Source organism: Saccostrea cucullata, unplaced genomic scaffold (genome assembly GCF_032062105.1).
Source record: "Saccostrea cucullata isolate Sc308-1 unplaced genomic scaffold, CSIRO_AGI_Scuc_v1 ctg46, whole genome shotgun sequence".
In the NCBI taxonomy this organism is placed as follows: Eukaryota; Metazoa; Mollusca; class Bivalvia; order Ostreida; family Ostreidae; genus Saccostrea; species Saccostrea cuccullata.
The window spans coordinates 217,480-289,276 of NW_026935190.1; the positions used below are offsets into that span (position 1 = coordinate 217,480).

At 34.0% G+C, this 71,797-nt stretch overlaps 7 protein-coding genes across 9 annotated transcripts in view; 2 read left to right on the forward strand and 5 right to left on the reverse strand.

Annotated features, from left to right (window-relative positions):
* LOC134242189 (angiotensin-converting enzyme-like) overlaps positions 1–16 on the reverse strand; it is an 11,238-nt gene extending 11,222 nt beyond the window's left edge. Inside the window, exon 1 of the mRNA XM_062724258.1 lies at positions 1–16. This exon is cut by the window's left edge and continues 280 nt beyond it. The gene's annotated coding sequence lies outside the window, so the exon portion shown is untranslated.
* A 15,137-nt stretch (positions 17–15,153) lies between these two features.
* Positions 15,154–24,774, reverse strand: LOC134242157 (YTH domain-containing family protein 1-like). Its single transcript, XM_062724208.1, has 5 exons — positions 24,566–24,774; positions 24,409–24,433; positions 24,019–24,092; positions 21,466–22,925; positions 15,154–16,025 (listed from the first exon to the last, which is right to left on the reverse strand). Exons 1-4 carry the CDS (start codon positions 24,584–24,586, stop codon positions 21,483–21,485), a joined length of 1,563 nt encoding a protein of 520 aa, XP_062580192.1. The 5' UTR covers positions 24,587–24,774; the 3' UTR covers positions 15,154–16,025; positions 21,466–21,482.
* A 5,147-nt stretch (positions 24,775–29,921) lies between these two features.
* LOC134242158 (palmitoyltransferase ZDHHC22-like) lies at positions 29,922–32,539 on the reverse strand. Its single transcript, XM_062724209.1, has 2 exons — positions 32,419–32,539; positions 29,922–32,001 (listed from the first exon to the last, which is right to left on the reverse strand). The coding sequence occupies exon 2, from the start codon at positions 31,967–31,969 to the stop codon at positions 31,019–31,021; it is 951 nt and encodes a 316-aa protein (XP_062580193.1). The 5' UTR covers positions 31,970–32,001; positions 32,419–32,539; the 3' UTR covers positions 29,922–31,018.
* A 3,530-nt stretch (positions 32,540–36,069) lies between these two features.
* LOC134242159 (PR domain zinc finger protein 15-like) lies at positions 36,070–47,007 on the forward strand. Its single transcript, XM_062724210.1, has 9 exons — positions 36,070–36,142; positions 36,837–36,883; positions 37,392–37,482; positions 37,893–38,055; positions 38,426–38,516; positions 38,740–38,892; positions 39,181–39,410; positions 40,163–40,326; positions 42,073–47,007. Exons 2-9 carry the CDS (start codon positions 36,865–36,867, stop codon positions 45,476–45,478), a joined length of 4,317 nt encoding a protein of 1,438 aa, XP_062580194.1. The 5' UTR covers positions 36,070–36,142; positions 36,837–36,864; the 3' UTR covers positions 45,479–47,007.
* A 460-nt stretch (positions 47,008–47,467) lies between these two features.
* On the reverse strand, positions 47,468–52,262 carry LOC134242178 (protein LKAAEAR1-like). Its single transcript, XM_062724249.1, has 7 exons — positions 52,140–52,262; positions 50,654–50,773; positions 50,408–50,490; positions 49,837–49,908; positions 49,458–49,515; positions 48,936–49,058; positions 47,468–48,706 (listed from the first exon to the last, which is right to left on the reverse strand). Exons 1-7 carry the CDS (start codon positions 52,143–52,145, stop codon positions 48,644–48,646), a joined length of 525 nt encoding a protein of 174 aa, XP_062580233.1. The 5' UTR covers positions 52,146–52,262; the 3' UTR covers positions 47,468–48,643.
* Positions 52,263–52,339: 77 nt separating this feature from the next.
* LOC134242160 (receptor-binding cancer antigen expressed on SiSo cells-like) lies at positions 52,340–58,767 on the forward strand. 3 transcript variants are annotated; one of them, XM_062724212.1, is made up of 5 exons: positions 52,340–52,431; positions 55,636–55,813; positions 56,054–56,221; positions 56,349–56,429; positions 56,586–58,767. In XM_062724212.1, exons 2-5 carry the CDS (start codon positions 55,637–55,639, stop codon positions 56,796–56,798), a joined length of 639 nt encoding a protein of 212 aa, XP_062580196.1. In that variant the 5' UTR covers positions 52,340–52,431; position 55,636; the 3' UTR covers positions 56,799–58,767. The 3 variants fall into 3 exon arrangements, with proteins under 3 accessions (XP_062580196.1, XP_062580197.1, XP_062580195.1); XM_062724213.1 differs by lacking the exon at positions 52,340–52,431 and having other exon boundaries at positions 55,606–55,813; positions 56,054–56,227; positions 56,355–56,429; XM_062724211.1 differs by lacking the exon at positions 52,340–52,431 and having other exon boundaries at positions 55,606–55,813.
* Positions 58,768–61,479: 2,712 nt separating this feature from the next.
* Positions 61,480–71,797, reverse strand: part of LOC134242190 (exosome complex component MTR3-like) — a 15,041-nt gene continuing 4,723 nt past the window's right edge. Inside the window, exons 3-12 of the mRNA XM_062724259.1 lie at positions 71,413–71,745; positions 66,724–66,812; positions 66,401–66,462; positions 65,335–65,427; positions 63,600–63,774; positions 63,279–63,339; positions 62,955–63,040; positions 62,666–62,725; positions 62,444–62,554; positions 61,480–61,679 (exon numbers count right to left, since the gene is read on the reverse strand). Of these exons, the coding sequence (XP_062580243.1) occupies positions 61,575–61,679; positions 62,444–62,554; positions 62,666–62,725; positions 62,955–63,040; positions 63,279–63,339; positions 63,600–63,774; positions 65,335–65,427; positions 66,401–66,462; positions 66,724–66,812; positions 71,413–71,745 (1,175 nt within the window). The 3' untranslated portion in view covers positions 61,480–61,574. The remainder of the gene's footprint in view (positions 61,680–62,443; positions 62,555–62,665; positions 62,726–62,954; positions 63,041–63,278; positions 63,340–63,599; positions 63,775–65,334; positions 65,428–66,400; positions 66,463–66,723; positions 66,813–71,412; positions 71,746–71,797) is intronic.

Consider the following 71,797-nt stretch of genomic DNA (forward strand, 5'->3'; position numbering starts at 1 on the left):
CATGCGTCGTAATTATTTATGGTTATTTTGTGGTAGTGCTATAATTCATTGGTAGTTAAATAGTCCTTAAAGTGTCCTAAACTGACTATCAATATGATCGTGTTTATATTGTTAATACTAGCTTACAAATTACCATTTTGTGAAAGCTCTTGCATAAATTTTGTTCGTATATATGTTAAAATGTTCATATTTGCTATGCAGACAAGAAATGAAAACAAAAAGAACAGTGTGACAAAATGAATGCATTTTTTATTTATGATATATGATGATGATTAGTGTACTTAAGCCTTTTATTAATTTTTTGGTGGACACTGCAATGGCAGATGCATCTTTGGCCTAGAGCAGAGTCAAGGATTTGGTATTAATCCCAGATCTGTTTTGTCCTCATATCAAAATCTTACGTTTTAATGCAATTTCTGTGAATGTTTTCGCTTAAATTATGTAACCTATTAAATGGTATCAATTTCTTTCTTTTGATATACAGATGAGGAAAATAGAATATAGAAAAATGACGGTAATGTACAATGATATACACGTGCATTTATAAATAATGATTGTACAAAAATTGGTCCATATTATCTTTAAGCTCGTATACTTTGCCATTAAAATTTTATGGATATTTATGAGAACATAATTATGACTTTATGGTAGGCCGAAATAAACAGTACTTCAGATTGATAGTATGTGTGGTAAATAAATCCAGACTATTGACAAGGTGAAGTATTGTATTCTTTGATATTAATCTTCAGTTTAGCAGAATACATATAAAATATTATTTTATAAAAGGTTTAACTTACTCTTATTTACTTGCATGCATGTACAGCGTGATAGGAAGATGTATATTCTGTTTCGAAATTTCTTTTCTTTCCAAAAATAAATTGATATTAAAATACAGTACATAAGAAAAAAAAGAAAAGAAAGAAAAGAGAAAAATATCTCAGACACCTGTTTTGTTTACTTGTTAAACTGTCCTTCTTAATTTAAGGCTACGATTGAAAAATCATCTTATCGTCCCAGGTCAGAGTTATGTTACCTATTCCACGATAGATTCTGCTGCTGTTATTATTGTCAAATTAAATGGAGAGCCAGTCTTGCCAAGGATGATGCCTGAGAACCTTTTTATTCCTACCAGGGAAAATAGCATTTAATTTATCGAGATTTTCACTGCAATGATGTGTTTTATTGTGACAAGATTCTCCCGTTCACTTGTAAGATAAGTTTAGTGCATTCGGGGACAGATTTGCTTTTTTTTTGCATTGGTTGATATATGATCGTTCTCAAAATCCCTCTTTTTGGGCATGTATGTATAACTCTTTTCTATGACTCTTGAGAATGATTTTGCATATCAACTGGGAGACGTAAACTGCATATATATGCAGGTGATGGATATACTGCTGCATAAGTATGGGTCCAGCCTTACTGTTAAAAGTAATACCATGTATTTAAATTCATTTTAAGAATAAAATGGAAAAGTTTCCCCACTAAGTATCTTGGATGATCTTGTCATTTCTGTTTAGGTCGAACTTACTTATTAGTTTTTACCTTGTAAAAGATGATATTTATTTTAACACTTCTCTTGAAAAAATGCTTTGGTGGGAGCATCTAAGCTTAATCAACAACTTTGGCGGGGTTAAGGAAGACATTTTTCTTGCACAAAGCTTAACCTATTGTCTCTGATCATTTGCATCAAAGCAGTGTCGTATGGCAGTTGAATGCAGTGAAATAACATTTAACTGTTTGTGGTCTTGAACCAGGTAGGAAGTGAAGGCAAAGAGGATGAATATACCGAACAGTGATCTCAAAAACCTGCAAAGAATACGAAACTGTGAAGCCATAAACACGGATTCATGGAAATTCCAGAGGTGGTCACATATGCCGTGAGCTTTGTGTGTTGATCAGATTGACGAAACATTTCATTGTCAGTATGAAAAACACAGGCTTAAGAATTGGTATGAAACAAGTCAGCCGAAATATGACTCTATGTTAAGTTATCTTTGCTAACAAGGCAATAATAACAACCAACGAATTAACGGAAATTGACTTTAAATGAGTTTGTTGAGATTCCTGTAATATCAACTTATCTGACAGTAGTCTGCAAGTTAAAAGACTGATCGTGATCGGAGTGTGCTCTTTACTCTTAAGTATTAAATAAGCTGGGAGATGTAAACACTTTTATGTAGATGCTAGCGGGATATTACTCTATAAATCAGAAAACTTACCGATGAAAAGTTGAAATTATCTCGTTTGTTGTACAGTTTAGTTGTTAGATGACCCGTATCTTCCGTGTTACAACAGATAAGCCTAGTTTGGCATTGCATGCATGGTGAATGTTGCAAAAATTGTAGGAAATTTTCCTTCTTTAAGTAAATTAATTCATTGTTAACTTTTTAATTATCATACTATAATTTAACAAAACTTCTTGCTCTTGAAAAAAGACTTATTACTCAATATTACTTTTTAAAAGATGTCATCAAGGAATCATATGAATTAGAGTTACCTCTCTTGGTCCACAAAAATTGTCAAGAATATCATTCTTGTCCCTCCAGTCTAGATGATAGTCTTCCGGAGAAGGAATATATTTAGAATTTTTTTAGAAAGTGTTTTGCTATCTGCAGATCTGTAGCGTTATGGTTTTGTATATTTGTCTTTGACCATAACGCTACAGATCCCCTAATGCAAAAAAGGTGCAAGTTACGGCGCAACATTTTTTGCGCACTTTTGGGGAGAATTTCTCCTCTTTCCAGCGTCGTTCAATTAACTACCTTTCACTCCCTAATTCTAGGCACATTATTTAACTAATCTGTATATTTTATCCATCTACCTACCCTTTATAGACGTCTCTACAAGTGATAAACTCGCTTGATTAAAATCATATGTTAGATTGCTGAAAATTGACGTCAAGCGAGTTTATTGCCTGTAGAGACTTCTATAAATGGTTGGAAGGTGGATAAAATATACATATTGGCTACAGAATGTGTTTAGAATTAGGGAGTGAAAGGTAGTTGATTGACCAATGCTATAAAGTGGAGAAATTCTCCCCAAAAGAGCGCAAAAATATAAAGTGCATCTTTTTGCATTACGGCATCTGTACCGTTATGGTCAAAGACAAATAATATAAAAAGATAACGCTACAGATCTGCGGCTAGAATTTTTTCAAACTTTAGAAAATTTCAAATTCATAATTTTTTTTTTTTTTTTTTTTTTTGCTTTTCTTAATCTTGTATTGGAATTATTTTTAACTTTGGTATGAGATATGTCATAGTGAAAAGTAAATAATTGATATCAAGGAGGAAATTAGAAGTAGAATTTATGCTCATGATTAAAGGACGTGCCGCTATATTCCAGCACAAGCAAATATTAATCTAGCTTCCTTTACTCCATGTTATATACAGCTAAGCACGACTCGTAAATACGCATACGCCATATTCCATTAGATTATCTACGATATCAGCAACAGGGTATACCCTTCACATTCGTCTGGCTGCTTTATTGTCGCAGGTATTGAATGGCGGTGTAACGTTGAATATTGACCCCAGTTGAAAATTGACCCGGGGGTCATTTTTCAACGTTGAATATTGAACCAGGGGTGTTTTTTCTCCGTTGAAAATTGGTACCAAAAGTCGTTGAATTTATACCCGGGGTCATTTTTCAACAGCTTGATATTTTGTTTTCTTATCCTCGATGACCTCAACAAGTTGAAAATAGACCCTGTTGAATATTGACCCCTCATCAGAGTTTGAACATTCTTTGAACTTGGAAGCTGTTTTACGGGATTTATCAGTATCTCTATATTTATATTTCGGTTTCAATTTTTTTCCCTTTTCAAGAATAATATTAATAAACCTATCATCCCGTGTATATATATGTACATTTTGATCAGTACACGATTTCAGTTATCTTCAAGCATGACAACTTTATTTTTTGACAATGCTTTCTAAAATCCACATCCATAAATAACTACAAAACTATGGATAGGGCATAAAACAACAATCCTGGAAATCTGGTGTCTAGAAAGTGAGCCCTATATAATATTATATTGATCAGGTGGGAAGAACATCCAATCTAGTCAAAATCAGTATAAAAATTAACAAATTTAAAAGCCTAAAAATTAGAGACACATCGGTTAAAATGAATCCAATGATAGGTTATATTTTTGAAAAGAACAATATAGCGATCATAACATGTAAGTAATGCTGACTTTAAACAAGGTTGGTGAAATTCCTGTAACAAACTTATCTGTCAATAGCCTGCCTCGGCCTAAAAATCGATCGTTTTCGGAGCATAACCTTGAGAATGAGAACTAGAGTTAGAGTCTGGGATGGACTAGAAGCTGCACTTCCCGCCATTTTTTATATCAACAATTAAAAAAACGTCGTCCCTGCAACTTCTTCTGATCTAAACAACTAAAAAGCGCTTTCCTCTTCAAAGAGAGAGAGAGAGAGAATCCTAAAGTTTTTCTCGGAGGCGGGGGTATCGTGTCAAAACCCATTGAAATATTGTGACAAAATTCATAAACAAAAAAAAATAAATGAAACAAACAAACAAGCAATTGAAACGTGGAAAGGGAAACTAGCCAATGTTGAAAACCAAACCATGTTTCAATAATTGGATGGAAGGGCCGCTTCAATGTTATATTTTGGCTACTTTATTACAAAAAAATTAAATAACGCTGAAAGTCGTGGTTGTGTATTTAAGGCAAACCTTTTTTTGATTAAAAACAAACTACAAAAATAAAGAAAACAGCCCTGTCACAAATACATAAAAAAACAAAAAAATAACAACAACAACAAAAAAAACATTCTTCAAATATATATGGTACCCCCCCCCTTTATATCCTCTAACTAAAAAAAATATATTTATTAATTGTGAGGTTCGTTCTTGAACTGAGTTACTAAACCTTTTATTTTGAAAAAATCCGGTTTTCAAGTTGGACATTTAAGTTATTTATGTTGTGCATAACTAAATAAGCATTAAAACGAACGTGCATCATGCGTTTACATGTATAACTCTCACCATTTTCCAAATACATGTACTAATATTACGAATTTTAAAATAAAAGTAAATGAAGTGTTGTTAGCACAAAAAAATATAAATAAACAAATTTCTGAACTAAATTGTATATTGTTTAACTGTATACAAATGTACTTCTTTTTAAATGAATATTACACGAAATATTGCGATTTAAGCTAAACTTAAGCTAAAGCATGTAACTTTGAAATATAGGATTTTTTTTTTTATTTTAAGAATATGACTGAATTACTGAATGAAGTTTGCATTAATTACATTGGTGTTGGAAGCAAATTGAAAGTGCGGGGGTGGGGGGCTTATTGAAAAAGAAAAAAATTCAAATCTGAAAAAAAATTGACAAGAAAAATAAAAATTGGCCATTGTCCAAACCCAAAAATCCTATTGGGTGGGGAGGGAGGGGGTAGGATCCAATTTCTATTTTTTAAAGCACTACCAGTTACTTTTCTTCAATTGACTACACTGTAACGTGCCTGTTGAAAGCGGGAGGGGGGGGGGGGGGGTAAACCAATTTCACATTTTTAAATACCTATATTATGTCTATCTCTGCAAAAAGGGGGTGTTAGCATCCCTAACACCCTCCTTCCCCGTTCCCGACGCCTATGGATTAAATCACAGTTGAGAAAACCAAGTCATAAATGTGTTTTTATGCTGTTGAATTTTGAACCGGTTTCGTGATCAAAATTCCACGATCCGGTTCAGTTTTCAACGGACTAGGGTCTAAATTCAACACCTTTGGTCTCACTATTCAACGTTGAAAAATGACCCCCGGGTAATTTTCAACCCGGGTCAAAATTCAACGTTACAGCGGCACGCGTTTATGCTATGTGGCAACGCACTTTGAAACAAGAGGCCCATGGGCCACATCGCTCACCTGAGCACTAAGGGTAGGAAAAAGTAGAAAATGTTTTTTTATTGTAAAGTTTAAATCCAAAAGTAGTCCCATGACCAATCATGGATTTGCTATTTTTTAGAAAATGATTTTTAAAGAATTTTCCTATATATATCTTTGAAAACTTTGGTCGGCCATTTTGGCCCCGCCTTACCCCCGGGGGTCATGATTTGAACAAAGTTGAATCCACACTACCTGAGCATGCTTCCATATATATATGATGAATTATGGCTTTGTCATTCTTGAGAAGAAGATTTTTTAAAGAATTTTCCTATATATTTCTATGTAAAACTTTGGTCGGCCATTTTGGCCCCGCCCTACCCCCGGGGGTCATGATTTGAACAAACTTGAATCTACACTACCTGAGCATGCTTCCATATAAATATGATGAATTATGGATTTGTCATTCTTGAGAAGAAGATTTTTAAAGAATTTTCCTATATTTCTATGTAAAACTTTGGTCGGCCATTGTGACCCCGCCCTACCCTCAAGGGGTCATGATTTGAACAAACTTGAATCTACACTACCTGAGCATGTTTCCATATAAATATGATGAATTATGGCTTTGTCATTCTTGAGAAGAAGATTTTTAAAGAATTTTCCTATATATTTCTATGTAAAACTTTGGTCGGCCATTTTGGTCCCGCCCTTCCCTCGGGGGTCATGATTTGAACAAACTTGAATCTACACTACCTGAGGATGTTTCTTTTTGAGTTTCATCTTTCCCGGCACAGTGGTTCTTGAGAAGAAGATTTTTAAAATATGCCACCAAATTTTCATTTATTCCCAATTATCTCCCCTTGAATGAGGGCGTGGCCCTTCATTTGAACAAACTTGAATCCCCTTTACCCAAGGATACCTTGTGGCAAGTTTGGTTGAAATTGGCCCAGCGGTTCTTGAGAAGAAGTCGAAAATGTGAAAAGTTTACAGACAGACGGACAGACAGACGGACGCCGGACAAATTGTGATCAGAAAAGCTCACTTGAGCTTTCAGCTCAGGTGAGCTAAAAATTACGCACTTTGAAAAAACTTTTCAAAGTGCGTTAAAATTGGGACAAATTCAACGCACTTTGAAAAATATTTTCAAAGTGCATTAAATTTTGGACACACTCAACGCACTTTGAAAAAATATTTCAAAGTGCGTTAAGAATGTACATAAATATTTTTGCAATGGGGACTTTTAAGGCACTTTGAAAAAAAATTGTATAAAACAAAAACTTCATACTTAGATTTTACCATCTTCCCAAGTCAAGGGTTTCTGATCCGCTCCGCTCCACATATGAGATCTTAGTAATTGAGAGAAACAATTTGTATTAATTTTTTCTTTCGAAAAACGTTTTAATTTACATGTACTCATTTAACCTCATTTGGAACAAGGAGAAGACGAGTATAGACGGTCTCTCAGCCCAACTTTTTTTTTCTTATACATTGTACATAGCCGTCGGTAGAAAATTGAAAGTGGAAACACCCCCCCCCCTCCTCCCCATCAAAGGAAAGCCCCAATGTCCAATGCATATATATCTATGCAAAACATTTGTGTTGCTAAGACCCCGTTCCCGGTACCGATACCTATGCTACACCCAAATATTATAATGTATTTGCATAACTGGTAAGACGTTGAAAACTTTCAATAAATTTTTAGTTTGCATATAAAATGCATGCATACTGGAAAAATTAAGTACAGTAAAACATTTAAGAGAAAACGAATTTTCAAAGTATGAAAGAATCGAAATCGCTCACTTTCACATAGTGACCTCATCACCAAAGAGTTATCAAAGAGGTACAATTATTCATCAAAAGATTTGCAAGAATATTGACCAAGCCATACACATTTTTTCAAAGTGCGTTAATATGGTCGATATTAACGCACTTTGAAAAGAAATTTTATTTTTTCAAAGTGCGTTGATGTCGTCCCAAATTTAACACACTTTGAGATTTTCTATAGCCCACTGGTTCTTGAGAAGAAGATTTTTAAGGATTTTTCCTCAGATATTTCAATTTAAAACTTGGATCCCCCCAAGTTGTGGTCCAGCCCTATACACAGGTGTCATGAATGAAAAAAATATCAATCTACAATACATAATACCATCTCTGCTGGTCAAGATGCCAAAGAAATTTTATATGCCCTACCAAGAGAGTGTGACCCTTCCAATTCTCCACAACAGAGGATGCTTTATGGTAAGTTTGCATGGTTAAAATCAACGTAGTGGTTCTTGAGAAGAAGTAAAACAAGAGGCCCATGGACCACATCGCTCACCTGAGCATTGTGGATAGGAAAAAGTAGAATTGATTTATTATTGAAAAGTTTAAATCCAAAAGTAGTCCCATGACCAATCATAGCTTTGCTATTCTTGAGAAGATGATTTTTAAAGAATTTTCCTATATACGTCTACGTTAAACTTTGATCGGCAAAGAATTTTCCTATATATGTCTATGTAAAACTTTGATCAGCCATAGTGGCCCCGCCCTACCCCCGGGGGTCATGATTTGAACAAACTTGAATCTACACTACCTGAGGATGCTTCCATTTAAATGTGATCAATTATGGCTTTGCCATTCTTGAGAAGAAGATTTTTAAAGAATTGTCCTATATATTTCTATGTAAAACTTTGATCCGCCATTGTGGCCCCACCCTACCCCCGGGGGTCATGATTTGAACAAACTTGAATCTACACTACCTGAGGATGCTTCCATATAAATATGATCAATTATGGCTTTGCTATTCTAGAGAAGAACATATCTAAAGAATTTTCCTAAATATTTCTATGTAAAACTTTGGTCGGCCATTGTGGCCCCACCCTACCCCCGGGGGTCATGATTTGCACAAACTTGAATCTACACTACCTGAGGATGCTTCCATTTAAATATGATCAATTATGGCTTTGCTATTCTTGAGAAGAAGATTTATGAAGAATTGTCCTATATATTTCTATGTAAAACTTTGATCCGCCATTGTGGCCCCACCCTACCCCCGGGGGTCATGATTTGAACAAACTTGAATCTACACTACCTGAGGATACTTCCAATTAAATATGATCAATTATGACTTTGCTATTCTTGAGAAGAAGATTTTAAAAGAATGTTCCTATATATTTCTATATAAAACTTTGATCCGCCATTGTGGCCCCATCCTACCCTCGGGGGTCATCATTTGAACAAACTTGAATCTACACTACCTGAGGATGCTTCCATATAAATATGATCAATTATGGCTTTGCTATTCTTGAGAAGAAGATTTTAAAAGAACTTTTGTGTATAATTTCTATGTAAAACTTTGATCGGCCATTGTGGCCCCACCCTACCCTCAAGGGGTCATGATTTTAACAAACTTTAATTTACACTACCTGCGGATGTTTCCCCATAAGTTTCATCTTTCCTGGCACAGTGGTTCTTGAGAAGAAGATTTTTAAAACAAGTCACTAAATTTTCACTAATTCCCAATTATCTCCACTTGAATGAGGGCGTGGCCCTTCATTTGAACAAACTTGAAAGCCCTTCACCCAAGGATGCTTTGTGGCAAGTTTATTTGAAATTAAAGATATCACAGATATCAAGAGTCCCAGGGGCCACATCACTCACCTGAGTAACTTAAGCCAAACTGTTCTTATCTAGATTCCCATCCCCTTGTCATTATGTAATACCTATTGTGACCCCACCCTACCCCCAGGGTCATGATTTGGACAATTTAGAATCTTATAAACAACTCCAGGATGCTTTCATATAAGTTTCAGCTTTTCAGACCCAGAGGTCCTTGAGAAGATTTTTCAATATATTTTAATGTAAAACTTGGATTTTATTTTGTGAATCCACCATACTCCTGGGGTCATGATCTGAACAATTGCCACTAAGAATCTACACTATCCCAGGATAGCTCCACATAAGTTTAAGATTTTTAGGCCCAATGCTTCTTCAGAAGAATTTAAGATTTTTCATATATATTTCAATGTATAACTTGGATTCCCTATTGTGGCCCCACCCTATCTCCGGGGGGTCATGATTTGAGCAATTTAGAATCTACACTACCATAGGATGCTTCCACATAAGTTTCAGCTTTTCTGGCCGAGTGGTTCTTGAGAAGTTTTTTGCAGATATATATGGAACGCCATAGCTGCCTTATGTGGCTATTTTATATTATGCTGTGGTTATTTTATATTATGCTGTGGTTATTTTATATGAAGATGGTGCTCTTTTATATTATGCTGTGCTTATTTTATATGAAGATGGTGCTCTTTTATATTATGCTGTGGTTATTTTATATGAAGGTGGTGGTCTATTATATTATGCTGTGCTTATTTTATATGAAGATGGTGCTCTTTTATATTATGCTGTGGTTTTTTTATATTATGCTGTGGTTATTTTATATGAAGATGGTGCTCTTTTATATTATGCTGTGCTTATTTTATATGAAGATGGTGCTCTATTATGCTGTGGTTATTTTATATGAAGATGGTGCTCTTTTATATTATGCTGTGCTTATTTTATATTATGCTGTGGTTATTTTATATGAAGATGGTGCTCTTTTATATTATGCTGTGGTTTTTTAATATGGAGGTGGTGCTCTATTATATTATGCTGTGCTTATTTTATATGAAGATGGTGCTCTATTATGCTGTGGTTATTTTATATTATGCTGTGGTTATTTTATATGAAGATGGTGCTCTTTTATATTATGCTATGCTTATTTTATATGAAGATGGTGCTCTATTATGCTGTGGTTTTTTAATATGGAGGTGGTGCTTTATTATATTGTGCTGTGGTTATTTCATGTAATGGTGTTTTTTTTCAAATACATAGGATTTTTTAAGGATTTTTAAATGTAGAGTTTGCCCTTACTAGGTGCTGGGCTCGGTTCACTCTTGATTTTAATCAATATCTACACTTTTCCTACCAGTTTCGGACATAATTTCGGGTGAAATCTACATTTAATAATCCTTAAATAACGCTCTTCAATCGTCTACCAAATTGAACTTGTCATATAAAATATGCAGTAAACAAAAAATTCTTGACATTTAGCACTGCAAGTGATAGCAATGGAAGTGACGATTTTAAATATGTAGAATGTTGAGGCGTCCCGGAATGAGAGAGACAACAAATCTCTCTAGATTTCCCGAAAATGGTAAATGTCGTACCTATAAACAGTAAAACGACATTTTTGAAACGTGCTAATCTTAGACACATGCACCTACGAAAACATTAATACACAAAATACACCAACCTGAAAACAAGTGCATAACTGATGGAAAAAAGAGGAATTAGCGATAGTCATAGTGTATTTGAATGATTTTAATTACATCAATTACTAGTACATGTACTAGTATTTGTTTTACTTTCAACATTTCGAGATAATAGCTGATAAACTCAGTATTGAATTTAATCTTCAAAAATATGAGGAATATCTTGACATGATATATGTATTTGAAAAAAACCCACCATCACATGAAATGACCACAGCACAATATAATAAAGCACCACCTCCATATTAAAAAAACACAGCACAACATAATAGAGCACCATCTTCGTATAAAATAAGCACAGCATAAAAGAGCACCATCTTCATATAAAATAACCACAGCATAATATAATAGACCACCACCTTCATATAAAATAACCACAGCATAATATAAAAGAGCACCATCTTCATATAAAATAACCACAGCATAATATAAAAGAGCACCATCTTCATATAAAATAACCACAGCATAATATAAAAGAGCACCATCTTCATAAAAATAACCACAGCATAATATAAAATAACCACAGCATAATATAAAAGAGCACCATCTTCATATAAAATAACCAAAACATAATATAAAATAACCACAGCATAATATAAAATAGCCACATAAGGCAGCTATGGCGTTCCATAGATATACCGTACTTCCATATAGAACTTGGATTCCCTATTGTGGTCCCACCCTACCCAGGGGATTATGATTTTTTAAATCTACACTGCCCCAGGATGCTTCCAAACAAGTTTCATCTTTTCTGTACCAGTGGTTCTTGGGGAGATTTTATAATGACCCCAACCTATTTTTGTCTTTTCTTGATTATCTCCCCTTGAAAAGGGTCTTGGCCCTTCATTTTCGCAATTTAAATTCCCCTTTACCCAAGGATGGTTTGTACCATGTTTGATTAAAACTAGTCCAGTAGTTCTTGAGAAGAAGTTGAAAATGTGAAAAGTTGACAGTCGGATGGACTGACAGATGGACAACAGTTGATCAGAAAAGCTCACTTGAATTTTCAGCTCATGCAAGCTAAAAACATAAAAATTTATACATATTTTCTACAACCAAACATTTGAAACAAACTTATGACAAGAGGCCCATGGGCCACATCGCTCACCTGAGCACCAAGGGTAGGACTAGTATAAAATGGCTTTTTATTGTAAAGTTTAAATCCATAAGTAGTCCCATCACCAATCATGGATTTGCTATTTTTTAGAAAATGATTGAGAAGAAGATTTTTAGGCCATAATAAAAATATTCCTAGATTCTCATCCCCGCCCGCCCCGATTTTATACTCCCGCCTCGTTTTTTTTTATTTCTGTTTTTCTTCGTCTTAATTCTGATCGGGATCGGTATTCATCTACCATTCTACTTTCGTTTTAAATCCCGCGAAAGTCGACATGATTTTGACAGCTGAAAAGATGGTAATTGCTGTAATACATGCGTATAAATTTGAAACAAGAGTCATTGGTTGAAAAAGATTGGTGATGATGTGAAGTGAGAGATAATTGAACCTTTACTATGACCTTTATTTGGGTATTGTAGATAAAATTACACCGATTGTCCAGGTCAATAAAATCTGCAAAATTGAAAAAATAAAAAATATAAAATAAAAGCCGCCCGCCCGCCTCGAATTTAAAAAAAATTCGGATGAGAATCTAGCAATTTATTTATTATGGCCTTAAAGAATTTTCCTATATATTTCTATGTAAAACTTTGGTCGGCCATTTTTGCCCCGCCCTACCCCCGGGGGTCATGATTTGAACAAACTTGAATCTACACTACCTGAACATGCTTCCATATAAATATGATGAATTATGGCTTTGTCATTCTTGAGAAGAAGATTTTTAAAGAATTTTCCTATATACCTCTATGTAAAACCTTGGTCGGCCATTTTGGCCCCGCCCTACCCCCGGGGGTCATGATTTGAACAAACTTGAATCTACACTACCTGAGCATGCTTCCATATAAATATGGCTTTGTCATTCTTGAGAAGAAGATTTTTAAAGAATTTTCCTATATATTTCTATGTAAAACATTGGTCGGCCATTTTGGCCCCACCCTACCCCCGGGGGTCATCATTTGAACAAATTTGAATCTACACTACCTGAGCATGCTTCCATATAAATATGATGAATTATGGCTTTGTCATTCTTGAGAAGATTTTTATAAAATTTTCCTATATATTTCTATGTAAAACTTTGGTCGGCCATTTTGGCCCCGCCCTACCCCCAGGGGTCATGATTTGAACAAACTTGAATCTACACTACCTGAGCATGTTTCCATATAAATATGATGAATTATGGCTTCGTCATTCTTGAGAAGAAGATTTTTAAAGAATTTTCCTATATATTTCTATGTAAAACTTTGTGGTCGGCCATTTTGGCCCCGCCCTTACCCAGGGGGTCATGATTTGAACAAACTTGAATCTACACTACCTGAGCATGCTTCCATATAAATATGATCAATTATGGCTTTGTCATTCTTGAGAAGAAGATTTTTAAAGAAATTTCCTATATATTTCTATGTAAAAATTTGGACGGCCATTTTGGCCACGCCCTACCCCCGGGGGTCATGATTTGAACAAACTTGAATCTACACTACCTGAGGATGTTTCCCCATAAATTTCATCTTTCCTGGCACAGTGGTTCTTGAGAAGATTTTTAAAATATACCACTAAATTTTCATTAATTCCCAATTATCTCCCCTTGAATAAGGGCGTGGCCCTTCATTTGAACAAACTTGAATCCCCTTCACCCAAGGATACTTTGTGGCAAGTTTGGATACTTTGTGGCAAGTTTGGTTGAAATTGGCCAAGCGGTTCTTGAGAAGAAGTCGAAAATGTGAAAAGTTTACAGACAGACAGACGGACAGACGGACGACGGACAAATTGTGATCAGAAAAGCTCACTTGAGCCTTCGGCTCAGGTGAGCTAAAAAGCATATTACTACAAGCTTCATTTAACTTATGCTGCACATGCAACACATTAGGACAATTCTCAGGTAAGCATGGACTTTCAGTAAAGCGTGGCATTCTCGACGTTACATATTTATCTGAAATTTACACAGCTTTCATTCACTGTTGAAAGCCAATGAAAGGTACATGGGATAGAAATTTGGGCAAATGTCAGCAAGTGTACTAAATAACCATTCACATTGTCTCAGCCGCAAAGAGGTGGAGCTTAAGTCGTTTCATCGTTGTCGACAACCATTTAAAGTTCCTGATGTTATAAATTTCTTAACAATGAGAATCTACATGTATTTCACAATTTGACAGACGCTAATTACATAGCACCGAGAAATCAGAATGCCATGCCTTACTGATAGTCCAAGCTTAACTGAGAATCATCCTATTAAAGTGTTGTTGGCATCATCAAATTCATCATAAATAAGCCAACTGCAAACTAGTGAAATGGTTGCACTATACAAATGGTTACTTTGTGCATACAAGTATATGATTGTAAAACATGCAAATTATCAATTTCTTAATCTTTACTCAAGTACTAAGTGTTAAAATCCAATCTAGAACTGTGCAGCAATAATCTATCTATATAGTGTTAAAATTCAATCTAGAACTGTGCAGCAATAATCTATCTATATTTTACTTTAAGCCATTCCAAATTAATTTCTTTCTTTAGCGACCACCCCTAATTCAATGACTTGGCTTTCTACTTGGAAACACACAAATCAAAATGGGTAAAACACATTTTAATAACTTTTCTAATTTTTCATCATCATTTGAGACTACATCATTGTAACCAAGTCAAGGCACTGCTATTTATTGAAATTAAAAAAAATTCTTTGTACAGTGTACCCCACTTAAAAAATAAGAGATATGGAAAACCTAAAAGTGAAATGCATTTCAAACTAATTCAAAGATTTGTTAAATTGGTTTTACTTTGATTTTTTTTTTTTAATTTCATACATTCAAAACCAATCCATACACAAATGCTCAACAAAGAAAATACTTGGAATGGCCTTAGCAAGTTTGAATATTTAAAAACAACACAAAGACAGATATATCTTTTATTCTTTGAGATTAACTGGACTTTTCAAACAGTCTGTTGACATGAAAAGCAACAAAAGAACACATAATGCTAACAGCATCCATTTCCCCCTTACTGCATCACATCCATGGGAATGCCAGCGGTCATAAAACACAAAATTTATGTCATAGGGGTCTTTGATTTTCATAATTAAGAATCACTATTTCACTCTCCAACTTTGGTCTTTTTTCCTTGGTAATTTAAAAATGGAAGTCTAAATCATTTTAGGTGTCTATTTTGAGTCTGCACCACAAAAGGGTTTAAAATAATGCATCTTGGAATTCGTCCTATAAAATGTCCATTTTTCGTTAAAATCCAGTGGCCATAAATCCCTGAGCATTTGCATCACTGAACCAGAAAAATTTTGTTTTGCAAACACATACCACAACTTGTTCCACCATGCTGCAGCATGAACCTCATGTAACACATGAAATAAGTTGAGCACCATACTTAAGGAGTCACAAGTAACACAAGTTTAAGTGGTTATCACCATGCGTGTTCCTTTCTTTTTAAGAATAAAAAGCTTTTGTTTGAATTTTCAGTAAATGCTCTCAAAACATCCTGATTCCTAAACAGTACACAACTCGTCTCCCAGAGAAAAGGATACTGTGCCTCAAGTTCCCACCTGATGCTGCTCAACACAAAATCCAGAAAATCTCAAATCCGAATTCCCAGAATCGAAAAAAAAAAAATTCATTCAAAGTGAAAGTGAAATCATCAGAAGAGAATACATCTGTGAATGATTACTATTGGCATGATTAATCAATAAGAACTTTTTTCAGCTAATCTAATTAAATCCAAGAATCTTTGCACTTTTCCTGTTTGGAACAGCAATCATCTGAAAAAAAAAGTGAAAGAAAGAGTTATTAAAAATTTTGATTTAAACAAGAGCCCCACGGGCCTTATAGGTCACCTGAGTATCGTGCAACAACTAATTTGGTTCATGTTTTAAACCAGAGGCCATGAAATTCACAATTCACAATTTTGAAAGAGGCACCATTGCTTATCATAGTTATTAACTTAGCATGCTTACTCTATTTACTTAATACCCAGAGGTAGATCAGAGCAACAAAGAGAAAATGCACTTCCGCTTGCACCCAGTTGTGCACCTCACCCCAAAGAAACCACAAACCCAGGGGCCACATATTTCAGAATTTTGCAAATTTTATCATAAAATGGTTGATTAATATCAAAGAGCTGATTTAAAAGCATTAATTTATTTTCAGACTATGTAACCCTCCCCCCCTCTGACCCAGGGGGGCATAAAAAACCACTTTGCTAGATGCACCTTTCTTCATCATAAATATGTATACTTGGATCATTGGCATAAAACCCAGAAGCAAAGGAAAATATTTCAAAGAATTAATGTATCTTTTACTCTATAATCAATAGAGCCCCGCCTTAACACCAGAACCCCTGACCCTGGGGCCATAAAATTCATAATTTTAGAAGAAGCACTCTTGCTCATCATAATGATGTGCTTAGTTAGTTTATTTAATACCCAGAAGCAGAGAAGAAGATTTTCAAAGAATTAATGCATTTCACTATATGATCAATATAGCCCCGCCCTAACACCAGAACCCCTGACCCTGGGGCCATAAAATTCACAATTTTAGAGGAGGCACTCTTGCTCATCATAACTATGCATTTAGTTAGTTTATTTAATACCCAGAAGCAGAGAAGATTTTCAAAGAATAAGTGCATTTTCACTATATAATCAATATAGCCCCGCCCTAACACCAGAACCCCTGACCCTGGGGCCATAAAATTCACAATTTTAGAAGAAGCACTCTTGCTCATCATAATGATGTGCTTAGTTAGTTTATTTAATACCCAGAAGCAGAGAAGAAGATTTTCAAAGAATTAATGCATTTCACTATATGATCAATATAGCCCCGCCCTAACACCAGAAGGGCCATGAATTTCACAATTTTGGTAGAGGACTCAATGCTCATTACATTCATGCCAACAGTTTGCCTGCTTGATGTCCATAAGTAAAGAAGATTTTTAAAGATGGCATTAATTTTAGTGGTTCTGGCCCAACCCCTCAGGCCCCTCGGGGGGATCATGTATTTCACAATTGTTGTTCCACTTTCCCTGTAGATAATTTTTTCAAGAATTGGTTGAAATTGGTTCAGTGGTTTTAGAGAAGAAGCTGAAAATGTTCAAATGTTAACACACGACACACGACGCACGACGATGGATAGCAATAGGTCACCTGAGTTACTCAGGTGACCTAAAAAAAAAAATCTTGAATCAGATGATCTTTCCTCTTTATGGTAAAATTGCAATTTGATTGATTCATATTATACAGACAGAAACTGTTGGGTCATTCAGAAGTCTGTGTACAAGAGGTAAATGGGCCACAATGCTGTTTGACCTAAGTCAATGACCAACTATTCTTCAGCAGAAATGAATTCCTAAGAAACTCTCCATATATTCCACCCCCATCCAACCCCTCAAGCCCCGGTCAGTGTTTGAACAATTTTGAATCTACAAATAATAGAGTGTCTGATTTAACTTTCTGTGCCTTTGCTGTTCTTGGGAAGATATTTCAAGATTTATTTTTTTATATTATATTCTTCAGTAAAGTTGCCAGCATGGCGCATTGGTTAGAGCCTCTGCTCTAGAGTCACGAAGTAAGGAGTCAATCCTTACAACGTGGGTTTGAATCTCACTGTGGGACATGAATACCGGCCCTTTGGATGAGACCATATAAATCGAAGTCCTGTGTTGCAGTACTGAGTAGGTGCTGGCACAAAAAAGATCCCTTACTGTTTAATGGCCTCGAGTGCCGAGTATACTGTATAGGACAAAATATGTAGCTCTCCATCTGCAAGTGGTGGAGTCTCCATGAGTGAAAAATTCTCTCGAGGGACATTAGACTATAAATAACAATCTTCAATTGCACATTGTGGAACCCTATCCTAGTATCTCACAGCATCAGTTAGAACATACTTGAATCTACACTACCTGGGATTTTCCCCCCTAGTATTCCTTTGTATTACATGTACAATTTACTTGACTACTACAATCACTTACTGTGGCTACATCCTACCTCTAGTCTGGGGTCATGATTTAACCAAAATTGAATCTATACACTGTGTAATGAGGCTTTTGCAGCAGTTTTTTTTTTATCTTTTGGATTGGCATTTCTCAGAATTTTTTTAAATTTTCCATACATAATCTTATGTAAAACTTTGATCACAAACTCCTTCCTTGGGGTCATCATTTGTATTAAATTGATTTTCTCTAGTCTACAGTCTCTTCCTGAAGTTTTATATTTTCTATCTCAGTGGTTCTTGAGAAGTCAAAAAAAATTGTGAAAAGTTCGCTGACAGAGGGACAGAGAAGATTTTCAAGGAAATAAGCATTTTCACTATATAATTTCAGATACTTTTCACAAATCTGGAAGAGGCACTCTTGCTCATCATAACTATGTGTTTAGTTAATTTATTTAATCAGAAGAAGCTCACTTGGCCATAAAATTCACAAATCTGGAAGAGGCACTCTGGGGTAGTTCAAGTGAGCTAAAAAGTGCCAAAGGTATTAATAAATAGAATTATTTGCTGATCAACATGTCAACTGTAGTTAAATATTCATTACTAAAATATTCAGTTTTTGTCAATATATATTTGGTTATAGAAACATTATGGTATTGACATGATTAAACTGAAAAATCTCAATAGGTCACCTGAGTTACTCAGGTGACCTAAAAATATATATGCAAGTAGAAACTTGACTTACAAATCAGAAGTACATTTACATTTCAACAAACACTGCATCAACATTTGGAGAGTTTATACTATGTGACATGTCACAATTGTCAGGAAATACTTTAAACAGAGTGCATACTACATGTATAATATCTTTCTCCTTCCAAAAAACATGCACTTAAAAGAAAGAGCATGTCCTATGGTTTTACAAAACAATGTGTCATTTATCATGTTTATGTTTGTACTGGTTATATTTGTGTAAAAATACAAAGCACTAGATGATGTTTTTTCCTGAATAGTTCAACACTATCAAAGTCTTCAAACACTATAATAATAAATACATTGTAAACAAGAGGTCCTTGACATGGGCTTTGACAGTCACCTGACTATCATGACTTTCTCAGCTATGGCCATTTTCATTAACACCTTGTAGCTCAGGACCCCGAGTCCCACGAGATAAGGCCTAAAAAAAAATGTTTGTTTCCTGTAACTCTCCCCCAAAATCAAGGATCGGTAGGTAGGTGGGTTTTTTTTTTTTTGGCTTTATATGAATATAGGGGCCAAACATACCCAGACTGAATTAACCAGGTGTTATATTCACAGGGACACCCTACATGGCCACCTAGCAGCAAAAAATGAATTCCAAAAAAGTTGTTGGGGATATTGAAATGTTGTTATATATATATTATAATGATTACTCTTTATATTTATCAGATTGAGCCCAAAGACTATTTCTACCTACATAGCTATTAATAGCTACGTAGGTATTTAAACCTATCCAAAGTAGCTATTTTTACCTACTTTCTGCTTTACTTGCATTTTGTGGCCAAATGCAGGAATGCCACAACATGTTGAGCACAAAATTCTTTGATACAGTCACACTGATAATGGATATGACAAAAACGAGGCCAAAAAATGATTACTTTGTATATTATCAAATTCCCATTGAAACTAATGTAAAATTGCTGAAGTAATAATTTTTTGTCCAAAATTCCGTCTTCTTCATGATTAGTTTGACTGTATCAAAAAATATGGTATTCACCATGTTGCGCCGTTTGGTCTTTTGGCCGAAAATTGCAGATAATACAAAAAGTAGGTAAAAATGGCTACTTTCGGTAAGTTTAATACCTATGTATCTATTAATAGAAATAGTCTTTGGACTGGACCTGTTTAAGGTAAATGTTGACTATGTTCAGTAGACTGATATATTTCATGTCTCAAGTTAAGCTACAAATGATATTTTTTTGATAACTAATGGTAGTCCAATCCACACTTTGCATAAGTAGTTTCCCTTTGCGAGGTCAGCCAAAAGGTCAAAAAGGAAAGAAATGACATTTCTCCTTTTCATGCTACCAAACATTTGGGTGTGCTCCAATAAATCCAGTGTTTAAAAACTTTTCTTTTGACATATGGGTAGCCCCAGCTTGGGGCAATCAATATACAAGATGCACAGAATTTTTCCAGCCAGATGACAAAGTTATAAACCAGAAAACTATCAAGACTACCATGAGGATTCTATTGGTTTTCCCCAAAGATGGCGGCCAAGGGACATAACTTTTGAAAAGTGTGGATTTAACTTTGGAATCAGCCGATTGATTCAACACATTTGGCAGAAGAAGAAAAAATCCACCTTGGGGTTATTCAAATGGGTTAGTCTGGTTACAGGAGCAAAAAAAAACTTTTTTAAGGCCTAAAACATTTATGCTTTGTTTAAGACAATATATTCCCACTTTATCTCCTTGATCTTGACATTGACCTTAGGGTTATATTCATGAAACTCCACTTTTCACTCTTCACATACCTTTTCATCAAGAATTAACTACACGTTGAACAGACTAAGGTGTCAGTACCAACATATAGTTTCTTTAGAGGCTGAGCCTAGACTTTATCTTTAAAAATTTATGTATCTATAAAACGGGTTGTCATAAGTTTAATGGCTTTATGACAATGAGGACATGTTCATAAATTTTCTTGGTTCGTTTTTATGTAAGTGCTTAAATTTGCAACAAGTGCAAGTATCCAATGTTTTTTATACCCCCCAGTATTGAAATTGTACATCAATTCATTTCTCTGATGGAAAGGATGCAAAGTCTGGGATAATGTGCAACACAGTCATAGTATGCTATAAAGCAATATCAATTCACAGAAATATTCATCAAATCCATTCACATTAAATTTTATAATTAATGAAATATTAAACATGTGTTCGGCCTTACTTGTGTTGGCAATAACATAATAGATATCTTCATGAACTTAAAATGACATACAACAAAAGTCAACAAATATAAACAATATGGTTTTCTATTGAAACAAAAACAAAAGGTATTTTCCATTTCAGAAATAAAAATTTCTTTTAATATACAATTTTCATTTAATATTTTATACAACTTCTTGATATTTTTTTAAAAGCATCAAGATCTTTCAATGTTGACAAGGATATAATAATCATTGGTACAATGCAATTGTGCCAAACTGAAGAGTCATGTTTTAAAGATAATAAAATTTCCAAGAAGCATACTATTTGAGGCCACTAAAAAAAGACAAACGACCATCGAAACCTACCAGAAGTGATGTGGATTTTACTGTTCTCTGTCTCTCCCTCCAGAAGAGGGTTTAGCAGGTTTCACATCACCACCTTCATCCTCCTGTCTTTTCTCATAGTGTCCAAAGTCATCAAAGATGGATGTGGTGTGGCGGTAGGTATGCAAGATTTTCAGAACTAACTTTCCTTTCTCCGGGGGAACTTCCTGTGTGTCTCTCGAATTGGTCACAGGTTTGTTTTCATTGTTTTCCAAGCGAATGTGTCGCAATTGAGAGTTGGGTACGTCTTTCACATAGATCCATTTCACTTCGAACTGGCCTCTCCATTTGTCCTGAGCCCAGACACCAGCCTGTTTTCCATAGTCCAAACTAGACATCATTTGGGCCATTCCACAGAAATGTCCAGATCCATTCACACTGTAGAACAAGTAAATGGGTCCTTTATTATCGCGTTCCTTAAATGCCTGATCGAGTCTCTTGTTTCCGTGATCCGTGCTACACCAAATGCTGTACTTGATAGAGCGGTGAATGTCATCTTCGGAGTAGCTTTTGATGATGAAAAAACGAGCCCCACGTGGATTTAAGTTAAATTCACGAGGATTGTATTGGTTAGCAGAGCGTAGTTTTTCCAGCACGGGATGGGCCGAGGAAGATGCCGCAGAAGACGTTGCCTGAACTGTTCCCTGTCCACCGCTTCCAGACGAGTTTGATGATTGGTTTGAATTAGAATTTCCAGAATAATTGTTATTCATTGTTCTACTCCTCGGTGCAGACCAAGAACCTCTCTGCTGGTTTCCTCCATTCATACCCTGTTTGTTACTAGGGTTATTTCTCTGATCCCAAGTACCAATGTCCAAATTCTTATTGGGATTCATTGGGGCACGAGGAATTGACCTAGGCTGAAGTTTTGGCTGGGGTCTCGCAGGCTGACTCGCAATTGCAGCCCAAGAAGTTTTCTTTGGTGCTGACGAACTGCCATTGGACTGTACAGAGACAGAACCTCCGTTCTGTTCCAAATGTCCAGAATCATTCACCAAATTAGGGTCTACAGGACCATCCCCAGCAATGTTCATGCCTTTCAATCCTTGTTCAACACTATTCATTCCAGAAGGGTCTCTTCCATCAAATTCACCATTCATGTACGGATCAGAAGGTATCATATTTTCAGGCCGATAATAGTCTTGCTCATAAACTCTAGTGTCCTTTTGACGTCCTTGCGTTGCAGTGTTCCAATAGTCATTGCCACCAGAGTAATCAGGTTGCCATCCAAACTGAGGATATCCAAAGCCTCCAAAAATTCCATTATAGTCATAACCACCAAAGGATAACATAGTAGCAGCATCTGTTCCATTAGACCAGGCACCTCCATCACCTATTCCTTGATTCATGTAAGGGGTAAACGGCATGGCTTGAGTGTAGTAACTTGGCATAAAAGGGTCAGAAACTCCTGGGCTCGACATTGGGGCAGTATTGTATCCTCCCTGAAATATTAATTAAACAGTTGTAAAAACACACACATATAAATTCAAGTTCTAAAAAAATTGTGAAAGCAAGGCCATTTTAAACTTATTTTGAAAAAATTCCATTTGCTCTCTCCTGACTGATTAAAAGTAGCCTGACTCAAAAACTTTTTGAAAAAAATTTCTACAACCTAATTTCAGGGACCAACCTTCACCCAAAATTTAGGGAGACTCAATTCCCCCAGAGAAATTTAGGGAAAAGTTTCGAATTCTAGGGAAAGTTATTGGCGCATGTGGTGCACATTGATCATTATTAAATTTTTAAGAAGAAAAACATTTACGTTTTTATAACTAAAATATATTTCAATAATTTTTTCTGAAATATTTTAACATCCTAGTAAGAATATTTAAAAAGTGAGGAAAAAAAAGATTTTTAAAAAAAATTGATGGTGTTATTTCAATGTTTTTAAGGATATTTTTAAAATGAAAAGTCATTCCATCTATCCTAAAAGTTGGAAAATAATATTATTAAATTATTTTCTTTATTAAAGTGCTTGTTACGTTTTAGATAGTTTTCAACTGGTCTTGATTTAGCAAGTTATTTCCCATTAGTCATCATATTGGAGGTATACAAGCCTGAATTCCTCTATTATTTTAAACATGTCGTACTGGACAACATATTTTTCTTACAATTTATATTTACTGAAGGTTCTTTTAATTTGTAATTTTAGTATCTAAAAGATTTTTGGTCTTATATTTCTGCCATACAAGATTAAAATTGGTTCCTAAAAGAGTAAAATTTGCTACTTGAACCTCCAACACAGTGGCCAATAGGAAATAACTCTTGCTCAACTCAGGCAACTTTCGATTACATAAACATCAAGTACACTTCATGTTTAAAGAATATCACAAGGGTGAATCCACTCAAAGCAAACAGGGAAATAGGGCAAAACCATTCAGTGTGAACTGTGGCCTGTTCAACAGAGCGAGCGCTAAGAACATTTCTATTGGAGGTATAAGGAATTTGGGCGAACACTCGCGAACGTTCGCTTAGTTGAACAGACCTCAGGTGATAGGGTTGAAACCACCTGGATTGGACAATATGTTGTTATACCTGGTGAGGAGCCTGTTGCAGATACGGTTCGAATTCTTCGTCTTTCACGGTTTCTTTAACAGATCCATTTGCCACTAAAAATTGAAGAAAAATAAAGTAAAATCAACAATAATTACCTCGTTAACAGCTAAGAAATTTTCACACCAATTCTCATTTTACTAAAATGAGAATTGGTGCTTACCAGTGCTAAAATTTTTAGCACTGGTAAGCACTTTCAACTCATACCATTTAACAGCGAAAGATTTGTTTCTCACTTTGAACAATGAGGCAAATTTCAAAAACATTGTTTTCAAAAGTTTTAATTGTTTTGATATATTTCCTTGTTTGCGCATCTGAATCGTCAACACAAAATATGCGTTGACCTGTCCTAGGGGACTTCCGGAAACCCACCTTGATTTGGCTGTCCTTTCGTCCTCTGTTGTAATTTCATATGAAAAAGAAAAACCAAAAGACATGTCAATTATTCTAAAAAACCCAGGTTTTAAAAGGTAAAATTAGACTGAAATAGAGGAAACTAAATGACAAAGACATGACGCATGTTGGGTACCTGATCAATGCTTGCAGACATCACACTCAACCTATCAACACACAATTGTCTATAATAAAATAATTGTCTATGAGGTCTTTTGATTGATAAAATTCACAAACGTCACTATCCTTGCTTTGATATTCACAATATCTTCCCGAAAACCTACAACGAAATCGGTCACTACCCCGAGAAAATGGCGGCCAATCTGCACTAGCCTCGTTTTCGTGCTTTCATCCACGTGACATTACTCATTGTACGTCATATTGTTTCCACACTTTGTTACCCCCCCCCCTTCCCCTTCCTTTCTTTCCTTTTCAGTGAATAAAACTTGAAATCAGTATTTATTTCAAAATTTTGTGTCTCTTTTCTCTTCTGAAATTGAAAGTGTTTTATTTGTTTGGGTTTTTGTTTTAAAACTTTTTTATGGATTATGAAAGTAAAGTAAAATAAAATAATAATAAAGTCAATAATGGGATGGAATAATTAAAGTCACAGGCATTTATTTTGGGAGGGGAGAAAATGACATTAACCCATTTCTTTTTGATTTAGCCATTCTAAGACAAATCATTGGGGGGATACATGGAACTGTTTTTCTTTTCCTCACAGGACTACGTAAAATAGTTAAAATAATCTCGTGTATATTTTCATTTTTCATTGAAAATGACAGTTCAAAAAATTTGTGTATTAAATATTATGTCTTGGTGCTCTTTTCCCCAAGCTTTAAATATTATATAAAGTAAATAGGTACCTGAATGTTTTTTGTTGTTTTTTTAATGTGTAGATACATAATAATCCTTTATTTTATATCTAGACAGAACGAGTAATAATATATATAGAAAACATAAAAACCAAGTTCTCATTTTATTTAAACACCTTTCAGTTTGAATTTATATAAAGGCGAAAAGGAAACATTTTACTTTTGTACGAATAAGATTTTCTAGAGGCGGAAAGCCATAATCGAGGAGAAGAGGGGTGGGGTGGGAGTGAAATGATTAATTAAATTGACAATATGCAAACTTTCAGGATCGGACACAATAATCTCAGTAACTGCGCATGCCATGTGCCTAAAATTTTGATTTCAAAAGGCATCATAATGTTTCAAGGATATTTATAATTAGTACGGCACAGGGCATTATTCCATTCCTGAAAGTTAATAATTAAATCGCATATTATATGTATTGTATATGTATTTTGAAAACTTTTAAGGTAGATCGCGGGTTTACTGTTTGCCTGAAAACATAGGCTAAAAATTTGTCAGCTAACTCCTCTCGTTTTGAATTTTTCTTTCTGAAATTTTTTTTAGATTCGTCTGCGTGGTTCGATTGTAATCGTAATTCAAATGCGCTAATGTTGATGAGAACAGATGACGCTTTTTCATTGAAATATATAGTAAAATGTCCCTTTTCTGCCGGTATACGCAATGAAAGATTTTGGTAAAGTGCTTCGAAATTTAAAAATTAAAATCTTTCGATCACATTGCTATTTTGGTGATTATGTATATATATATAGCAAGTTCGTGATCAGTAGTTATATGTATTTGATTCAAGTCACTTAGTGCACCAGTTCCATGTTTTTTAACCCTTTGTTAAATTACTATCATTTAAACATTTCGGGTATGTTGGAAAAAAATCAATATATATTTTTTATACTGTTTATTGGACACGAAGTATCGTTCGTTTCTGGAGAGAGAGAGAGAGATCAGAATTATCTGAAAAACCTTGACGGGAACAGGAAATTGTACAAACTCAAAAACCTATTCTACGTGCGTGTGTGGTGTATGTTAATGTGTGGTCTTATGGGGGTGGGTGGGGGGATGGGGGGTAGGTTTCAACTTTTTTCATGATCAAACTTTATTAATACATAACCACATTAATATCCTGATTTGTCTTTGCTTAACCAAAAGTGGGAGGGGACATTTTGAGTAAGAAAAAGTGGTGCTTGGAAAAAGGGGGACAGACCTCTGGACCCCCTCCCCTTACTACCAACCTGTTCTAACCAGTGCAAATTTTTACATTCCATACGAATAAATTCTGAAACTAAAGGAAAACGATTTTTACATTTTAACAACTTAAACATGACCAGTCCACTTATGCTCCTTCCATTTTTCCATTGTTCTAAAAAGATTTATAATTTATAATTTTTATTGAAAGTGAATGCAAACAAAAGGCGGAATCAAATGCGCTATTCACTTTTACACTGGCGGACTTCGAGGGGGCAGGGGGCACTCCCCCCTTTTTCATGTCCAAATTATATGTCAGATTTGTAAATCAATTTTTGGTGGGGCTGTGTGCCCCTACCAGACCCCAAATTGGTCAAGATTCCTGGATCCTCCACTGTTTTAACAGCAATATTTTTAAATCCCTTCAGCAAGATTAAGACACTGCATGCTTACGGAGTCATTTGTTTCAAAATAAATTTTCAATCAAACAGAAACAATCGAGGAAGATTTCGTCTAACACCAAACACATACACACTCACATCACTGAGTGACGCAGATCAAACAACCTGCTATATTTACATAATTATTCATTTTTGTGTATTTAAGTTAATGCAGTCTATAAAAATTATATGCATGTATTTCCTGATCAAAGCACCTAAAAGAAATTATATTACCTCACGGAGAGACTGTGGTTTTTGCTTTGTAAACAAAATTATTTGCTAACTCTTTCATATTCAATAATATTTGTTATTCTACAAATTCCTTGCATATGACCAAATAATTCTAATAATTTCAGTAATGTCTGTGTTAAAGTGTATTCTCCTTATAGTTCTAGCAAAAAATGGGGGTGTAATCATTTGAGTATAGTTAGGGTGCCAGGTGTGGAAACAATTTATAAATTAAGGCTGGGGATTTGGGGTCCATCCAAAGCTTAGACTGTGAGGTTCCACGTGAAAGAAGGAGACAAAGCTGGGAAGGTGATAAATGAAGCCTTCACTGAGGTTTTTTTCTAATCCAGCAGTTTTTGATGAGATTTTTAATTGACATAACCCAATTTTTACTATTTCTTTTGACTTAATTATCTCCCTTGGAAGAAAATAACACTGTTATCTCCCCTTAAAAAAAGGTGACACTGATCTTATTAGGTCTAGTATTTGAACAAAGCTAACTGCTTCATACCTAAGGATACTCTGTGCAAAGGTTGAAACTTGTCCAATGGTTCTAGAGAAGAATATGAAATTGTTTTCTAAAAAAGTTAACAGCAATGATGACCATACACAATGGACACGGAAAACCCCCCTTGAACTTTAGGTTCAGGTCACTCAGGTGTGCTATCGAATATTTTTTTTTTTTGGGAGGGGGGGGGGCATGAATCAATACTGTAGTATTTCAAATAAAACAATAAGTCCAAAGCACAGAAACTTTACAGTATCAAAATACTTTATTGTTTATAAATAGTCTAAAGCTCAGAAACTTTACAGTATCAAAATACTTTATTTTTCATAAATAGTCCAAAGCTCAGAAACTTTACAGTATCAAAATACTCTATTGTTCATAAATAATAATAGACATTTGATAAAAAAAAAATGAACAAATGACAGAAAAGAAAAAATAATCACATATTATAAACAAGCAAACTCAGAGAATTCCATGTTGTTTCCCACTTTTAGGTCTTACTGACAGAGTTGCAATGATTGATGGCTTATTGTATTATACTTTGCTCTGTCTGTCCTGGTTTTCTGTCCATCATTACATGCAAAAGTTTTGTTTTTGGGAGGAATATGTTTTGGGTGCAAAAAATTTGGAGTTTGTGAATATCTTGTCACAAGTAATGTACATGCAAAAAAATATGAAAGGCCAAGATTAATAAGTAGGTCAATCTCAAGGTTATAAGGTAGGAAAAAATCATCAACCATGAATGTAAGAAATGGTATTTTCACAATAAAATTTTTAAGCAAAAATATAAAAGATCTTTATCTTGAGGAAAAGAAATCTACAGCAGAATTGTATTTGTCTTAAAAAAGGGGGGAAATGTCAAGGCCATGAGGTCAAAAATGATAGATACTTGAAAGATACTGTCATAGGTGATTTGCAAGTGAAATATGAAAACCGTATCTTTCATTGATGAGTTAGATCCAAATATAAAATTTGTAAAAGGTCCAACTGAAGTCAACATCTTGGGGTCAATACAAAAATTGGAAAGACACAGATGATGATTCGTGAAATAATAATGCCATTTCTTCTCTCATTCATTATCAATGTTAAATTTTTGAAAAATGTCAAAATTTACAGTCAAGGATGAAAAATTATACAACATTCAGAAAGGTCTTGCCACAGGTAATCAAATATAAAATCCCTATCTTCTCTCATTCAATACTTATGTCCAAGGTTATTTTTTTGTGACAGACTGACAAATAATATTAAACAGTTCCCATGGTTTTGCAAAAGCATTTGGCAATAAAGCATCACAATTCTGCAAAACAACATACATGTAATGGATTTCACTAGGTAATGTACAAACTGACATATTGAACACAATACATGTATATTTATAATAGCACAATATAGAAATTTTTGTTGCTGCAACAAATCAATACCAAGGTACTACAGTAAGTAATAAATTAACAGTACAAGAGTTGTATAATCATGAATCATGATGAAGCAAATACATATATAGGGCCACACCAATTTAATTTCTTATTCGCCAGACATCTGGTGAAAAAAGTAGGAGCAGGCGAGCGATTTAATTATAAAATTTTATTTTTTTGTAGGCAAAATTTGTAAGCGGATCATGAAAAAAAATGAGCGGACATATAAATTCTACTTTTTTCTGATTTGTAGAGTAAGCAGCTTAAATACGAGAAAAAAGCGGAAACAAAACAGAAATTTGAACAGAGTTTTCAAGGTGTGGGAAATTTAAATTGTAAAGACAAAAGTTTTGTTTACATACGAATGTGCAGGGTTCGACGAACAGAAAATTAAATTGGTGTGGCCTAGGGTATATAATATTCCTTTAATTTCTTTGTCCTACAATGATATGATGACATTGAGACATACAATATGCATACTGATTACTAAATGCGTATGCATGTTGTAACCATGAATTAAAATATCTTGTAAAGGTCATGTTATATATAGAAATTATGAAGTTGATGTTTTACAGTTTATATTTATTACATACATGTACATAGCACAGCATTACATACATATGTTCATAAGATTTGGGTTTGTTTCTATTTCTATTTCAATGCACTTGATCCGTAATTTGAAAATATTCTATAGTATTACATGTATTTGGCTTATCAAAAATTAGTTGAACCCACCAAAAATTGTGTATGAGTGAGTGCTGTTATGGTAAATTTGCATTCAGTAAAAGAAATACCATATTCATAGGTTGCCATATTATGCAAAAAATGTCATTACTAAGTGTGTAATAAATAGAAATTATGAAGTTGATGGCACAGCTTTAATTGGCATCATTAGTTCTTTGAGTATGTAAATTTGCATTCAGTAGGTAAAAGAAATACCAATTCAAGGTTGATTTAATGTCACTGATATAAACTGTTAGGAAAGTTCATAAAAACATCTTTTTTTTTCTAAACTATTAAAAGCAAAAATAACTTCAATTATTTTAAGGCAAACAGTAAATTACAAAGGACTGTAAAAAAAAAACCTGGTAATGTAAATGTAAACCCAAGTAAATAGTCTTCTGGATATACAGCACATAACAAACAATAAAAATTGATATAAAAAAATTAGGATTTCCCATTGAAGTCTCAGTTTTTAGGAATTTCAGTAAAACTATGAAAAAAGATAATTTATGTAGAAATCTTAGCCCCCACACTGATTATTTGTGTCAAGACTAACAAGGCGTCATTGAATACTCACAGTAATACTATTGATTTTAACACACTCAATTTTTAGAAATTTTAATAAAACTATGAGAAAGATAATTTTTGTAGAAATCTTAGCACCCACGACAATTATTGGTGTTAAGATTAACAAGGTGTCACTGAATTCAATACTTCATTATATTTTCTACTGATGTTTTAACACACTGAATTTTTAGGAATTTTTGTAGAACTATGAAAAAAGATTTTTTAGAAATCTTAGCACCCACAACATTTATTGGTGTTATTAAGACTGCCAAGTCGTCACTGAATTTGATACATCATACTTCATTACATTTTCTACAGATGTTTTAACACATACAGATGACATGTCCTTGACCTTTTCTAAAAATTCTAATCAAATCAGCTGGCTCAGAGAATTATGAAATTTACTTAATTCTTTTTAAGACTTCTTAAATTTCAGATAGTTTCATGATCCTAGAGCCTTCTCTATAGCTTGCTCTCTTAAAAAAATGCAGTTATATCCAAGGATCATGACTGTATCATAGCTAAACAGAACACTTACAGGATCTCAATCAAATTGAGAGCATAATAAATCTTATATAGCAGGTACTTCAAATATTGGATTTGGTTTGATATGCTTTTACAATGTTGCTTATAGCAATATAATTTTTCCTTGAACTACAGAAATTTTGTATTGTGGGACTTCCACGTAACTCCATCCCCATCTTGCTTTGTCCAAGGGAAGGGAATTAGGAATTGTATAACCCAGTATGGACCAAACACTGACCGCATCTCATCCAGGAAGTTTGTCTGGTAAATTTTTCGTCCCTTCACACACTCATAACTTGTTTGACCATTTAAGATAAGACTGAACTGCCAAAAAAACATGTACATACAAAATAGCCCAGTGGATAATACAAGATAACACCAAAATATGGTCAAAAATGTATAAAAGGAGGATTTGCCAATGATTGTTATAACAAGTGCATAAGGCAGGAAATATTTGAAAAATTCTGTACCTAAAAAAGAAACATAATGGATGCTTAAATATTGTTCTAAGTAATACAGTGCAACAGTTGTGCCTATTATGCCATAAAATGACCACAAAATAAAGTGTCTTTGATTGTGGAACCCAATGCAACAACCAGTGAAGAAGCAATGGTGGTCTCTCTTCAGAATGCAGCGTTCACAGATGTTGCAATGTCTAGCTCTGGGAGGGACATTTTGGTCACATTTGGTGCATTTTGTCCAGTCCTCATGTGTAGCATCATTAAACAAAGGCAAATCCGAAGCTGTGCTGTAAACAGATTTTAAACTTGTTATGATAGTCAGAATCCACTGTCCTAGTGCATTAATTGTAAGGTACCAGAAAAACAGCCGATGGTAAAACAAGGAGAATTCGGGATCTTGTAGCTCATTGTGGAAAATCCATGGCAGGCACACACTGGAAGCCACCCAGTGCAAAAGAAAGATAAACACCATGACGTAGAGCATTCCCCCATAGTTAATAAGAACCAGGATGTTTTTGGTGAGTAAGGGTCGGTGGCTGGGGGGTCGGTCCTGGTAAGTGTCCATTGTGAGTACCAGACTCTGTGTGAACTCAAAAAACTTCACAAATAAATTCAACATGATGAATAACTTTCTTCACTGTCGTTAAGTGTCTGTAAAGAGAACAAAAACATAAGGCCTACTGCATACTAGATACAAATTTCAAGGATTCATTCAAAAACTTACATGGTGAAAGATGGTTTCTATAACAGAATCAAAACTGCTTTGTGTCACTTTGAAGATGCTCAATTATTTATTTTGGTGAAAAAAATCAATATTTGCCACAAGTTTGTAAGACTTTTTTTTAAAAGCTATTTGTTTAAAAAAAAAAGACATTTTGTGAAAAACTATAGCCTAGCCAGGGACCTATATACTAACAATATAGGAAAATCTTTATCCATGGCTTCCAAAAATTTATATACTTCAGAAAAATAATGATTTCTAATTCAGAATAGCAAATATCAAAATTTTAAATTGGTTGAACAATGAAGGAATATGAACGGGAAGTAACTGTTTTGCTATATACTAACCTTCTGTTTCTGCAGCGTATTTCGAAATTAAAAGCTTTGCCCCAATATCATGTTCATCACGAATGACTAAATGAGTAATGACACTATCCACTACTGCAAGAGGAAACTTTGAAGAGGTATTTCCGAATAGTGAATATTGGGAACCAGCGAAATTTTTGTAAGTAATTTGTACAATAATTTATTCGAGTTCTTTTCATACTTTCTTTCTTTTTTTTTTTAAACATAAGCTTATTAGGAGGATTTTTTTTTTTTAACGTAAGCTTAGCGAATTATCAAAATCGAAATTAATAACCAGGAACTTAAAATTGTTGTTGATAAAGATCCTTATGCCCCACCCTGTGTCGTGAGAGCCAGTTGACTGCATTTTCAAATGTAAAAATAAAAATTTATTTTTATTAGATAAAGTTAAAATGGAATGAATATATTCTGTTTTCTGGAAATGCGTGTGTAAATGTAAACCAGCAGCTGATCAATAACTGGGGAAAATATGCATTGGTGATATTTTAAAATGTTTTATCAGAATTAATATCGACGAATTTACAGTGGAAAGTCCAGACTTTTTTTATATCATTGACAGCTGCTTTTTCAATAAGAATGGAAATCGTATATTTACTTACCTTGTCATTGGTCATTTGCAAAATCATTTTGTTAAAAACATTCTAATTGTGCGCACAAACTTGTACTCTGAAGTTGACATAAAAAGGTGCTTGAGTTTCTGATTGACAATATCTATGTGGTTTTTGGAGACCAGGTTTTCCAAAATTACATGGAATCCCCATGGGTACCAATATTTCGCACCATTATTAGCAGACCTATATTTTTGCATTCATATGAAGCAAAATTTGTCCAGATCTTATACGTGGAAAGAAGAAAACACGGTTCAACTCGACATTAGATATATCGACGACGTATTGTCAATTAACAATGGTTATATTTCCATTCTTATGTTGATATGATATATCCCGGTGAGCTTGAGATAAAAGATACCACAGAGTCTGACAGATTTGTTTCATATTGGGATATTTTACTTGAAGAAGAAGTTGATGGAAATCTAACAACCAAGCCCTATTTATAATCATGATGACTTAATTTAACTTTTCAATCGTAAGTTTCCCTTACTGACATGCAGCACTATACCTTCATCACCTGCAAGAGGGTTTTATATCATTCAGTTGAATCGATACGCAAGAGCATGCCCTAAGTATGTACAATTTCTAAAATGAGATTAATTATTGATAAACAAGTTGACGAAACAAGAATATAGCAGCAGCTAGTCTCATTTGCAGTCATCATTTCGTAAGTTCTATATATAGTCGATACAATGACCTTGTCAGCAAATACAATTTATCATTGAGTCAAATGCTGAATGACGTTTTTCATACTAATTGTTAATCCGTTATATTTACAATCTGAATTGTCTATTTTTCGTTATTTCCTGATCAAGACAAGAAGCACACGGCGGGTGTGACTACGGTCGACAGGGGATGCCCACTCCTCCATGGCACCTAGCTGATCCCACTTTTGATGTTTTGGGGATCCGTGTTTTCTCCAATCCTATTTTGTATTGTTTTATGGAGCTTGAATACTGTTTCGTTATCTCCATAAATTTACATTTCCAATGTCTTTGCCTGATATAAAATTACAAATAGTTAATTCATGTACTTTATTTCTACATAAATGCACCGGTTCATCGATAGGCGCGGTTGAAAAAAGAACTCCGTGCGGGGCGAGACAAATAGAGACAGAAGCAGGGCTTGTAGCATGTGGATTTGCGGAATCAAGAGCATGTAAATATAAGAAATATATATAACTGTCAGATTTTTTGATTTCATTACGATGAGCAATTGATTGGCTTGCATGATAATTGTATGTATAAACGCCAAATTCACAAAAATGAGATGTTTATGCAAATTATTATCGCAAGTTTACGGACTGTAAACTATAGATCACATCTATATCCGTAAAAATCAAAAAAATGTTTCACAACCGTAAACTATACTTAACACCGAACTTTGCGATTGCAAAACCTTAAATCTTTCAGATAAACATGATAAAGAATTATCATTAGCTTTAGATTTTCAGCATCATCATTTTAAGTTTTTATACGTTAAATATAGTTTAAAATCGCTAACTATAGTTTACGGTTTGCAAACTATAGCGATAAACCTAGTTTATCTTGTTCATTTTGGTTCATTCAACGATCTTTTATTATACTCTTAAAGGTGCATAGACACAGGTTTGAAGTTGATGTTTTCTGTATAATATCTCGACTTATGTATTGTAATAGCATTTCACACGAAAATATATGAAAATCTTATTTCATCTAAAAGTTCTTGAAATTTTAATTTTTTGGATGGATTTGATTGACACATCCTTGCACTTTCACAAATTTTCATTTTTTTTCTTAATACTAAGGAAAAGAGGAAAAGTGGCAATCTGGTTGAGTATTAATAAAAAATATTAAAACTTTGATCCAGAAAATAATTATATTCAGAGTAGAAATGTGCTAGAGCAAAACCCCTTCACAAATACCTGAAATATCGTCATTCCGCGCTTAGTGTTGTGTACAGAGTTTCGCAAATTGAACACACCCGTGAAACGTCCACAGTTTTTGTAAACGAGCTCTGTTGATGTGGGTTAAGTTAATGTTTACGATTCCCCGGGTGTGTTCAGTTGTTAATGTCTGCTCACCACAACTGCACGGACTGACAATACTGTGTGTATATATGTTTTGTTTTCGAACATTTCTACTCTGAATTTTCTGGATTGAAGTTTTAATATTTTTCATTAATACCCAAGATTGCCACTTTTCCTAAGTATTAAGAATATTAAAAATTAAGATTTGTGAAAGTGCAAGGATGTGTCAATCAAACCCATCCAAAAATTTAAAAATTTCAAGAACTTTTAGATGAAATAAGATTTTTCACATATTTTCGTGTGAATTGCTATTACAATAATATATAAGTCGTGATATTATACAGAAAATTATAACTTCAAATCTGTGTCTATGCACCATTAACAATGTCAATATAACAGATATTTCTGAACATTGAAATTTAGCACCACAATGGCTGAAGTTCTATCACATTTACTTTATTTAAAGTACATGTAGAAAAAGACATTAAATGCACGAATACTTCTCGATCGACTTGTCTAGTATTTGACTGGTTCTCTGTCCTTTCCTTATGCGGTGAAGGTCATCTTAAAAAAATGAGAAATTTTGAACTTATTAGAGTTTAAAAAAACGAATTAAATAAAGAATTGATAAGAAGATCATGCCGACCTTCCAGGTAACATATATTTATGATTAAAAAGCAGTTTATTTCTTGAAGTCTCATTTACTTAAGAAGTCGCGGAACGTAATCTTTTTTAATTCAGCAGATTCGATCGTTCCGCCATTTTTTGATAAAACTATGTATTTTGTGTTAACCATGTAAACAACAACGCATGGGCTGCTATCTTATCAAAAAGAAACAGAGACATATATAAAAGATTATATGTCTCTGGAAAGAACAGAAAATTGTTTTCAAAAGACTTGTCTAAAGATGTAGATCACTTAAGCCCGGTGGCTTGATAATGTTGCAAGAAATAATTTAACCCTCTTGTGTTATGAGACTTGTTTAGCATGTTTTGGGAAATATGCACATGTACAATACCACAGATCAGACCAGGATGAACCTAGGCCACCTTCAATCACACACTTCCTGTTTCTATAATCATAGTAGTAGTTGTATTTGTTGCTGTCATGTAGATCTATAAAACTATATATAAAACTAGTCTAAATGATAGTGTATTTAGGCATGCCACCAATCTTGCTTAGGACTAGGAGCCTTTACATTCACTAAAAATATGTAATGAGAGTGTCAAAAAATGCAGTGGACCAGACCAGGATTAGAACCTTGGGCCCCAGGCCCCCTGAATTGGTCAGGTGCTTTATCAGCTAAGCTCTCTGGCAATGGGGGATTGAACCTGTCTGACCACATCCTAGCTGCAGCTCTGTAGCTCTCTGCTTTAGAAAATTAAGATAGATAATGCAGAGACCTACAAATCCAAGCATTGTAAAAACCTTTGAATAATGCCACCATTTTTTTGTCGCTCTCTTCGGGTATTATTTCTCGTATTTAATGCTTTCCCCCACTTCAAAAATAGTATCCAATAATTAATCACACATTTTACTCATATTCTTGATATTTATTCCAAAAATAAAAATAAAACACAATGTTCTATTGAGAGGATGATTGTGTGATAACCTGACAATGTTGTTTGAAAGTTAAACTTTACTGCTGGGACTACACTTATCAAGATATCTTAAAATATTATCTTAAATGAAACAATAGACAATTTTTTTTTTCTGTTAATTTTTTGCATGTGATATTGTCCTAATATTTATCTATTTTCTCTTTTTTTAATAGACTAAGTAGGAAGATCAGAAGATACTCAGGAATCATGGAATACAACTGGGAAGGTAAAACACTACATGTACAAAGTAATCAAATTTCACTCTGCTAGAAAGACAAGGATTACCATCTCTTCTTTAAAAATATATATAGAAATTTTCCAGGTCACAAAACTCTCTTTATTACAGATTATAAGTAATGTTTGTTATGAAAGACTGCACATTTGTTATTTACAGGTTGTAATTTAGTTATCCAGGTTCAATCAAGGGTATACAGAAATTTACATCCGGCTTGCTAACCAATATCTTGTGTTACAAGCTGGATAAGACATACTGTGAAATCACTAATTTTCATGAGGGGTTAATTTTCATTGTTTTTCAAGGTATGGAGAGACCGTTGAATCAAATCCTCACAAACTAATATTTCTCAAACCTTGGAAATTTGACTCCACAAGAATGTTGATTTTACAGTAATGTTTGTTACTTACAGGTTGTAATGTTTGTTCTGTTTGTTACTTACAGGTTGTAATGTTTGTTCTGTTTGTTACTTACAGGTTGTAATGTTTGTTACTTTTAGGTTGTAATGTTTGTGGAGAGAACCACACCACAGAGTGCTGTCCAGAGCTCGGACTTCTGCCCTCAGAAATTCAGAATCCAGCTACCACTAAGTAATACATATGCTAAATTGTAAACATTTGTAGAGAAAAAATAATTTTTTTGATTTTCTTTTAAAGTCATTTCATTATAAACGCTGTAATAAAAACCTAACTGATTAAAGTTTGTTAATCTGATTAAAATCTAATCTTTGATTTGCTCCAAAATTCTGAGAGTTACTGTACAAATCTTAGTACAGTGACTTTAGGAATTCAAGGAAATACTAAAGATTTCATTTAAATCAGATTGAAAGTTTGTATTTCCCTTATCCTATTTAAGTCATGTTTATATAAAACTGTATTCATCCTTGTATAAGCTAGTCGCATTCATTTACGTACATTACACAACGATAATGACCCCTTAACATTACCAATAACAGTCCAGTAGTAGGAGACTACATTTTCATATTGCATTGACATTGCAGAGCCAGGTTAACTCTGCCCCACTCCATGTGTGCCGTAGATTTAGCCGGACAGGAAGTAGCAGTGGTTGCCCAGAGTCCGATTAACAGGAAAACCCAGTTCGGCCCGTTTGAAGCCAAAAAGACAACGCATGAATTCAATGATGATTCCTTGTTTCTTCTGAAGGTATGATCACATACATCTGGCATGATAATGAAAGTCTGAACTTTGTTCACTGTAGAAGAAAGAAGTGTCCTTGATTTTATATGAGAAAAATAAATAAGTACCTGCATACTGACATTTTAATTCAGATGTTGGAATGAATATTTAATTGCCTTTGTTGAAAAGATTCTTGTAATAGAGTTAACTTTTACACAATACATTGTAGATTATTTAATGTTTGTGTGATCTGAAGGAAAACATATTTTCCCTACAGTGTTAAGACTATTTTTACAAAAAAAAAAAAAGAAAAAAAAAAGAAAAGAATTATTAATATATATGATGAAAATAAAAATTCTTTTATGTACTCCTGTAGTTTATCGGTATTTTATTATAGGTGATATTTAGAGATTCCATTGTTAGTCTGGATACAACAAATGAAAATGAATGTAACTGGCTGTGTCTGGTGCGAGCTGCAACTGACTCCAGTATGTATAAAATAAATATGGCATTGCTTAATTGCATAAGCCATAACTGATTGTGAAATACAAGTACCAGTAAATTAAATGAATGAAAATAAGCATGCTTTTCAAAATGGAGTAAAACCAGAATTTATTTAATAATACCTAATGTAAATTTTTGCAGGTATTGTTGAATTTTATTGGTATGTTTGTTTTTTTCTTTAAAGAGGTGATATTTGTTATTTATTAGATGAACAGAATATGATAGCTTACCAGATGGGAACCAGCATATACTACAGCACAATCAGGGACATAGTAATGGGGGAGGAACTCAAGGTCTGGTATGCTTCTCCATATGCCAAGAAAATCGGCAAAAGTGTCGTACCTGATGGAGTTAGCAGAGGTAAAAGCACTAACTTAGAAAGCTGAAATAAGTCAATATAGTGACCTAGGAGGAGGAATAATGGGAAGGGTGTCTTGGTTGGGGTTAAAAGGGAGAAGATTATCTTAGTCAGATTGCTATAGATTGGATCTTGTAGATTTGTTGTTCAATTGTCATTGAATGCATACATACAATGTACATGACCAAACTAGGAAAAATGGCAAATAATAAACTGTGGAAGATTGCTTTATCAAATAGTCATATACATTTGAATTTGAATTTTCTCATAACATGCATGTTATTTTGTAGTAATGCTCAATATGGAGGTGATATACCCCTCTATTGATGAAGTTCAGGAGAGTCTACCCCTGGAGGCCCCACAGGAAATTCCAACCCAGGAGGAGACAACTCTGCAGGATAACACTTTAGCCAATGAGAGCAACCTGATTCAATCAGAAGAAGGGGAACAGGAAATGTTACAGATGACAAATCATGTGGAAAAGACAGACAGAGAGCAGCAGACCACGTCCATATTAGAGGTACTTATTATGGTTTTATAATTTTACCCTTGCCTTAACATCAATTTTCAGGTATTTAGTTCAAAGTGCAGTGTTGTCAAATCTCAGACAGAAATACATGTATTCTTTTAAAAGCTCATAAAGAAAGAACAGAAATCTGAAAATGACCACTTTTGGGGGATTGAAGTGCCTTGTAATTAATAACACATTCAGAAATATAAACATAATACGTAATATCGCGACTACCAATAAGTACCTCGCAGTTATCCAACTTACTACCGCTCTTTTGCGGGGGAGTCATGGAAGGTCTAAATTTCTGGGGCACATGACATTGTTTACAGTAGTGACAATCAACTGATTCCAACAATTTAATGCCGAAATCACAATATTTGCCAGATATTGAACTCCAAATAGTAGATTGTCAAATAAGGAAAGTTCAGAATATTTTATATGCTTTAAAATGTGACGATTTTCAATGAAAATTTAACGAGAAGAGTACGCTTACTTAAAAATATCGTTAAAAATGTAACAATTTAGGATTGGCTTCTCTCAAAAATTTATTAGGCTGGTTCAGCGATTGTTTAGCAAGGACAGATAAGTAAAAAATCCACCAAGATTTTTTACTTATCTGTCCTTATGAATGCTACTATGATCGATCTTGCATTGTATTAAATAGCACATTTGCCCCCACCCAACAGACGTTTCCTACCTCCATCGCGAAAGAGTTCCGCTAAGTTAAGTAATCGCGATATCAAGTATTATTTGTACTTCAGCAGGCAGCCTCAGAGAGTGCAGCAGTGACCAAGGAGCCTGAGACTGATGTAGTCACAGAGAGTACAGACCTACCCAAACATGCCTGTCAGCGCTGTGATCAGATTTTCATCTCGGAGAATGATCTGGCTCACCATCTTATTCTGCACATCACTCAAACAGAGGAGTAGGTTCTCATTCATCTCTGGTCAAGTGTTGATGATTTTCAGTGCTATGAAACTAATGGATAAAATATAGAAAAAACAATTTTTAGCTCACCTGAGCCAAAGGCTCAAGTGAGCTTTTCTGATCACAATTTGTCCGTTGTCTGTCGTTGTCGTTGTAGTCGACGTTGTCGTCGTCGTTGTTGTAAACTTTTCACATTTTCATCTTCTTCTCAAGAACCACTGGGCCAATTTCAACCAAACTTGCCATAAAGTATCCTTAGGTGAAGGGGATTCAGGTTTTTCAAATGAAGGGCCACGCCCTTTTCCAAGGGGAGATAATTATGAATTAGAGAAAAATTAATGGCATTTTTAAAAAATCTTCTTCTCAAGAACCACTGGGCCAGGAAAGATGAAACTCATGTGAAATCATCACCAGGTAGTGTAGATTCAAGTTTGTTCAAATCATGACCCCCGGGGGTAGGATGGGGCCAAAATGGCTGATCAAAGTTTTACATAGGAATATATAGGAAAAATCTTTAAAAATCTTCTTTTCAAGAACCACTGGGCCAGGAAAGATGAAACTCATGTGGAATCATCACCAGGTAGTGTAGATTCAAGTTTGTTCAAATCATGACCCCCGGGGATAGGGTGGGGCCAAAATGGCCGATCAAAGTTTTACATTGGAATTTATAGGAAAAATCTTTAAAAATCTTCTTCTCAAGAACCACTGGGCCAGGAAAGATGAAACTCATGTGGAATCATCACCAGGTAGTGTAGATTCAAGTTTGTTCAAATCATGACCCCTGGGGGTAGGGTGGGGCCAAATTGGCCGATCAAAGTTTAACTTAGGAATATTTAGGAAAAATCTTTAAAAATCTTTTTCTCAAGAACCACTGAGCAGAAAAGATGAAACTCATGTGGAATCATAACCAGGTAGTGTAGATTCAAGTTTGCTCAAATCATGACCCCCGGGGGTAGGGTGGGGCCAAAATTGTCGATCAAGTTTTACATTGGAATATATAGGAAAAATCTTTAAAAATCTTCTTCTCAAGAACCACTGGGCCAGGAAAGATGAAACTCATGTGGAATCATCACCAGGTAGTGTAGACTCAAGTTTGTTCAAATCATGACCCCCAGGGATAGGGTGGGTCCAAATTGGCCGATCGAAGTTTTACATAGGAATTTATAGGAAAAATCTCTAAAAATCTTCTTCTCAAGAACCACTGGGCCAGGAAAGATGAAACTCATGTGGAATCATCACTAGGTAGTGTAGATTCAAGTTTGTTCAAATCATGAACCCCGGGGATAGGGTGGGTCCAAATTGGCAGATAAAAATTTTACATAGGAATATATAGGGAAACCTTTCAAAATCCTCTTTTCAAGAACTTCAAATCCATGCTTAGTGATATTTATATGGAATCATCCTCAGGTAGTGTAGATACATGTTTGTTCAAACCATGACCCCCTAGGAGGTTAAAATTCAAGCCCCCCCAAACTCAGTAAACTTTCAGTTCGGATCTGATATGTGCTTTTTCCTAGCAAATTGCTCAGGTGAGCGATGTGGCCCCTGGGCCTCTTGTCTAAAAATATGATGTATTTATTCATCTCAGAGTAAAACCAACTTTCTTTTGCATCTGAAAAGTTTTTGTAAGGACAGCTGGATTCAGAAAAGATTAAAAAGCAATTATAATTTATATATATTCATGTAGAAATAATTGTCATGCTTGTACTGTATTTGATGGATGTAACCTTTCTTTCTTAACCAGAAAGCTTAAGCGAGGAAGAAAGCCAAAAAATCATAATGCAGTGAATGCAGATGGGGAACCAGAAGAAAATCCAGAAGAGGGCAGAGAGCAGCCAGGTGAAGAAGATTGGGAGGAGCTAGAAAGTGATGACCCCCGTGACCCTGACTTCACCGAAGATAAAAACGTGGCCTTCACTGTGTACGAAGTCTCGTATACAGGCCGACCGAGGAGGAGCATGAGGAGCAGAAGTAAAATAGACAAAGACTTCCTGTATCTCTCTAATGTTAAAAAGACAAGAAGAACTTTTGACAAAATGGAATCATCTGGTGAGAATTCTTCAGAAGAGACTCAGGGATCAGAATTGGAGGACGCAATAAAAACTAATGAGGAAAATCAGATAGAAAGAGGCAGTAATAATCAGCAGGGCAAACCAAAGAGGGGGAGGGGTCGACCTAGAAAGTATCCAATCAAAGGGCAAGAGAATGTCGAGAAAGCTCCAAACGCGGAAACCCGTGAACAACCTACTTTAATGGAAGGCGTAAAAACCAAAGAAACTGCTGAAGACAAGGTTTCTGAAATTGCAACTGATAGTCTGAAAAATCTGTCTGAGCCAAAAGATAAACCTGAAAATGAAGTACCCCTGGAGGAGAGAAATGAGAAATATTCAGCTGTAGACCATGTTGATCTTGGAGAATCACAAGAACAGCCTAATGATATTGTGCCCTCAGTTGTGGAAATGGAAACAGAAAATGTCATTAATTCAGAAAGTGCAACAGAAAAAAATAGAGAAATGGACAAAATGGCTGTCTCAGAGGAGATAAATTCTGAAGAGGAAGCAGGCAATGGAAAAGCTGTGTCAAACTGCTCCACATCAGTGACTGAAAATGTTGGTGATGTCATTGAATCAGATGGGAACAGCACCCAACTATCTGACAATCAGCAGAGTAAGGCAGAAGAGAACTTGAATGTGACAAATGAGAATGAGAAAATAGAGATAGAAATGGATGTGGATGAGGTCATGGAACCTCTTCCTAGCCTTGATAATACAACAGTTATGAGTGAAATGAAAAGAATCAAAACTCTGCAGAAACTAAGATCCAAATACAAGCATGTCTGTAAGCACTGTGGGAAACATTTTAAAAGCATACATTATCTCCGATTACACATACCTATGCACACTGGGAAGTTTGCTTGCACGTATTGTGGATTTAACTTTGCCAGAAAGGATAGTATGCTTAAACATGACTGTAAAATGAAGAAAGTCATTAAACCATTGCAAAAAGATGAGAAAGAGATATTTCAGTGTTTGCTGTGTTTGACAGAAATGGAGGACATAAAGGCAGCAAGGGAACATTATTCATCTCATAAGAAGGACATAAGATGTGTTGACTGCAACGAAGTGTTCGGGAAACAACAGTTGCTTAGGGACCACATCTGTCCCAATGCCTCCGAAAAACTCATCAGATGTGACATCTGCAAAAATCCATTTCCTTCCCAGAAATCTTTGATGCGACATCTAGCAAAACACACAGACATCTTTCAATGTCCAAATTGCCTCAAGACGTTTGCTCGAAAAGATTCCCAGTTGAAGCACATTTTGGTGTGTTGTCCAGAAAGAGCTGACGAATACAAGGTTTTTGCCTGTAGCAAGTGTCGGAAAGGGTTTGCCACAAAGCTAGGCCTGGATAACCACGAGGCCCTGTGTCAACAGGAGATCTGTGATAACTGTAACAAAGTGTTTGATTCTGTAGATATGCTGAGGACACACCAAGAGACCTGTAACCAAGTCATTAACTATGTAAAGAAAGATAAAGTTCTTTTTTCCTGTGGCATTTGCAAAAAGTCGTTCAGGAATGCTAACTACCTAAATAAGCACAAGGAGTTGCATACAGATCAGTTTGAGTGTAACATTTGTAAAAAGATATTCAGAGCAACGAGAGATCTAGACGACCATGTGCGATTCTGTGAAGCTAACAGTATTATAGGTGAGAAAGGAAGCGCAGCATGTGAAATCTGTGGGCTCTTGTTTTATTCAACCAAAGCCTACAAAGAACACTATCAAATGCATACCCATCCCTATAGCTGTGACAGGTGTAAGAAAAGGTTTATCAAGATAGGGACTCTTCATACTCACCAGTGTATACAGGATACTTCTGTTGTAGAATGTCACCATTGTCAACAACAGTTTAATGGCCAGACAGCACTGAAAGCTCATATCAAAAAGGAGCACAGGAGGACAATACAGTGTAAACTCTGTCTGAAGTGCTTCCAGGCCTATACGGAATACGAGACACATATGTGTGTGGATGAATTTGGCAACCCTGCAGAGTTTGTAGCAGAGAGAGACATGAATTTACTGGGGGATAAACCCATCTGCCATGTCTGTGGGAAAGAATTCACAACCACAAGCAATCTTAATAAACATGTTAAAATACATGGTGAGAAAAAGTTAGAATGTCCACACTGTGGAAAGAAATTCCATCATGAGGAATACCTAAAGGTGCATGTTCAAGCAGTTCATGAGAAAAAGCACAGATTCCAGTGTGAAGAATGTGGAAAATTTCTCACCTCCAAACCAGGTCTTGTCTCTCATATTAAACAGTTTCACTCAGACGAGAAGGTGGTGTACCCTTGTTCAGAGTGTGGAAAGGTATTCAATCAGAAGGGAAATCGCAAGATTCACATGTTTTCTCATATGAAGGAAAAACTTTTCAAATGTGATGAATGTGAAAAAACGTTTAAGTATCCTGAGCAGCTAAAGAAACACAAATTTATACACTCGGCAGGGGAGAAATTAAAATGCGAGTCATGTGACAAATTGTTTCCCAAGCAAGCTGATTTAGATAAGCACATACAGACAGCGCATAGTGGACTTATGTATGTGTGCAATATTTGTAATTCCCGCTGTGCACACAAACATACATTGCTCAGACATTACAAAAGGAAGCATCCCGAGTACATTGTATCCAGAGAAGATGGTTTTGTGAATTCACTGGTCCAGCGAGTAGACATGGGAGAGGAAACCCCCATGATATCTTATAGCTATGTAAATGACACCATTAGTGTTCCCATGGAAACTGTCACCATCGATGAAAATGCCTTACCTCAAGTAGCTGCTGAAGCCCTGAAGAGTTTATCTGGTACCATAGTAACCTCTGATCAACAAATCCTATCAGCCAATGGTATACAGACCTTGACATCAGCAGATATCATAAACGTGCCCAGTGTTGATGGGAGTTTCCAAATTCAGAATCTGGTCCATGACCCCAATAATCAAGATGACCAACAAACTGTAGTTATCCTTCAAATTGTGAACCCAGAGAATGAGCAAGCAGTTGTCACGGAGGAGGTCGAGGTCATTGGAAATGTAGTGGATCTTCCAGAGGTCAAGGACACAGATCAAGGTCAATTTGTCGCCTTGACCTAATTTTTTTGTGTTGAAAGACAAAATTTTAGGTATACATATATTCATCATTTTCTTCTACAAATTACTCATATTGCAGAATTTGTTTTTGCAAAACAGTTGCATTTTATTGTTTACTAGTTAAATTTGCCTTATCCTTATGCAATCAGTAATGAGTTACTACTCAGTAATTCTTCCTCAAGATCTTTTCATGTCGAGACAATCTAGCTTTATCATACAAAAATTCAGTTCTTGTGATTATAACCTGATTTATGGTAACTCGGGAATAGAAAACCATACAATGCAGACCAATTGATTTACAGTCTAATATTTTGAATTTTTTTTATTTCGTAAAATTTATTTTATTTCATGTAACGGTTAACAACATAATGTAAAATTGTTAAAAAAAATACTGTAAACGTATTACATTTAGCGGTGTATTCTATTCAGCGATTTTGGCGGGAAGCAGAGTCCGCTAATTCAATTACATCGCTAAATATCTTGTATATCATCTTTTATAACTAGAAAATTCAGACAACGCTAAATCAAATCTACGCTAACTTGCTGAAAATTGAATTTCTGCCAAATATGGTACACGCCAAATGTAATACATTTACAGTATATATATATACAGTTGAACCTCTGACAGCATCTTGATCACCAATATCTCAAATACAGTGGTAATGCTGAATTGATTTTGAAGTCACAATCTCTTTACTGAGGTATTTTACTGTGGAATCATTGGATATTTCAATTGTATTTTTTTTTTCTCAGTCTCTATATGAATATGGTTTGAGATAAATATAAATGTGGTTTGTGTGTATTTACAAAAGTATGAAGTTCAGTTTGTTGATAGGGTAAAAAAGAATAGTATTTTTCATGTTTTTTGGTATCAATATGCTGCACAATCACAGAAGATTTGCGAGTTATTGTTTGATTGACTGCTTCTTGCTAAATTGTTATGCTTGGTTCAAACTCCTAAATTTCTATTTATTGCAATGTTGATGTTAGTGTGTTCTGTTTATTTATTACAATGTAGAAAATAATATACAGAAACTGTTGAGTGTATACTTGAAAAGGCTTTCTTATTCCTTTTTGGAACATGGTTGATGTGTAATGAGTGACATATTTTTATTATCAGTCTCTGTATGTAAATCTCGGACTCATTTTAAAATCTTGTTTATGTACATGTATAACAGATAATGAAACAATTATGCAAAATGTTTTTAATATACAAAAGTGAGTAATGAGGGACAATTTTGTTTTGTTTTAAAACAGAAGTTGTAATCTTGTTCCTCTGCATCAAACATTAATACCAAACAATGCCTCTCTCTCAATGGCCAAACACAGATAATGCAGCTACTTAGAAATAATATTTCTAAACTTCTCACTCTAACTTGTGGGAAATACTCCTTTCTTAGATATTTAATTTAAGTGTATTTCAATGAAAGGGCAAATAATATAAGTAACGTTAAAAATTTGTGAGGGTGTGAACTGAATAGTGCTCCTCACACAAGTATAAATGTAAAATTTTAATAAAGCATTATAAATATGAAAAACACTTCTTGTTTATATTTTCAATTTTAAAGTTGCTGGATTTAGGGTTACTAGTTCATGTTTTAGGTCAAGATCAACAGGATATATGTGATTTCAAGTACAATTTTTCATGATCCCATGGGGCTAGTCTCAGTGGGGACCCATAAAACTTTTAGGGTGAGAAAATTTTTTAATCACCTGAAGAACAGCTTGGCTTTGATGGCTCAGGTGAGCATCGTGGCCCATCAGTCTCGTTAGTAGTAATACGTTCATATAGACCTTTAGCATAACCATTTTTCAATGTGACATGAAGATCGGAAAACATTTTGTCTGATGTTGGCACAAAAGTTGACCTAATTTGTCAATGGAACTCAAATCTGCATAAACTGGCTATAGAAGGCAGATGATTTAATTACCATAGTTGGCACTTTCTGAGAAAATTGTTTGCAAATCACAATTCAACACATTGCACAGAACTTTGACAAGTGAAAAATGTTTATTTAATACATATTCTGATACAATTACAAGCACAGAACACTCACAAAATACAATAATTTTATCAAACAATACAAAAAGTGAAAAATACATTTAGATATAAATGCTGGTATACCTATAAGAACCAAGGCATTCATAAAACAAAATATAATCACAGACATTATGAAGACACATAGTAAATCATCAATCAATACTGCTGTCATATACAGTATTTTAACATGATTGCAAACATGAATTGAGCACTAGGTTAAAAAATTGAACATTTATTTTTCTTGATGAATATGATGTGGGGCTAAAAAGTAGTGGTACATTGCATGTATTGTATCTATGTATAGCTAATACATGACAATGTACCAGAATCTATATGTTTGATATTTATAATGTCTACATGCCAATAAAAGGCTATAACATCATGTACATGTACAGTAGTACCCGTACATTTGATGTAATTTTTCGCTTGAATATATAAAACCATGGTTTGCATACATGCAATTGTCCTATTTTCTATATACATGTTTATACACAAGCTTTATCTATCTGCACATCTGGCCTGCAGTTGCACAAGCCCTATAAATATAGATAAAATATTGCAACCTTTTGGAATGCATTTGACAACATGGACAATATAATTGTTAAATGATTAGAATTTTGTGCATGCCCACTAATAATTTTTAGAAAACATTTTATTAAAAAAAGAATTTTATGGAAATATTTTTGAAAGACAGCTAGCTTTTTGGTATACACTGCAAAAGCTCTTTGCATACAATGCACAAGTATAATTTTCACAATAATTGTACAAATTTATACAAATTCTTAAAATTTAATTAAAAAAAAAAAAGAAAGCTCTCTTCAACCTTTATCAAAACTTAACCAAAGATACCACAAAGAATAAAAGTATTTTAAAAGTTGAATGTAAAATATTTAAGTGTACAACTGCTAAAATAACAGCTGTAAAATCTAGGCAAGAGGCCTTGGGTTTGGTCTGACAGTGTTCAGTAAATTTTCTAAAATTCAAACCATTTCATTTGAAAAAACCCTGACTAGAAATTATGGTCTTGCATGAGAAATAAACACTGTTAAAACTGAGTCTATTACAAAACAGTACTGTAACATTAAGATGGCCGACTGTGTTAAGTTAACATTTTTTCGTGTGATGGATCAGTGAATTCTATTGGTCAGAAGGCCTTGAGTATCTTCCAATAGTCGCTCCACCCTTACCCTCTGTCAAAATGAAGTAAATATACAGATATGTTGATATTATTGATTTTTTTCATTAATTCATAATCATGGGAGTACCTTAAAATCACATAAAACAACGCTTTCTTTAAAAACTACATCAAGCTGTCCTTTTCATTTAAAAAGCATTATGAAGCAAATAGAATGTTATATATTAAGGGTAATAAAATAGTCTATTTAAAAAATCGGAATTCACCCTTTCAAACAATTTTACCTCAAGTTTATCCAGGCGATCTTTTCTTTCCTCTCTTTCTGGGTACGCTGGTACTAAAGCCTGGAGACGCACTGCCTTTAGAGCTGTAGGTTGACAGGCAATCAAATGGCTTATTTCTTGTGCCTAAATTAAATATAATAAATAAAATAACAAAACATAATGTATTCTAGCTTTAGGGTTTAATGTTTTTATATATTAGTCTTTGAACATAATACTACAGATCCCATAATCCAAAAAAATGTGCAATTTATGATGCAATTATTTTTGTGCACTGTTAGGAAGAATTTCTCCATTTTCCAGCATTGGCCAATCAACTACTTTTCATTCCCTAATTATAGACATTTTTTATAATCAATCTGTATGTTTTATCCACCTCCCAACCCTTTACACTCATTTCTACAGGAGGTACACTAGCTTGATTTGAATTGTCTGTAGGATTACACAAATTTTACATCAAGCCAGTTTATTGGTCTGTAGGAACAACCACAGAAAATATCCATTATACAGTAATTGTATACCTACCCGATTTGCTTGATATCTTAATCTCATGATCCTTAACCTATTTCTTGCCTCTGCAGCTCTGAAAATGCAGAAAATCATTTTAAAATGATTTTATAGTTTAATGGTACATTAATGGTACATATACAAAGTTAAGTTATTATTACCAAGCATATGTTTAAAAAAAAACATTAACTGCTGCAAGCACAAAGGCAAGCCAAAGGCATACTTTTCATAAAAAAATATAATTTATATATTTCATACAAAACTAGTAAATATATGACTTTATATTTCAGTTGTCCTAAGTATTTGTAATTATATCTCAGTAAACAGATGATTTACTTCAGTTGTTTTGAGCATTTGTAATTTTGTAGTGTGATCTGTGTAAATATATTTGACTTACTTTAGTTGTCCAATGAGCTTTGCATGTTTATCTCTTTCGTCATATTCTTCTTCCGGCAAATCTTGATTGGCCCTAACAAAAATATGTGTTTATTTGCTAGATTATTCTTTGAAATTGAGCTAAATGCAAATTCAAGTAAAGTTAGCAAGGTCAAAGGAAAGGTCCAGGTCAAAAAATGACAGCTTACATACATCAGTATGAATCAACATCTTAAGTTTGATAAAAATATCTTGAATGGTTTCTTTATTAAAGCTGAGCTAAACACTATTTAAGAAAAGATAGGTCAAGGTCGAAGGAGCACTATTCAACATGTATCAGCATATGAAGTATTATAGAAAATACCTCAGTCTGAAATTGAGTAGAAAGCAAAGTATGAAGGAAGGACATATGGAAGGATGGAGAGAGGAAAGGATGGAAGATGGACCTGACAATGTCCCGGCCATATTCATTGTGGACTGTATAAACATTGACTATAATTTTTCTATGATTCAGCTTTGACAATACATATTTGGGTAGCTCTGATGCCAAAGAATAGCTATCAAAAACTTTATGTTAATCTGAGCCTGTTTACCTCATGATCATTCTTCTTTTCTCTAGCAGCCTTTTCTTTGTAGCTCCCATGGCATCTGACACTTCTTTTGGGGGATCTTCATACTGTTATTGATACATGTAATATATCTTGTTGTTAATATATTTTACAGCAGTAAATTTGAATTCAATTAAAGTTAAATAAGTTAAAAGAAAAATTTATTTCTCAAGTTTGAAATATCACCACCAAGTACATGTATCTGTGTACATATAAAGTTTGAAATATTACCGCCAAGTATCTGCTTCTTTGTTGTGGAGCCATTTTTTTCAAGTCATGCTGATCCACTTTCTTCCTGTTCTTTGGTTTAAACTTTCCTCCTTGACCATCATCATCCAATGGAGGTAAGCTCTATTAAAGAAATTTGATTTTCAAGATCATTATCTTGGAACTTTTATCAATATCTTGCATATATATATTTTTTTCCATTTTTTTTAATATAGTAAATTTTCTCATTGTTATAAAGATTCAAGTGCTGGTGAAATGAAATGAATTATGAATATAACCTGTTTAGTCAGATCTACTCATAGGTATCTCTTTTAAAATATTACTGATGATCAGGTCCATTCTAAAGCAATTCATGAGCTAATAAGCAATAAAGCCAATATGTGTGAATGAATCAATAAACATAGCCATAGGTACAGGGGTTGGGGTGCACCCTATAATTTTGCCGATAAATAAGACACAATAGAAAACTGAACTACTATTTGCTTGTGTCCCCTCAATATCTTCCAATGACCTTATCAAAATTCAAATTTAATTAATAATTATATGAATTCAATCTGAATGTCATTTGGAAAATTTTAATTACTTTAATTTTGATGAAAAAGAATATATTTTCTATTGGGAGTAGGTCCTTTAAATTTACGTATGGGACCTGAAGGCAAAAGGTTATTAAGCTCCTGTGTTAAACTGCTTTCGTTCAAAACACCATGGCAAAAACAAGTTAATTAGAGTAAAGGAGCGCCACTAACCATCTTGGATTTCAGGGGATGCCTCTGTTCACATTTGATTTAAATCAATATCTACAATGTTCCTGACGGTGTCGATTGAGATCTAGCTTTATAAATGATTGAATAATGCCTTTCAAATGTCTGCTAATTTGAACTTGCCATATAAAACATGCAGTAAACCCAAAACGTCCTCTATACCATGCACAGAAATCGAAAGCAACAGAAGTGTTGATTTCCAATGATGAAAAATGTAGAGGTGTCCTGGAATTACACAGAAAATCTAGAGAGGTCAGAAACCGTGCCAAACTTGTTTTCTCTAGATTTTCCGTGTAATTCCGGGACGCCTCTACATTTTTCATCGTTAGAAATCGACACTTCTAGCTGTTGCTTTCGATTTCGAAATTCAAGATGGCGAGTGGGGCTCCTTTACTCGATCTTTTTATGTATAGTAAAAATGACATTTTTAAAACGTGCTAATTTCAGCGAATTTTCATTTTTATTTTAATGAGGGTATTCAGACCCACCTAGAAAAACACATAATACACAAAATACGCCATCCTGAAACCAGCGCCTATGGGCGAAAATACTTCATATGCACTTTCCAAAATGCTTTTGTTTTGCCTTCATTTCAGATAAAAACAGTTCAATCACTGAATCAGGATAAATCAATACCGTATTTCTGCATGAACCTTGCATTTTAATTTGAGACTATAAGTTTAATTCAGTTTGTCCCCATGAAATCATGAAAATAGTAGATTACTAACCGGCATGCTTGTATGTCCTCTGGCCCTTGAGAACACTTCCCCTTAAATTATACAGTCTAAAAATGAACTTTTTTGTCTGTAATTTATCTAGTCATAATTCTGTTTGCCGCCATATTGTATACAGTTGTCTAGCAACTTTAGCGACATCTAACGGGTAACTCTAACATTAAAAATCTCTATCTCTAAAACGTTTGATAAAATGAAAGTGAAAGGAATCTCAGTGTGAGCCAAACTGACATTGACTAATTTTTTAACAGGTGTCCGGATGTCTTCAGGTTTACAACTTTTATATGTTTTGTAGCTTTATTTATGTCATGATAGCATTCTTTATTGTCATCATGTTGTATGCATGTCTAGCTTTTACTCAATAATCTTCAAAATCATATATCAAAATGTTTTTATGGAAAATATTGTAGTCATATGCCTAATCTTTCAAAAACTTGACAGTATGAACATCTCTAAGTAAGTAAGTAAGTAAGTAAGTAAGTAAATTTTATTTAAAGTCGGCATTGTATACAATACATAACAAGAAACATGAGCTCTGTAGAGCTCTTAAACCGACTATCACAGTTAAAATATCACAGGAAAACATTTACAGCATAAATTAACATGCAAAAACACATGTACATATATACACATACAAATGACAAATAAAACGAATTTTAAGAATTTAACAAATTATAAGAATTTATTATTTCATTAGAATAAGTTAAAGAAAAAATAGACAAATTGAAAAGCAATACGATTGCATTAAGAGGAACAAAAATAAATATAACGTGAGTATTATAAATAAATAAATAAATAAAAGTTATATGATAATAATAAAAATTAAGCATGTTTAATCCATAAATTCAGATAAAAAAATAACTAAATGTATTATTAATAATAATTATAATAAATAAATAAATAAATTTGAAAGTTTAGAAAATTAAAAATTCACACAGACATAGCTAAACCAAATTTGAGAAAGAAGAAGGGGAAAAAAAAATAACTAAAAAAAAAAAAAAAAATAATAATAATAACAGTAATTTAGAAATAATTTATGTTCCTCATCAATACACATCCTGCCTAGTGATTGGGTCAATCCCTACCTACATAGGCAAGATATGCATTGTTGTGAGGGTAAAGAAAAAAAAAATAGTAAAAGAAACACTAGAAAACTATGAAATAAAATGAGTTGGTATCATCAAAGCAAATGAAAGACTCAAAGACTCAAAATGGTTAAGTATTCATTGCAGTGTGCCGCAGTTAAAGCATAGAGTAGATGAACTTCCCCATGTCATCATGCTTTTTACGTAGACATTATTATCTTGAATGGATTAGATCATCAGATGGGGAGGGCAAAGACTTATGGAAGTGTCTATCGGCACGACGGTCGTGCCGATAAATTTCGTTATCCGCACGACGGTCGTGCTAATAACAGTTCTTATCCGCACGACACAAGAGAGATAACTCTAACATTAATAAATTATTTTTGTATTATTCCATTCTTGGGTATTTTTCTAAGGTTATGTTGATTGGAGCAAAAATTATATATTATATAGCCTGTACACAAATATTTTTCTCATAAAAATATACTTCCCTTTATTTACGGTCTTCATTAGTCTTTCCCTATTTTAATTCTCTCTCTCTCTCTCATTTCTTCCGAATACTTCACGTAAAAATTATAATATGGGTAAAATATTATGTCGAATTTTCCGTATTATTTTTTGAGACGTGTACATGATGTAAGTCCCTAAGTGCCGCTGAAATTGTGCACGTGAATTGCGCCCACAGTCGAGAAATTGACCATGCGGTAAGTAGAACTGCGATAGTTTGAAGGATTCAAGTGTGAAAAAACCTCGCGGATTTTTCGACAGGGGCGACCCATAGTCCCCAAAATGATAGAGAGAATCCACTGGCAGTTAATGTTAATTTTGTTTTGTTTATAAATATGATATAAACATTCATTAGTTGCATTTTAGTTATATATGTATACTGCATGTATAAAAATGTTTTGAATTTCCAAAATAACACCGCACCCCTAAAAAATATAATAATTATGGTTAGCTTAAATTTATTCTATGCTTCATCATGTTTATTATTTTAATTTTTACATACAGCACACAGGCACTTGTTTAGGAAATAATTTTTAGACCCATAGTATAATAATAACACAAGGTGTTTTTATTATACTATGGGTTTAAAATTTATTTCCGAAACAAGTGTCTGTGGTACAGCATTATTTTACAAATAAGAAAACTATTACTCAGAATAAAAATTCGAAATTTTATTTATTTAGAAAGAAACACTACTGTGAACATGATGGATTTAAAAAACAAACATCACAAAACATGAAAGAAACGTTCTGAAAGAGGGTAACCTTGTTTGTTCTTTTAATTATTACCATAGGGAGATCGTAATCTTGATTCATATATTATACTAGTTCATGTATCATATCAAGGGTGTATATAAAATTAAAATTTGCGTGTCGTATTTCGAAATAAAAATGCCGTTTTTTTAGGGGGATCTTTCTTTTCCTTTCTTCTTTTTTTTTTCTTGGAAAAATCATATCAGTGCAAAAAACGGCTAAATCACATTTTAAAAAAAAAAAGCTCTTGCATAGGATCTCCTGAATAGTAAGCATGGAAAAAGGTAGGTTAACTTTATGTGGATGTCTAATAAATAAAATTTGTTTTGAGTTTCAACGTAAAGAAGCAGAATGACAGTCATGTTAAAAATCATATCAAAGTAAAAATATAGTACAAATAAACGTATAATTAATATAAATTAATTTTGAAGTTTGTCGTGCGAATAACGTTTATAATTCGCACGACCGTCGTGCGGATAACATCGGTAATTAGCACGACCGTAGTGCGGATAGCCTCGGCCAAGACTTATATATGATAATATTGTGATATAAAGTGATTTACAGTAACTTCAAACCATATTTGTCTTATTCTGTGTCTCAGAACAGGCTTCGAAACTCAACTAGCTACAGTGTAACCTTGTTATCTCAAATACCGATATCTCAAATGCCAGGGATATGTTAAATTGATTTGGCATTCCCAACCACTTTCTTTTATGTTTTTTATCCCCATTTACGAGGCCTGTTGTATCAAATCCTCAGATATATTGAAGTCTTGATCCTGCTGAGTTTAAGAAAATTTGATTGTACATACAAACCACAATGCTTAGACAGAATTTTTTTGGTCAAATTCTTGCAAAAGTACACCAGGACATTATGAATTACTAATAAAATCATACATCTCTTCATTCTCTTGCTTTATTTTTCAAGATTTTGAGAAACCAATCATTGATGAAAATGTACTCACTTTTACCATTAATAGGTATAATACTGGTCTGAAAGAATAGCCTTTAAAGTGTTCCAATCATGTTAGCAGGAATATGTGATGTAATTTTGTGAATGAATCTTGCAGTAACAAACTATGCATGTGAGCAGCAAGTAATACATGTATCATTAAGAATATTAATATATTTTTTTACAGGATATCAGTATGCTGAAAGTTATCTGGAATGTTATAAAGAAGATTGTTAATATTCTTCTTTTAATACTCTCCCCAATCAAACGACTGATATGTGGGAGAAAGAGACGGACATCAGACACAATTTTACCTTTGTCAAATCATTACTCAATTCCAAAAGATTTCAACCAGATGCCTACAAATACTAAAGTAAGTTGTTTCAGTTCTAATGTTATGTCAAATAGTGCAGTTATTTCACCTACACTGCATAAAATACAGATTTGAGAAGGATTTTTTTTCACTGTGGCAAAGAAATTTATTGTTTTCGAATTTAGAAATACTTTCATGGTTATTATAACAAAAAACTTAATTTAAAAAAAAAAACTAAAGAAAAACTGTGCAGTATGTTACATTTCCAGAGCAGTAGTTGTCAATGTTGTTTTCTTGCAGGAGGAATTTCAGGCCTGGGATGACTGGAACACAGACTCCAAGAAACAGACAACCAATGGACAACTGGGAAATCCCAGGATGATGAGGGGCTCCCAGGGGGAGGAAGAGGAAGAGGAGGAAATTGATTATTTCTCAGACATGACACCAAAAATTAAAAAGCAGAAAAAGGTTTTCATTGATCCATTTTTCCCTATACTCATTTTGAGAGCCTAACTGTAAAGCTTCTATAATAATTGTGGTGTTTTTTTTTGTATTTTGAGGGTAAAAATATTAATTCATTTGAGCTTTTATGCAGGTTTATATTGGAAGAGACTCAGCAATGTCCAAGTCCAGTACAGATAAATTTGCTTTTGCTGGAGATGCTCCCATAAATCAGGTCTTGGATATGTAATTGTAAAAACAATTTCAGATATAAAATTTTATCAGCAAGGTTCCATTTAAGCAAATAAGCTTTACTTTAAATTCATGAAAAAAATGAGGATTTTTTCTAGATTATAAATATTTGAAACCCAGCATTATTTTCTTAATTTAGGGTTCAGAACTGGGTTCCTGGGAGGACACAGAGAATGCATGGGGAGATGAATCAATGGAGGATTTATCTTGGCATGCTGATGCAGCCATTAAACAGAGCAGGAAGTCCGAGCAGCAGAGACGGCTTCAGGAACACGCCAGGCGGAAAATGGAAAAAGAACAGGCCCGCAACAAAAAAGACAGTGCATTCTCAGCGGTCAGACTGACGTCATGATACAGTGTACACTGAATTCATCTTCAAATCATTGTGTCAAATATTCTCATGTGCAATGTTTATCAAGATTGAGTGGGGTGTGCAAGTTGTGCATTTTGTTATATAATATGTACCCAATTTCAACATTGTTTAGGATGTGATCGTTAAATTATTCTTTGAGTAATTGTTAAATAAGGCCATTCCAAGTTTTTTCTCTGTTTAGCATCCACCCATCTTTCAAAAACCTACCTACCTATTCGCAAAAAACACATAAGCCAAAACATAAAAGTGATAAAAATGATGTCCTTCAAATGATTTGATCTAACTAAACTGCTTTAATAGAAGAAATATCTATTCTTAAGCAAAAAAAGGGATTAAATGCTTAAAATACCCCCAATATAACTTACTGTATAGAATTATTTGGAGAAATTGACAAAATTAAAAAATTTCGATTAAATTAATCAATTTCAGGACTCCTGATGTTGTGTGTTTTTTCTTATATTGGGTGTCAAAAACCAAGGCGCACGTGGACGCTAAACATGGAAAAAACTTGGAATGGCCTAATTTACAAATAATGAAAGGTCTAAGAGGAAGAAATAGTTGTTACCAATGATAAAATGTCTTAGAAAATTTATTTCCACAAATTTAAACATTGTATTTTACAAAAAAAAAAAAAATTGATGTCAGATTTTGTTCTTTCATGTACAAAGATAAATGTTTTGAAAAGGTTTTACCATAGAAATACATTACTGCAATATTAAACTTTCACAAGTGTTATCTCATTTCAAAGGATTTAGCATAATTAAGACAGATAATGCTGTTTTCCCTTTATAACATTACCAACTTTGTGGGATAATGTCTGACAAATGAAATCTTTATGTATCACACCCTTATTAATCTGGATGCTTCACCTTCATGAAGAAACCTGTGGGGAATAATTTACATACCGGTAAAATTATGTACCAGTAAACCAAATGTTTCATTAAAGCAGACAAATTGCTTGGGAACAATTTTTTGGATAAAATGGATTTGACTGTACTTTACTATTATTGTACTTTACTATTTCCCCATACAATGCCAATAAAGAAAAGGTACAACATAATCCACAAGCATTGATAGATTTAAAGTAGGTACTAGTAAGTTGAAGGATGTTGCAAGATTTCTAAGCTAAGGTAGATAATTACTGGTATTAAAAATGTGAATGTCAACAATTGTTCCTAAATATACAAGTTCTTGAAATAATGAATTCAAGTATATGAAGCATATGTCTGTACAAGCATGTATTCTCACCTTGTTTCTTTGATGGAATAAATCTTTTGATGCACTGTACATAATTACAGCAATGAAGTGGGATTAAGTGAAATATAAATATACATGTATATGGATTTTCTTTGAATATATCAGAACTTATTTTCAATATTTTTCAAAAGGGTGAGATTTTTTCTAAACCTGGATTGAATTGTTCATTGTGTATGGAAACTTTTTCTTGCAGTCTAGTCCATTTATACTGAATATTTACAACAGAAGGATGTAAAATAGTAATGTTACCAATATTTGTATATAAATTTATCTTTATACATTTCTAATTTGCTCTTTTCGATACAAAACCTTTCATTAGGTCATATCTGTTGCAGATTTTCTCTTTTAAATATTACTGCAATTAATTTTCAGTTAGAGTAAGCTCCCTTGTTCATTCTGCAATAATTTTTCTCAAATTACAGTGTAATATGACTAATATCCAAACAAGGATAATAGTGGCATAATTATTAACATTATCAGCAGGAAAAAAAACTTGGATTGTGAAATTGTTGCAAATTTTCAAACTGAGGCATGTCATAATAAGTTGGTTTTGAGGAATCTCTTTCAATAATTATGTGCTATGTTTTTTTTTATTTCTGTTTTTATAAGCAGTTATGGAGGTAAAAAACTTATTTATAAAATTCTTCTTGCATATAAATCTTGAATTTAATAAATTTTTATAAAACAACAATCATTTGTGTTTTTAGCTCAAACTCAGATGACCTTTGTGATCACATTTGTCCTTCATCCTGTCTGTAATTCTTTTTATTTTTACTTTTCTCCAGTAAAAGTCAATGTTTAGGATTGGGGCAATTTCATCAAAAGTTTCAAATTCATTCTTGGGTGGAAAGAATTCAAGTTTCTTCAAATGAAGGGCCACGCTCCCTTTCAAGGGAGATAACTGACAATTTGTTAAATGTCCTCAAAATCCTCTTGATGTTATTAAATTAATATACAGGAAGTTACTGTCTAGACCATTTTTTTGCAGATTTGAATTGAAATTTATTCAAAACAACACGCATAAGAAAATCATGTACATTATGGGCATGTAATATATATCCATACTCTAAATTAACATTAACTTCCAGTGCCTGGATGTTTTGCAGCTATTCTAGATGCACTTAAATTAACAAAAGTTAGAAAGTGGCAGGTGAGCTAAACAAGAGGCCCATGGGCCACATCGCTCACCTGAGCAATGTGGATAGGAAAAAAGCAGAAATCAGTTTATGGTTGAAAAGTTTAAACCCAGTAGTGGTCTAAACCAATCCTTAAAAGGGAGATGGTATGATTTCAAAATATTGAACAAACTTTAATCTTCACTAACTAAGGATGCATGCATATTTCTTTGATTACCTGTGGCTTTATTGCCCTTCACATTTTAACTTACATTGTTATACCCCCAGGGGTCATGACTTGAACAAAATTGAATCTTCACTACCTGAGAATGCTTTCATATGAACTTCACTAATCATGGTTTTGCTATTCTTGAAAAGAAAACGATTTTTTCTACATGTTTCTATGTAAAACTTGGATTCCATGTTGTGGCCCCGCCTTACCCCTTGGGGTCATGATTTGAACAAAAATTGAATGTCCACTGCCTGAGGATGCTTCTATAAAAATATGATCATTCATGCCTTTGCTATTCTTGAGAAGAAGATTTTTAAAGAATTTTTACTATATATTTCTATATAAATGGCCATTGTGGCCCCGCCCAACCCCCGAGGGTCATGATTTGAACAAACTTGAATCTACACTACCTGAGGATGCTTCCTTATAAGTTTCATCTTTCCTGGCACAGTGGTTCTTGAGAAGAAGATTTTTAAAGAATTTTCCTATATATTTCTATGTAACCGGCCATTGTGGCCCCGTAACCCCCGAGGGTCATGATTTGAACAAACATCTACATACACTGCTTTGGTAAGTTTCATCTTTCCTGGCACAGTGGTTCTTGAGAAGAAGATTTTTAAAGAATTTTCCTATATATTTCTATGTAACACTTTGATCGGCCATTGTGGCCCCGCCCAAACCCCGGGGGTCATGATTTGAACAAACTTGAATTTACACTAGTTGAAGATGCTTCCCTTTAAGTTTCATCTTTCCTGGCACAGTGGTTCTTGAGAAGAAGATTTTTAAAGAGTTTTCCTATATATTTCTATGTAAAACTTTGATCAGCCATTTTGGGTACCCCCAGTGGTCATGATTTGAACAAACTTGAATTTAAACTACCTGAATATTTGTAAGTTTCATCTTTCCTGGCACAGTGGTTCTTGAGAATAAGATTTTTAAAGAATTTTCCTATATATTTCTATGTAAAACTTTGGTCGGCCATTTTGGCCCCGCCCTACCCCCAGGGGTCATGATTTGAACAAACTTGAATTAACACAAATTTTGTTTCATCTTTCCTGGCACAGTGGTTCTTGAGAAGAAGATTTTTAAAGAATTTTCCTATGTATTTCTATGTAAAACACCCATTTTGGCCCCGCCCTACCCCCAGGGGTCATGAGTTGAACAAATTTGAATTTACACTAGTTGAAATTTAAGTTTCATATATTCCTATATATTTCTATGTAAAAATCATTTTGGCCCCGCCTTACCCCCAGGGGTCATGATTTGAACAAACTTGAATTTACACTACCTGAGGATATAAGTTTCATCTTTCCTGGCACAGTGGTTCTTGAGAATAAGATTTTTAAAGAATTTTCCTATGTATTTCTATGTAAATCTTTGATCGGACATTTTGGCCCTGCCCTACCCCCAGGGGTCATGATTTGAACAAACTTGAATTAACACTAGTTGAGGATGCTTCCCTTTTAGTTTCATCTTTCCTGGCACAGTGGTTCTTGAGAAGAAGATTTTTAAAGAATTTTCCTATGTATTTCTATGTAAAACTTTATCGCTATACCCCCAGGGGTCATGATGAACAAATTTTTACACTAAGACTTAATTTTCTTTCCTGGCACAGTGGTTCTTGAGAAGAAGATTTTTAAAACATACCATCAAATTTTTATAATTTCTTGACAACTTTCACTAAGCAGTGGCCCCAGCATGAATCCCCTTGACCTAAGGATACTTTGTGCCAAGTTTGGTTGAAATTGGCCCAGTGGTTCTTGAGAAGAACGAAAATGTGAAAAGTTTACAACGACGACGACGACGACGACTACGACGACAACGACGACAGACAAGACAAAATCAGAAAAGCTCATGAGCCTTTGGCTAATGGCTAAAAATATGAAATCATAATCTAGTATTTTGAGTGGCTTGACACATTTTGTACAAATTTGAGTTTGGCTAACAAGGAAGAGGGATATACTATAACCAAGTGGAAATAACCATTTCAGGGTCATGATGATGCATTATCTGTAAGCTGCTACACAGACGGTATTTCCCCATTCAAAGTATAACCACATATTGCGATATCTTTATTTTATTGCAAAATTTTATGAATACATGAGTGTATGAATAAAACAGTCAATAGCAATATTTTGCTATATAAATGAATCAGGTCACATGATCACTGGTCAGTCGGTCCTCCACAGCTTTGGCCACCGCTTGCTGTAACACTGGATACAGTTTATGACACACCTCAATACACTGCTTGGTAGCCTGAAAAGGACAAAGGTCAATTAATTTTTACAATTTAATTAAAGCCTAAGTGATAGAAATATGCCCTTATTGACATTTTATTGACAATCTCCCCAATTATCGTTAAGAGGGTGTGGTCCTTTATTTGAATAAACTTGAATATTGGTAAGGTTGACAGCAGTGTTTGAAATAACTGTGCGTCCGACCGCCTGAGACACACAAATTTTGTGAACAGATTTGCAAGTATCGACACCCGGCTGGACGTGTTAAAATTTCCCTTAAATTTAAATTCATATATTTGATAAATCTTTCACAGATAATCTCATAGTATCGGTAGCAAAGTATAATAGATAAAAGGCATAGAATTCATTAGCCTATAGAATGATTCAGAATCGAGTTATGGTGGTCTGGCCCCATTCACATAATGACATTATCGCTATAAATAAATTTGTAAAGACTAGAGGATTTTTGGCAGGGCTGACAACTTTCACTAGCAGTCAGCCCAGCATGTCTAGCTAATTTTACGGTGAGTTTCAAACACTGTTTACAGGCAGATGGACAGACAGAAAGATAAATGAACTTGAGTTTAATGGACTTGAGCCCAGAAAGTCAGATAAATTGACAAATGACAACTTAATTTTAGTCTTACCGAACCCCACAGTGTATCAATCAATTGGCATCATATTACAGAGAGCTATATTATTTAAATTAATATGAATAGGAAATATCTACGCTGAAACCCCTCCCCAAACAAAACCCAAAGAACTGTATGTATACATGCTTACCTTATTGAGTAATTCAAATTCCACTTCTCCTTTAGAGGTGACAGCAGAAACTTGGTTCAGAGATGGAAGCAGTCCAACAGTGACACTGCCATTACCTGTCTGGTTGTCACTCTAAATAATGAAAAAAACTTCAAATAGTAGAACTGCACATTACTGTGTTAAAATTTTCTACCCTTCAAAAATAATTGTCTTTTACGTAAGATCTCTCTGTCAAAATCTTACCTCAGGTTTATATTCCTCCTTTTCTGTGGGATCTATGAACACCTGAAAGGGGGTTATCCTCTGAAAAATTTCAATTGTATTTTGCTTGTATTAAAATACCATTTCATAATCATTTAAACATCAGTTACACTTCACATAATTAAATAAAGTAGAGATAGATAGCAACCACGTGATAGAATTTGCATATTGGCACGTGTACAAAAAGTTATAGATGTAAAAATATTTTTCATGTTCCAGAAGCTGTTAAATGAGTTTAATAAATAAACTGGTGATGGCAATGAGTACTTACTGCAGAACACCCCACTACCAGATCATACATCTCTATCCCAGCATTGGCCAGAGCTACAGAACAGCAGGTCAGGGATGTGGCCAGGGCTGAAGTATTAAATGGACTTTAGTACATTACATAAAGAACAATGCTGCACTACTCATCTCTTTATATCACTCAAAAAGGGTATGAAGAATGGTATAATGAGAGAGTATAAAAACATGTTAATAAGAAGACTGTGACTTTACAAAAGCATTTTTTGAAATACATGTATTGTACATGTATTCTACATTTAAGAAGAGTCCTCACAAAAAAAGTTATCTCGAAAATTAATTGTGTACTTACGACAACCATCATTCTGTAAAACTGTTACATATACATTAACTTGGGCCTTTGGAAATTTATGCTGAAAAACAAACAAATGAGAAATCTAGATATTTTTATCAATCTATTAACAAGATCACTGTTCCAAGCTAAAACAGAAAACAACAATAATTGTTACCCAGGTTTTACAGACTTTTATCAAATCAATTTCATTCTTCAGACAATGATGTCATAAATTTAAGCACCTATATATTCAAAAAATAAACTTTTTGATCAACATGGAGTCCATAAGCAAAACCTAAAAAAATACTTGGGCACTGATTATTTAACTGGTTCACTTACCAGACAGACAGCTGGTTCCAGTGCGTCTTGTAACTGACTGCTGTAGTCGCGCTCCTCATTATCCTGCTGGTGTTGACGTCGGACTCGACACGAGAACGTGGCAAACTTAAACTCACACGTCAACTGGCCTTTCATACTGAATTCTTCTTTCTTCACCACTTCCCTTGGGCCATACCTGAAGTCAGTTAAAATGCATGTACATATACTACATCTATCTACTAAGTAAGAAATCTTGTGATGAAAGCTTTTCTCTGTGAAAATATTACACTGCACTTAAAACCTGGGATGTATTCTATAAGCATTTTAACTACAATTAAGTTTCACAGAATCTTAATTACTATAATTTCAGTTAAGTGTGAAGTTTTGCATTACATCATGATCTTTTTTGACTTATGCATCCTTAGTAAACAATTCATGCCCCCGCTGTGTGATTGGTCAACCCATATTATCAACATTGATATGGAAATAGTCTGTTGCACGTGCAACCAATCAGGGATTAGAAAAAAACTTCCAGTCGTACAGTTTGCAGTTAGGAGGCGTGTACTATTTATCTTGAGTGCAGCCGCCATCATAGGTTGTGACATAATGCAAAACTTCACACTTAACGAGGCCCGATCTACTTCATCTGCGCATACGTTTTAACGCAGCGTCGAATCATGCAAGTCACAATACCCTTGACTGCCGTCACAATTGATCACAATAACGTCACAATTAAAATGACGTCAAATTGCGCTAAAATGTTTCGCTGATCTTGCTGACTATGCATTGAAAGCTGGCATTTCTATTTTTTTTTTAAAATATTTAAAGTAATAAACAACTTTGGAACCTAATTAATTTTGAGGGATCAGTTTTTTGGTACAGATTCATTAATTTTATCCTGTTTTATTTCAATTTGGGAGTTAAAAAAAAACAAACACTGCAACTAAAAGTAAACGATTTTAGTCTTTCTCTTTGAACATGTTGAAGTGTTTATACACACTCTTTTTATTGCGGACTTAAATAAGCATGGATTATCTTCAGTTTTAAAAAATAAAATAAGTCTATAAATCATTTAAATTGAACCCCCGAAATATTTTATTTTTCTAATATTACATGATATTAGTAAAATCGTATTTTTGTAGCCTTTACCCCCCTCCCCCCCCCCCCCCCTCCTCCCTCTACCCCTTTTTGTCACGCAAAACAACGTCGCGTGTTAAAAGAAAAATAAAGCATGGCGAGAAAATTATTTCATAATGTAAGAATTATTTATTTTTAAGAAACAAATATACAGTATTGCAATCGTTTGTTGGTGTTATGTAAGCCCATTGCGACCTATAAAATACGTAGTTAGACAGAATAAATCCAAATTTTGTGTTTTGACATGCCCCCTTTTCACTGCAATAAAGGCTACCTCCAATTTTCTTTTCATTTTTTATAAGAAGAATGAAAATTGCATGATATATGTGAAAAACAAAGAATTTCATCATGTATTTTTTTTTAATTTGTAAATTTCTTTGTTTATTGAACAGTTTTAGTATGTAATTGTGTATAAAAACACGAAAAATGGTTCATATCTTGACAGTGCCCCCATTTCACTACAATAAAGGCAAGGTAACAAAATTTCATTTTAATTTTTCTAAGCATAAAACATACAAGTATATTTCCAAGAATTAAAAATTTTTATCATTCCGTTTTCATAATTTTCAACTAGATCGGGCCTCGTTAACTGAAATTACTAGTATTGAGAGGAACTTACACAGCACACATGATCTTGGTTTCATTCTGTTCAATGTAAGCCGAGCCTCTTGCCTGACTTATTACACCAGCCTTTAAAACTGTAAAAAAAAAAAGGAAAGTAATTTAAATACAAATTGTCCTATATATGACAATCATGAAATATGGTAGGGCTGAAATATGTAATATCGCGATTACTTCACAGTCATCCAACTTATTACCGCTCTTTTGCGTGGGAGTAGAGAAAGCTCTAAATCTCGCAAGATTTCTGGGGGCACATGACATTGTTTACAGTAGTGACAATCGAATGATTCGAGCAATTTTATGCTGAAAGTACAATGTATTGCCAAGGATTGAACTCCAGTTAGTAGATTGTCAAATAAGGAGTGTTTAGAATATTTTATCAGCTTTGAAATGTGACGATTTTCAATGAAAAGAGTCTGCTTAGTTAAAAATATCATTAAAAATGTACATTTTAGGATTTGCTCCTCTCAAAAAAATTGATTAGGCTGGTTCAGCGATTGTTTAGCAAGGTATTTCATTTCAGGTTTTTACTTATCTGTCCTTATAAATTCTACAATGATCAATCTTGCATTGTATTCAATAGCACATTTGCCCCCATCCAACAGCCCTTTCCTACCTCCATCACGAAAGAATTCTGGTAAGTTAAGTAATCGCAATATCAAGTATTCAATTTTTCTCCCTTATATCAAAACCTATAAAATTCTAAAGAGCACAGCCTGAACAGCACAAAGCACTTTCAAGACTTTGTAACAGAAATTTGAAGGCATGTGATGTTATGTCTCCAAATTTTGCTACATTTAGTCTCCAATTGAAAGGGTACATACATGACCATTATATGGCACATAAAATGTACATCAAATGATAATTAAAAAGGCCTAACTTTTCACTGTCCAATTATTTTAAGCTTGCATCGTTTAATTTGTGGTCTATTTTTAAAACAGGAAGTCTTATTTACCTCCACATTATGGAAACTGACATGGCAATTTTTATATTTACACACATGAAAAAGTGAACAATTGTATAAACTAAAGACTTAAAGAGATGAACTTTATTATAATTTTTACCTGCTCTGGCTTTCTGCCATCATATTGTCTATCAACAAAAAGAATATTTTACCCTTTGTAATCTATAAAAAAAATTGGCATCTATTTTATTTCTCTGGAAATATATGAGATAAAATAGATTTATTTCAAATTATTAATGCATTTCAGAGTTTCAAAGACCAGTGTTTTTTAATTTCAAATTCAAATGATAGGCATTGCCCATGATAGCTCCCCCAATACCTCGAATGCATTAAAGTGAAGTTAAAAAAATTAACAAACATACAAAATCAGCAGAAGAAAATGTGCGATATAAGATAAAGTGCACTGACACTGTCTCACTGTACCTCATTCGTTTTCTTTTCATTTACAAAAAACACGGATGGGTCAAATGACTCCTCGGGGCCATTGATTCGTTTCGTGTCGGTTGGCATATCTGGGATAAAATTATCAAAATGAACACTATGACATGTAAATGATCAAGAAAATAAGACTGTTTTCCCTCATGATCATCCCGATTCACCGTCACTCACGTCTTTCCAATGGGCGCAGCCATTTTGAAGAAATGTAAATATCTGAGTCTGTAAGAGAGGAAGTACAAAATCCGGTCACTGATCTTTTACTACTGAACTTTGCAGACGATTAAAAAAAATTTATAATTTATGCTTTGACCCCGCTTTCGCAAAAGCGAAGGGACATTAAACTCATTTATTTGTCTGTCTGTCGGAAAACTTCTTTTCCTGTAATTAACTTCGTTTCATTTCACACGTACTTTACCTTTAACAAGATCTTTCCGAACATACTAGTGATTTTTACGAGGTGACTTGACCTTAAAAGATATAAAAAAAAAATTTAATAAATCTCTATGTAAAACTATATTCATATTCACCCATCGTGGCTCTACCCTAGATGATTTGAACAATACTGAATTAATTAATACCTGAAGATGTTACGTGTATATCATATAAAGTCATAATTATCTTTGCTTGGAAAAGGGCATATCCCTTCATTTGAATAAACTTTAATCCCCTTTACGGAAGGATAATTTGTGGCAATTTTGGGTTCATGATTTGAACAAACTTGATTCAACACTAGCTTCCATAACTATATATATACGCAGACATATAGTTATATAACTATAACTCCCCTTTGGTGTTTTTGAGAAGAAGACTTTTCAAGATATTTTTCTCTGTTTTTCTATGTAAAACTTTAACGACCGATTGTGGCCTCATCCTACCCCGGAAGTCATGATCTGAACCGTGGTAAAATTGAATATTTTGCTTCGATTTAAATACATTGTAAATTCATTTTTACCCCCTTGGAAGAAGGCATGACTCTTCATTTGAACAAACTTAACCGTCACCCAAAGCTACTTTGTGGCAAATGAAATTTGGTTGAAACTGGTCCAGTGGTAGTGCGGAGAATTCAACTGAAAAAAACTTGGTGGAATAATGTGTATCCCTTTACTTGAATAAACTTAAATAACCTTTACCCAAAGCAAATCTGTTGCAAATTTGGTTGAAATTGGTCCAATGGTCTTGAGAAGAAGAAGGGGACAAAAGCTAGAAATAATGTCCATATGATATAAATGCCCCGCCGAGGGTATATTAGTAATGCAACATGAAAATTTGTATTTGTGTATGAAATTTGATCAGAATACCTTGAATAGTGATGCTTTTGAATTCTTTACAGCAGTATGTATCAACATATGAAGTTTGACAATAATTTCATTAAAATGAGGTCAAGGTCAAAGGAAATGCCAAGGTCAAAAACTGTTGAATGAAAAGCTTCATTATGTTTCAGCATATGAAGCTGAAAAAAAAATTATAAATTGTTTCTTTAAAACTGACGTAAAAACAATTTGATAAAAGTTAGGTCAAGGTAAGATGAAAGGTCAAGGTCAAAAATGTTAATACAGTTGAATAACTTACATCAGTATGTGTCAGCATATGAAGTTTGACACTGATTTAAGAAAAGTAAGGTCAAGTTGCAAAGAATGCCTGTATGCATATGCATGAGCAGAAGGTGATAAGGCTGCCGCCAGGACGGAACGAGTGGTAGAGGTCAAATCTGCAAAAGATGTGCCGCAATGACAGTTGTCTGTTGTTCTAAGTATGGCGCTTCCTCCCGTGCTTTCTGTGAAAACATTGTCCAATAGTGCGCCTAGTGCAGAAGATGGGACCATCGGAGTCGACTGTTGAGTTCCATCTGTCAAGCTCGGATTCACTGCGGGGTTGACTAGGTCATTATTCAACACCGGCTCTACGCTTGTGTACACAGGAAAGGTCAAGGTCAAAAATGTTGATGCAGTTGCATATCTCTCATCAATATGTATCAACATATGAAGTTTGATAAAAATATCTAGAATGAAATTTTTTATTAAAACTGACTTAAACACAATTTGATAAAAGTGAGGTCAAGGTCAAATAAAAGGACAAGGTAAAAAATGTTGATGCAGTTGAATCGCTTACATCAGTATTACCAGAATATGAAGTTTGACACTGATTTGGAAAAGTGAGGTCAAGGTCAAAGGAAAGGTCGAGGTCAAAAACGTTGACGCAGTTGAATTGTTCTCATCAGTATGTAACAGTATATGAAGTTGGTATCTTTAAAACTGAGCTAAACACTAATTAAAGATAAGTGAGGTCAAAGTTAAAGGAAAGGTAAGGGTAAAATAAAAGGTCAAGGTTAAAAATGTTGATTCAGTTGAATTGCTTACATTAGTATGTATCAGCATATGAAGTTTGACACTTATTTAGGAAAAGTGAGGTCTAATGTCAAAGGAAAGGTCAAGGTCAAAAATGTTGATGCAGTTGCATATCTCTCATCAATATGTATCAACATATGAAGTTTGATAAACATATCTAGAATGGTATCTTTAAAATTGAGCTAAACACTAATTAAAGATAAGTGAGGTCAAGGTCAAAGGAAAGGTCAAGGTCAAAAAATGGTGATGCAGTTGAACAGCTCTCATCAGTATGTATCAACATGTGAAGTTTGATAACACCATCTTGAATGGTATGTTTAAAACTGAGCTAAACACTAATTTAAGAAAAGTGTGGTCAAGGTCAAAGGAAAGGTCAAGATCAAAAAAATATTGATGCAATTGCATAGCTCTCATCAATATCTATCAGCATATGAAGTTTGATGAAAATATCTTGGATAGTTTCTTTGAAACTGAGCTTTGAACAGAGCTAAACGCAAAGTGTGACAGAAGGACGGAAGACGGACATGACAAACACTATATGCGGCATGCCCCGGCCATATTCATGGCGGGGCATAAAAAAACACGACCCATTATTTGAACAAACTCGAATCTCCTTAACCTATAGATGGATGTTCTTGACAAAAAATGTGAAAAGATATTGACGGACAGACAGACGGACGCCGGACACAGTTATACGGACTGTTGCCTCATGAACCTTATCCAAAAGAACATTCTTAGAACTTTTAAAATATAGTGCTCTTTACTATTTGAAAAGAGTTTGATTCTCTTTGATATACTGGAGTTCTTTTTAAGTTTCTAATTAGGAGATATCAAAATTTGTTTAACTACAGTAAAGGTTTAAACATTTTTCCTCTTATTTCTATAGAGCCGACCAAATACCTGATCGGCATTGCGCCAAAATAAAGAAACAACCATGTAAAAGAAATCTGTGCCAGAAAGTTAATATACTAATCGTATGCATTATTTGAATAAAACGTCTCAAGAAAGAACAAACTCTTTAATTCTTATTTGTTTATTTTATAATTTAAATATTTTTGTCGTGCAAAACAAAAGCAGTCGTCTAGCAATTAGATATTGACTAGAACGGGTCTACAATCTTGGTGGTTACAAACACAACACCGACAAAGTCTGAAAATACGGCTACAACTTTGAAAAGTGTTAATTTACTTTACATACAAAAATGGATAAATATAAAATCCAGATGTATGAAAAAGTAAAATTTACAAAAATGCATTTGATGCGATGTATAACAAGACTAATATAATATACCCGATTTTTTTTTAACATTTAAATCTGAAAGGGTGTTATCAAATTGCCATATGTGCAACACATTGTAGCACACACATTCACAGTAGTATGTATGAATTCAAAATAAATCTAAAGTGCAAATTATTCCTATCTCTTTGTACAACCAAATCTGTCTCATCGTGAATTCATGAAGTCGAAAAACGGGAGGGAATCCGAACCTTTCATTAAAAAGGATATTTCTATTGTTTTGATGGCATTTTTCAAAGGCAAAAAACTTGTACGTCGTAAAATGGTGTATGTTTATCAAAAAGAGTTTATCCAGAATAAAATTAACTGAACTTAAAATTGTTCAAATGTACAATTGAACAGCAAAATTTAAACATCTCATTAGCACCAACATTTGTTAGATACAACTTACAAACAAACGTACAAAGTATGTCTTACGAAACACCGAAGAACCAATATTTGTTTTGTTCACTCAATGTCGAAATGTTCTAGTCCTTTTCTCACTTGCCGAAAAGCTGACTCAAAATAAATTTTGATAATAATCGATAGCTTCAATGCATTTGAAAGGACAAGATATACTGGAGGTTCAATAAATTGAAACGAAATTAAAATGCATACCAATGTCGAAATTTCATTAATTAATTAATTTCAAAGCCTTAGATAACCGAAACGAAAATGTTCCTTCATAATCTTCACAACATATTGGAGTTGGTAATAAGAGTATGACAATATGAAAAATCAAAAGCACGATTTTTATTCGAACACTACCAAATCTTTTTTCCTTGAAACAATAACATCTTCAAACATCAGTGAACGTACTTTAAGTTGTAAGATCACATTTAAGTACTCAAGTGGATGTATGCAATCCCATGTTACCCACAAATAAGTACCATATGTGCAGCAATAGACTGATATAAAACAAGAAAACCGTGCACATGGACGGATCATATCACAGATATTAACTGTCGATAAACCATAACAAAACAACAAATATTAACAAAAATAAATAAGCACCATCAATAATTTTAAGTGTTCCTTTTTGATTATCATTAATATCGAAACTTCCGAGAAAGTTGCGGACTGGCCTTTGGGTTAAATTTCCCAGAGTTTCTGCTAGCGCCATTTTGATTGGATGATATTCTTGGTTCCAATCGAGGATCGCGACGTGCAATTAAATGAGAGTTTCTGATTGGTGGGAACAGTTCTCTTCTTGTTTGCTTTTTCTGGCTTTCCTCTACCCACTGTTGACCATCGATGTAAATGCAAATTCCAGCGGCAATGTCTATGATAAGGCCAACAATCACAAAACCACATGACCAATTGAGTTCATATTGTAATGAAGACATGGCAGAACCAAACATGATGACACCGATAAATCCGAACAAAGCTGAAAGTATAAAATGTTCAAATTGTTGTGAAAATATAAACAAAGCAAATTG

Coding starts and splice junctions, on each gene's coding strand:
- LOC134242158 (XM_062724209.1), bottom strand. CDS start 31,969: ATGTTGAATTTATTTGTGAAGTTTTTTGAGTTCACACAGAGTCTGGTA.
- LOC134242157 (XM_062724208.1), bottom strand. CDS start 24,586: ATGTCTGCAAGCATTGATCAG. Junction 24,434..24,565: donor TGTCTGCAAGCATTGATCAG/GTACCCAACATG, acceptor AAATTACAACAG/AGGACGAAAGGACAGCCAAA. Junction 22,926..24,018: donor TGCAACAGGCTCCTCACCAG/GTATAACAACAT, acceptor TTAATATTTCAG/GGAGGATACAATACTGCCCC.
- LOC134242178 (XM_062724249.1), bottom strand. Junction 50,491..50,653: donor AAAGAAGCAGATACTTGGCG/GTAATATTTCAA, acceptor TATCAATAACAG/TATGAAGATCCCCCAAAAGA. Junction 49,516..49,836: donor AAGCTCATTGGACAACTAAA/GTAAGTCAAATA, acceptor CTGCATTTTCAG/AGCTGCAGAGGCAAGAAATA.
- LOC134242159 (XM_062724210.1), top strand. Junction 38,056..38,425: donor ATTCCTTGTTTCTTCTGAAG/GTATGATCACAT, acceptor ATTTTATTATAG/GTGATATTTAGAGATTCCAT. Junction 40,327..42,072: donor CACATCACTCAAACAGAGGA/GTAGGTTCTCAT, acceptor TTTCTTAACCAG/AAAGCTTAAGCGAGGAAGAA.
- LOC134242160 (XM_062724212.1), top strand. CDS start 55,637: ATGCTGAAAGTTATCTGGAATGTTATAAAGAAGATTGTTAATATTCTT. Junction 55,814..56,053: donor AGATGCCTACAAATACTAAA/GTAAGTTGTTTC, acceptor GTTTTCTTGCAG/GAGGAATTTCAGGCCTGGGA. Junction 56,430..56,585: donor GAGATGCTCCCATAAATCAG/GTCTTGGATATG, acceptor TTCTTAATTTAG/GGTTCAGAACTGGGTTCCTG.